This window comes from Rattus norvegicus, chromosome 4, assembly GCF_036323735.1.
Source record: "Rattus norvegicus strain BN/NHsdMcwi chromosome 4, GRCr8, whole genome shotgun sequence".
NCBI lineage: Eukaryota > Metazoa > Chordata > Mammalia > Rodentia > Muridae > Rattus > Rattus norvegicus.
The window spans coordinates 86,553,921-86,626,009 of record NC_086022.1 but is presented as its reverse complement, the minus strand read 5'-3'; the positions used below and the strand labels follow the sequence as shown (position 1 = coordinate 86,626,009).

The window sequence follows — 72,089 nt, the reverse complement described above, 5'->3', positions numbered from 1 at the left end:
GAATCATTCTCCCCTGGCTCCTGCCAAAATAGCCTTGCATTTCATTTTCACAGAGAATCAGCAAGAAGATCAACCCAACTATTGGATAAATAACCTTCCAAACCATCCTGATGTCTCCACAGACAAGTTCCCAAAGACTGTCCTGTAGCCTGTCCTAAGGCTGCTCTCAGGATTTCAGTCAGTGAGCCCTCACTATCATTTGCCTGTGTGGAATATACTCTCCTTATCTGCTTCTCTCTCCTTCCTTCTCTATCTTGTTACCATGTCTCTGTCTCTTTCTTCCAAATTTCTCCTCACAAAAAGCACCCCTTCTTAGAATTTCTTGATCTCCAAGGCTATGAGCCCTTCCCCTGACTTTAGTTCTTTAGCTGCATTACCAGCTACTGATTGGAATTCTTTACCTGAGCATTAGAAAAAGTGCGAGCCTCATTCCTAGGTCCTTCTCCAAGTCCCACACTGTCCTCTTTCTGGTGTCCATGTGTTTGCGTACTGACATTGTCCTTGCTGTCTATTTGAGAAGTCACGTCTCATTTATATTTCTTAGCCTTCACATTTATCCTTGGTCATGACGTTTCTCTCTAGGCGTCTATTACAACCTCCAGGTTACTTCCTTAACACTTAGAACTTTCTGTGGTAAGAAGACACTCCCTCCAAGAAGCAGAAAATCCACTTTCCACTGATCAATAGCAGAAGCTTCATTTGAAGAAATAAGTTTGCCGTCTCCTGTCTCAACCAGTGGGTTCCTCATAGATTGCAACACAGCTCCATCCCACAAATTCACAGGCTCTGAGTGTGGTCTTGTTAATCCTGATGTCTCAGTCTCTCTTGCCCCCATGACCTCCATACTCCTGTATCATACCTAATAAAAAGAAATCGTGTGAGCAGAAACATTTGAATTTAGATACAACAAGCTCAGAAAGCATAAGGTTCCATGTAATGCATAAGCAAGTGGAAAATACATTACTGCCCCTTCCCTGGATGGCAAAGTTGTTTGCAACAACACCCCTTACTTTCTGCACAGTTTTGTGTTTGTTTGATTTTTCTTTTCTGCTCAACCTTCACACAGGGAAGTTTCTTGACCGAACCAGATCCTTCCCTCCTCAATTCTGTTCCCGTGTTTTTCTGAAGTGTCTTAGGTTTTCTGCTTGTAACCTGAGCTGTTCTCTAAAGTACAACAGCAAATTCACTTTCTCTTGGCCAAGGGGCTCTTACTTCCTCAGATAAAAATGATGTTTTGCTTTAACTTGTATTTGGTATCTTTATGTATCCCAGGTTGGCCTCAGTCTCCTGAGCTCTGTACACTGTGGTTCTCAACTTTCCCAATGCAGTGGTGACCCCCAACTATAAAATGACTTCATTGCTATTTCACTTTGCTACTGTTACTAAATGTAGTATAAGTATCTGGTATGCAGGATATCTGATGTGTGACTCCCAAAGGGGTCATGACCCAGAGATTGAGAACCACTGAATTACAGTGTTAGGCGTGGTGTCAGTGGATTACGCATATCTTAATTCTTCCCTGTTGTGTTTTCTTGGGTCATGGTGGGAAAGTGTGGCAGGCAGCAGGAGACATAGTGGCTGGAGTAGAAGCTGAGGAATCATGTCTTGAACTGCAAGCCCCAACCAGAGAAAGCAGACTGGGAATGTCACAAGGCTATGAGATGCTAAAGCCACCACTGTGTGGAATACTCCCTCCAGCAAGCCTGTAGCCCTGGACCTATCAAAACAACAGTGTTACCAACTGGAGACCAAGCATTGAACACCTGAGCCTTTGGGGGCCATTCTCATGCAGACCACCACAGTGGTGTCCCGGTGCAGAGCTCCAGGCAACCTGTTCCAGTGAGCCAGAGTTTTCACTGTGCTAAAGCCAGTCAGCACCCACAGTCCAGGAAAGGACTCGATACTGCCTTTATTTTCATGCTCAATAATGGCTCTTCTGTTTTTTAAAATTCGAAATTCCCCGAGAAGGCAGGACATCCTAGATTTTAGTGGGGGAAGGTCTGTCTGGGTGTCTATCTCAGGAATGTTCTGTGTGGAGGTTTTTCAGTATTCTGGAGTGTCAGGGTGTGGTCTGGATGGACCAGGTGACTGTACAGTATAGGCAGTTCTTTGAGGTCCGCAGCCTTTGGCTGTCAATAAGCCAGATAAAATGGTGTCACTAGTCGGTGTCACCCAGGTTGTTCTTATTTCTGGAAGTGAGGCAGAAGCCATAATGATTAGTGGCTCAAGGACTTGGCAAAGGCACCCACTTCTACATCTTACCTGATTTATTTAAATGGTTTCAATTATATGAGGCTAAACAGACTATGCCAGCCACTTCTTAGGTATTGCTGCCACCTGGTGTCTTTCAGAAGAATGACTTCCAGGTGATCTTACTGGAGTTTCAGTGAGAGAGAGAGAGAGAGAGAGAGAGAGAGAGAGAGAGAGAGAGAGAGAGAGAGAGAGAGCGAGAGAGCACGTGTGGGTGCATATGCATGCATATATATGAACTCTTCACTCACAAAGAAACTTGAATTTAGGAAATACTAGAAGATGACATTAGATAGACATTAAAGGAAATATAATAAATTTCTAAGCAGACAAACTACCCACACATTTGCATGTGGAAACAACAGGCAGACACACTGGCACCACTTCCCTCTTATCATCCCTAACACACTGGCGTGTCAGCTCAACCTCTATTTCTCTAGGGGAGGGAGTTGTTTTGTTTTGTCTCTGGACTCAATACAGGCTCTTACTGTGTAGCTCAGGCTTACGCTCAAACTCTTAGTCCTTCTGGCTAGGCCAGTATGTGGAATGCCAGAACCTGCACCAGCGCACCCACATAACCACCATTTCTAAAGGCCTTTGCCAGGCTTTCCTTTTCTGGAAGAGCTTTAAGACACACTACTTCATCAGTGTTCTTCCAGTTGAAGTGGGGTGACAGCTTGACTTAGTGAGAATTGAAGCTGCCTCTCCCCCAAATTCTGGAGAGCCACACAGGATCACACACTTGGATTTGGGAGTTCAGAATGTTGCATGACACTAAACACAAGACAGAAAAATGCTGGATCCCTGATGACATTACTGAATCACTAATACTTGGGTCTTACTGCTGACCTCTTGGGTTGCTGAAGGCCATGCAGGTGGGGTTAGAACTCATGGAATGTGCCCCACTGGTTAGCAAAGACATGGTGATTGAGGCATGACCCTGTCCTGAGGACTTCATGCTGTTATGGAGTTCTGCTCTGGTTACTGCCCTCACATCCCTTTTAATCTAAGAATTATAAGAAAACTTTAATGGGGTTCCAGCCCCTCACTGGAGAGTATCTCTGACACTCACAATAATAGTGCTTGATCTCTTTCAGGCAGAGCTGCTGGAGTAGATTTATGATTTAATCACCATCCTAAGAAAACTTAAGAGATGAGGATTGTAGGCATTAACCACTAACCTTAGAAAACATTTGGAAAAATGAAATCATTAGTGAAGCTAGGTTAAGATGTTTTTGCTACTGGCTCTGATGTAGAAAAATCTTAGGGAACAATTTGAAGTTCAGAAAGGCACAGTCTCATTAGTTCAGTTTGGGACCTTTATGGTCAGGGAACAAGAACAATGGCAGCACTGGCTGACGTGACTCTCACTGAGGTTGGATTAGTGAGGATTGATTTCTTACACTTATTTTTTGTTCTCGGCTTCGTAATCTGATTTATGAAGAATTGCTGACGAATAGCTATGCATTCTGAGGATTTAAAATAGAGATGGCTGACTTTCATATAACAGTTTAGATTTGTGATTCTTTTAAGATTCTTATAAGATTAACTTTAAAAATCAATTAAAATTATTACTCCATTCTTTGTAACTGCAAATTGCTGCCTCCCAGTAAGAGAAACTGCTTGAGAAAACTACTTTGCTTGCTTACACTTTGTTAATCTATAACAAGTTGCTTAGTTACAAATACATGTGGATTCTTGGGAATAATTTGTTTTCTTTATCTGTATTATGTAATGTTATTTCTTATAAAGGTACTAGGGAACACAGTTTTTTCATAGTCATTCACTAGAAGAAAACTGAAACATAATCACATTGTAATTTTATACTGCTTGAATGATTTTGCTGGGATATATATATATATATATATATATATATATATATATATATATATAAAACCTATGGGAGGAAAAAAAGTAAATTTGTTAGGACTTTGTTCTTCTACCCTCCAAGTATGTATGTATGCATGTATGTGTATGTATGTATTGTGTAAAGTTTGTGTGAGAGTATGCTGGAACTTTGTTCCAACTGTCAAATCTGTATGTATGCATGTATGTAAAGCTTGTTTGGGTGTGTGTTGGAGCTTGCTCTATCCACCAATTTTGTGTATGTATTTATATGTATGAAGTTATTGGAGTTTGCCTTTTGCTTCATTTACTCAGTGTGTATATGTATATATATGTGTGTGTGTGTGTGTGTGTGTGTGTGTGTGTGTGTGTGTGTTTATGAACTTTTTGTTTCCTTTTCTTTCTCACTGACCTCAGGGAGTTAAAAGAGTTCAGAGTTTTCCCCTGGCCACAGGGAGTACCAAACCCCACTAAATTAAGCTCTGTTCTCTCAGAGAAAAGTTTGCTGAGTAATTTCTCTAATTGTTGGCTGCCATAGGAGGAAGCCCCAGAAGGTATCTGGGTCAACCTCCATCAACTGCTCTCAGCACTAACCCGCACGGGTTGCCTGCCTCAGTTTACCCTGAGATGCCAAAGCTGCACTTTGGCATTAGTTCTTACTGTTGTGTGACAGAAAAATAAACCCTTGTTTTATTAAGTTGCTGTAAATCTGCCATTTGTATCATGACCCTGGAAGGCAGCACCCAAGTAAGTAGATGATACTGGAGTCTCAAGGAGATGCTTGTCCATCAGGTTTGTACTTTTGATAAAGTGTGTGTGTGTGTGTGTGTGTGTGTGTGTGTGTGTGTGTGTGTGTGATTTTCCACTTAACTGTTTGATGTGATTTGATACAACTGACTCCAGTTGTTGACACTATGAAAAGGGGAGGTACCATTTCTTCTTTCATCCCGATGACCCTTCTCATCCCAGTGCAGACCTGAGTCTCAGGCATGTGGAGGAGAGAGATGCACATCTAAGGAGGGGAAAGAGCACAAGCAAAGAGAGTCTGTTTAATAAACAGGAAAAGGCTGGGGTGGTAAACACTTGAAAAGTTGGCATGAGGTGAGCTCCTGAGGATAGGCGAAGGCAAAAGTAGATATGCTTTATAATGCTGTACTGGAAAGTGCAGACTTGATATTAAAGGTAGCTAAAGGATTCTCTTTCTTTCTTTCTTTATTTTTTTTTACAAAATATTAATAGGGTTCTAGTGGGATAAAATTCAAAACTACAAAGATCATGTGACTATCAAATAGAGAATTTGCTAGAAGCTGAGAAGAGACAAAACTGAAAATTCAGCAAGATCTCAGAGATAGGTATTAATTGAAACCAATTAATTGGAAGTGAATGTAGAGATCTAAAATTGGAAAGTGGAATCAACAGAACATGAATAGGGAGTTTTAAGATAGATGCTGGTGATCTTGCTGATGACGACGGTGATGATTACATAGGAACTTGGGGTATAGCTTGGCAAAGGGAGGGTGGTATATTTGGAACAGAATGGAAATTACTTAATCTATTTGGCAATTGTGGAATTTATATGACAATAATTACTTGATTAAGTGCTGGTTTGGGGCTCTGAAGAAAGCTGAAATGGAAGTCTAAATTTGAAGAGTATAACACTCCACAAATTTTACAAGTTTGTGGAGCACTTAGCCTTTCACTAACTGCACTTATTGTGTTTTGGGGGTTTGTGTTAGTGCTTTAATTCTTGTTATACTATTGCTGTGATGAAGCATCATGAACAAAAGCAGCATGAGGAGGAAGGGGTTTGTTTAGCCTACATAGCCTGAATAATTGGTGGAAACCAAGGCTGGAATTCAAAGAGCTTGGGAACCTGGAGGCAGGAACTGATGCAGAGGCCATAAAGGGGTGCTGCTTACTAGCCTGCCCTCCTCCTGGCTTGCTCTCTTAGAAAACTGACATGGTACCACCCACACTGGAGTAGACCCTTTCATACCAATTACTAATGACAAGATTTAAGGTTGGTTTTCCCTGCAGCAATGTCCAAAGACAGGAAGTGACTGTATTGTGACGTCTCCGCCATCACTAATAGATTAACTTCATTTTATGGGTTCCCAGGAGATAATACACACTTAGGAGACAGAATCTTAAATGTCCTGTATAGGCTTGCCTTCCTACAGCCCCATCTTACGGGCACATTTTTTTTCAATTGAGGTTCCTTCCTCTCAGATGACTTTAGTTTGTGTCAAGTTGCCATAAAACTAGCCAGGACAGATTAGTGTACCAATTTGGACCTGAAATGTCTACCAAAGAATCAAGTGCTGAAGACCTGGTTCCCAGTAACAATTTTCAAAGGTAGGAAGTGATTGGTTTGTGAAATCTCTAACATCATTGACAGGTTCACCATTTTATGAGTTTCCAGGATGTGAAGGAAACTTAGGAGATGGAATCTAGAGAAGGGAGTGGGTACTTGAATGATGGCCCTGTGTCCAGAGATTACATGTACATCTCACTGATGGAAGACAGCTATTTGACTTACAGGCAGGTAAAAGGGCTAGCATAAAGCCAGCTACAGAAGCTGGCTACAGCAATCCTAAAGATGGTGAAATGGCTAAGTAGAATTGAAAGGACACTGGAGATTAAGGCTTCCTAATCCTGTAAGTGGCTTTGGGTGACCCGTGAAGATGGTTCACTACTCTCCTGACCCAGAAAACCCCACAATATCATGCAAATGAAGATGTTCAAATCCTCATGTTCTCTTAAGACCAGGTGTAAAAGTTTCCAGGCCACCAAGGGTATGCATATCTGAGAAGTCACCAAGTGTTTGAACGATGTCACTTTAAAGGAGTCATGTGAGCCATTCCAGTGGTATGAAAGTAGTCAGTAATTATATCTAGGCCTAACATTACTTCTTGACACAGAGTCAGTGGCTTTAAACAGTGCTGATAGTTTTTGCTGCACATGTTTGCAAATACCTAGAGTAATGCTGAGCTTAAGGGTTTAGATGCATATTCTCTGGTTATTGAACATACGGAAGGGAGCAATGCGTCGAAGATTTACCAATGAATTTATAGAGCCCATGACTGGGTTAAGCTGATTGTACTTAGATGACTGTCCCTGAGAAGAAACAAATTGTTCCAAAGTCAGAGGAGGAGGTTGCACAGAAGAAAATGAAAGAAATTTCCTAGAAGAAATTGAAGAAAGAGAAATCTATGGCATGGGAATAAATTCAATGTAAAATAAATGCAGGTAAAAGTTAAATAATTAGAGACCGAATAAAAACTAGTTCAAACTGGGAGTATGCAATTTAAAGAAGAAAGCAAAAATGCAAAAGACACTTATTATTGAAGTAAAGGAATGAGAAAAATGATGAAAGATGACTAATGGGTATATTTAATTTTATATCAGAAAGGTTAAAATTTATTGTTTAAAAATGTGAAGTTAAAACATGGCAAAGGATTGGTGATTAAGACATTCCACCTAAGAGTTATAACATCAAGAGAAAAGTAATAAATTTGTTTACTAAGAGCTCAGGTAAATGCTTCAAATTTCTCAGAAATTATACCCAGGGAAGACAAAGTATGAGCACAAAAGGAGGTGGAAAGGCACTGTGTGCCACAAAATCTGAGACCAGAAGATTTTAAATTGCAGAATTCAGTAGATTATCACTAATTATGAAGAAACACGGTGTCTTATTTACTGTTCTGTTGCTGAGAAGAGACACTATGACCAAGGCAAACTCTTCTAAAGGGAAGCATTTAACTGGGGCTTGTTTACAGTTTCAGAGGAGTAGTTCATCAAGGCAGGAGGCAGACAGGCACATCGATGGAGCAGTAGCTGAGAGCTTTACATCCTGACACATAGGCAGCAGGTACAGAGAGAATGGGCCTGGCTGGACATTTGAAAACTCAAAGCCTACCCCAAGAGACACATGTATTCCAACAAGATCATGCCCTATGGGGGTCATGCTCACTCAAAGCATCACATGAGCAAAATTACATTACAAATTTTGACAAGCAAATTGTTAAATTTAAACAAAATACACGGGTTTGATAGACTTTTTCTATCTTATTTTAATCTCTCTCTCTCTCTCTCTCTCTGTGTGTGTGTGTGTGTGTGTGTGTGTGTGTGTGTGTGTTGTTACAAGTATGTATACAGGTATGCCTATTAATTATACAATTGTATGAGAACAATGGACAATCTTGGGTCACTCAAAACCCACCGTTTTTGTTTGTTTGTTTTGATTTGTTTTGTTTTTCAGATAAGGTCTCTCACCGGCTTGTAGTTCACCAAAAGGGTAGACATTGGCACTACTAAGCCCCAGAGAACAGGCTCCTTTTTCACCTGCCTCTGCCTTTCTAGTGCCTGAATACAAGGACATGTGGCCATGCCTGCCCTTTTTACATGGGTTCAGATCCTCAGGCTTGCAAGGGAAGTCCCCGGGCCTATTTAGCTTTCCTTGCTGTACATTGTCATCATTGGAATGACGTGTTTTAATTTGATAATTGAGAAAACACAGGAAAGTAAATCTGTGAAAATTGGGTTATGTTAGCAATGATCGTTATGTCTTTGAACTCTTTCATAAAGTTAAGTGGAAATTTCTGGTTTCTTTAGAAACTCAATTGTGTCATGTGATGTGTTTTTGGAAGCTGTCTTGTGAGAGAATGTTTTGCTGAAAAACACATGTGAGAGAATGATTTGCTGAAGAAAATATGTGAGAGGATGTTTGCTGAAACAGACAATTGAGAGGTCACGTGATGTTTTGCTGGAGCGGATGCCTGAAAGGGGGCCTGATGTTTGGAAGGAAAATAAGTAGAACTCCACAGACAGTGAAAAAAGGCTCATGCATTGCTACACCCTGCAGCACTTTGCTGGTCTTTGCTGGTCTTTGCTGGTCTTTGCTGGTCTTCACTGGTCTTGGTTGCTCTTCACGTCATAGAGAGAAATGCACCAAAGAGCTTCTCTTCTCATGGCATTCTGGCTGATTCTTGCCACTTTAACTGATTCCTGCAGATCTGGCTGAGCCTTGCAGTTTCCGCTGGATAGAACCACTGCTACTGATTCATGTTTAGTGTTTGCTGTTGGACTGGACTGATGTTATCCTGACTACAAAGAGTAAAATTGCCCCAAAGGATTACTTCTAAGCAGGCCCACAACACCCTTTTCCTATAAGCCTTCTTTTTCTCCTACCTCAGTTCAGTGGATTAGAAGGGAGGTTGAAGTATTCCAGAACCCTAAATAAAATAAGCTTAGAAAAATCTAAGTCTACAGTAACATGTCCCAACTGAGTACACAGTAATAACATTCTCTCAACTTAAACAGATTGTATCATAATTTGTGTCATAACTGAAGAAGTGGAAATTACATGTTTTAGGAAAAATTTACAACCTGTGCTTTTGAGGCAACTAACTTTCTTAATTTTTTTTAAATTATATAAATATATTTTACATAGATTCATCAAATAATTATATATACTAACACATGCATATGCACATATTTGTTTGTTTACCTCTGTTATATAATGACTTACTTCATAAAGGAATAAAAGTGTTACAATACATGTAGATCAGCACTGGTTTTTTTCTGTTGCTATATTTGAGAATAAGCTAGTAACTGACTTCTTTACCTTTACCTTTCTCATACATCCTAGAGAGTTCTACAAAAGCACTGCAAAGTGGGCTCCAACATTGTATCTTAAGTCTTCATCAAAACCCTTTACAGAGCTGATTCTGGAGAGAAATAACCCTAAGGTCGCTTATGTACTTCTCCTCTTCATTCCTGGAGGTTCCCACGGCTAATACTTTGTGAGAAGAATTCATGGATACAGTGGGAAAGAAAGAGTTGGTCAATGAAAGTGGACCACATAGATGAGCTCTCAGGCCAATCTATTTGCAAACAGGTAGAAAGATTGGGGAACCAAAATCCAGGAAATGATGGCCTAGGTCATCTTATGTCATATGCCCCTCAGAAAGTTCATGTCACTTGTGTGGGTAAACCTCATTTGAAGACTGCTGTCTGCTACCAGATTGATCCTTCTTAAATAGGTGGGTGTGTTCTGTGAACTTGTATTTTTTTCTTCTTAACGGGACTGGGGAAGTGGGGATAATATTGACTTAATGGTCAACAGGCTAATTTCCTTTCCATATACTTGAACATTCTTTTTCAGAGCCCAATTATGTCAGCTTATGACTAAGTTCTGGCCAGTGGGGATAATAACAGTCAATACTGAGGTTTGGTGAGTACCTGCCAGAGTTTCCAGGGAATTGTTTTCCCTGAACAAGGAACTGGATGAAGGCACATTGACAGTAGCAAGGAGAAAAGAGAAGTCATTAAGAAACAACACAGTCCTGAGGGAAGAAAAGCACCACCACAGAGAACAAGTTTAAAGCTCAAGGGGAGGACATATACAAAGAATAGGCTTTGGGGGGTTCTCTGCACAGTGTGGGAACTCTGGCTCATTTACCTAGTTTGGTCTTCCTTGCTCATGCTCAGTTACATGTGGGCCTTAGGAGTGGATTTGAAGCCTCCCCCTTTGTCAACAGTTTTCCTCACATACTAATGCTGCAGCCTTTGTGCAAGGCCATCTAGACTTCATCCTCTATCCTACTTCCCTGCCTCAGCTTCCCCTTGAGAGCCATAGTCACAGAAGTCCTTTGGGGATAGCTAAGAATAAGGGTCTGTAATTTTTCATTTTAAATTCACTCCCTGCCAGAAAGAGACTACAAGAGTCTCCCTATTCTATCTAGCAGTTAGAGAGGATTTAGATCCTCTGTAGCAGGACTTGCTAAAATGTGGGCATTACAATTGGTCTGAAATTGCTATACCCTAGAAGTTAAAAACACAAGGCCCAGCTCTTTCCTCCAGCCAAGCAAAAGTTCCCAAAGAAAGAACAATGGAAAGAAGGTGGCCCTGGCCCCACTGTTGTGAAGAAACAGGGGACCACAAAGGTGGTTTGAGTAAAGAACTTCTGCATTGGTCGATATCCAGCTCCAAAGATATCTCACTCGATTCTTCAGATGGCTTTGCTATATCAGGCCAGAGTAGCAAAGGGGCTATCCTCTGTAAGTGGCTCAAAGAACCTCCCACCATTAACCAGATTCCCTAGGCTATGGACCAGCAAACAGATACCTAGCTGCTTAAGTTTGCCCACAAGTGCAGGCCAGGGACAACACAGAAGAAACAAGGCTGTTGGCCCTTGCTAGTAGAAAGCTGCTACCAAAGTTCCCATCTAAGAGACCTCCTGTCCTTCTAGCAGGGGTCAGTATAGTCTCTACCTTGGTAGAAAACAAGAAGGCTCAACTGGTGGTGATTGCCTACGATGTAAACCACATTCCTGCCTGCCTAGACATTCCACCCTCACTAGACAGAGGGTGGGGTGTGTGTGTCTCCTATTGCATCATCAAGGGAAAGGTCAGGCTGGAATGACTGGTACACAGAACATATTTACCAGGTTGCCTTCATACAGGTTGACTTGGGAAACAAGGGTGCTCTGGATAAGTTGGTGGAAGCTATAGGGACCAATTACAGTGACAGATATGATGAGATTCACTCTCACTGGGAAGACAAAATCCTGGGTCCTAAATCTGTGACTTGCATTGCCAAACTGGGAAAAGCAAAGGCCAAAGAACTTTCCACTAAACAGGGTTAAGTGTACAGTGCTGTTTTCTGTATGTAAATATAACTACAAAATTATCTTCAAAAAAGAAAAAAGGTTCAAAGAGTAACAATATGATTCTGTCAATGAATGACCCCCAAAAGGCAAGAGCAGAAAAACTGTATCCATATATTGCCCTAGAGTCATCCTTAGGTAGTGGGCTCCCAGGGGTGAGATTCTTGGGTTAGTCTCTTAATATTGTTTGACAAAGTATACTTATTGTTTTATACTGAGAATGTAGCAAAACACACAGGCATAATTTCAAGAAGAAAACCAGTGGTTGAATACGAGATTATTAGTTACTAATTACTAGTATGAGATTACAAATATTAAGTATGGATTATACTAGTCATAGCAGAAGGAAAAACAATGAAGAAAACCAAGACTTAAAGCAAGATTAAAACTACTGACAGGTACATAAATCTTTGCAAGTAAGAAGTTAAGATACTGTCTTTGCGAGGGTTTCTATTCCTGCACAAACATCATGACTAAGAAGCAAGTTGGAGAGGAAAGGATTTACTCAGCTTACATTTCCACATTGCTGTTCATCACCAAAGGAAGTCAGGACTGGAATTCAAGCAGGTCAGGAAGCAGGAGCTGATGCAGAGGCCATGGAGGAACGTTGCTGGCTTGCTTCCCCTGGCTTGCTCAGTTTGCTTTCTTGTAGAACCCAGGACTAACTGTCCAGGGATGGTACCACCCACAGTGGGCCCTCTCTCCTTGATCACTAATTGAGAAAATACCTTACAGCCTTTCAGCTGGATCTCATGGAGGCATTTTCTCAAGGGAGGCTCCTTTGTCTGTGATGACTCCAGCTTGTGTCAAGTTGACATATAAAACCAACCAGTACAGATACCATTCTCTTCTTTGAAGAGAATTTATAAGCCCTTTCATGGTTCACTGGTATAAACAGTATGTTCTTAAGGATGTGAAGAGTTCTAAAAAGAGAGTTTTGTTCTAGACAATTCCTTGAGTTCTAGCTTGTTGTAAATCTTTATACACTCTGTGGAGGTTTTAACAAACATCAGATGATCATTTATATCCTTGACAAGGCCCTTCTAGCAGCATTGCTTTAGCTGTTGTAGGTTATACACATCCTAGATAGTTACATGTTACAGGGTGTAGCTGGAGAAATAAACCATGTGTCTAGAATGTTCCCTAACCTTTAAATGAGGACTCCCAACAGTATGCCTTGTTACTTGGAAACATAAAGGGCAATTACCAAGGCCAGGATGACAATAATTCATTTCCGCCATCACTTGGATATGCTGTTACTTAAAGTGGGGTCCTGGGCTATTGATTAAAGTAGAAAATAATGCTTCTTTATTGGAGGAAAACTAACATTTTACTTACTACATCTAGAGTTACCTGAGGTGCCTCACTGGTGATCTGCAGTCACTTACATGGAGTGGTGCTTCAATAGGAAACTTTGGGAAGCTTCAGTATTTAGGATCCGTCATTTTCAGGTTCATACCCCATCCTCCCTTCAGATGTGAGACATTGTCCCTTCTAGTGCTTTCCCGCTTTGCAGAGGGGCAAAGTCTCGTTTCTTAGAATGGAGGGCAGTTTCTTTCCTATGTCCTGGTATCCCACAGTGAACACCTTCCCTGTAGAGCCCTCTTTCACAAGCTTGGAGGTTCTCTAAGGTATAGGTTATTACCTGCCTGAGAAAATACATTATTCCCAGGGTGAAGTCTATAAATTGGGCTTATTCTTATGTCTATGATGACTGATTCTGAGACCTTTAACCACACAATTTAATTTTTGTTGTTGAAACCCTCAAAAGTTAAATTTAAAGTTAACTTGGGGTACCTGGAGGTCCCTCCCCCCAAAATTCATACTTCCAAGACAGGATGCTAAATGGGATCAAAGTAGAATATTTAAACCTCAAAGGCACAGCATCTAAGGTGAACATTGATAAGGCTCATGTAGATAGCCAATAAGAGCAAAAAAGGTAAAAAAGTAATGCTTGTTACACACACTTAAAATGATACCTTTCCCTGGTTTTTTTAAAAAAAAAATACGGTAGAGAGATCTGTACCTTTACCTGCAGAACCATGATGCTAGCCTGTTAGCAGGGCTTTTTTTTTTTAATTTTAAACATTTTTTAAATAAAATTTATTCTGATTATGGTTTCCTTTCACCAATTCTTCTCAGATCCCCCACCTCCTATCCCATCCAAACCAAAACCTGTTCCTTCTCTCTGGATAGAAAACAAATAGATATCTAAAATAATAATAAAATAAAATAATAAAATCCTGACTTTTCCTAACCTGCGATCTCTGGATGCTGTGACAAGGAGGTCATCACAGTATCCCAGGGCTGTGCTGATGGCAATGGAGGTTAAAAAACAAAGTCAGGAGACATCCAGAGACCTGCTAACATCTGTGCCAGCCACACAGCTCAGCTAGGGAAAGATCCCTACAGACCTACTCTAAGCCTCATGGTACAGGTGGGCCATAGACATGCAGAGCCCGGACTCCTGCCACACAACAGCAAGTCCGGAAGCAGAAGACAACCAGAAGCTTTCCTGCAACTACACCATGAGATGCAGTAGGGGGAACACGTCCATAGAGCTTCCCAACAACATGCCACACGGGTGGGTTGCAGACACTTACAGCCCGCTTGCCACCATTCAATGCAGTGCAGACAGATGTGGTTACCCAGAGGCTCACCAGCCACATAGCTTCTGTTCAGTGGGAGCCACTACAATGTGCAAGTGTGTGGTGGACAGATGAGACAGAAAGAGAGGTGGAACAGTTTGAGCACTGTTAAGGGAGATGGAACTGGAGATATAAGGGAAGCAAGGCATAGCTTGTCAGTAGCCTCTATCTGAGGCCATGAGATTCTATCCATTTCTGGGAGAGCTGACCCAGCCCCTTGTCAGCTGCAGCACTTGAGAAGTGGTCCCCATGCCTAGACTTGGCAGCACAGTGAACCTGGATGCTGGTGTATCACAGGGTTTTCAGGGGAACCCACTTGAGGTTTAATAATAAAGAAAGGGAGACATCTGTATAGTGTAAGACTTGTTTGCTGGTGCAGTTCCTTAGCTAGCCCAACTAAACTTAACCAGACTTCTCTGCCCTGTTTCCCAGTTATGAGGCTTTCACTGTTGTACCTTCCTGCTTTGTCTTTTCCCTTTCTGGTCTGTCCCTTGTCTGTCTTTCTGTGTCTGACTCCCTGATGGACAGGAATTTGTCTTCCAGCTTCTGTAGGTCCTTCTGCCCCAGCACCAGCCACCAGCTTTTTATTATGCAAAACACCACACTCCTTACTCATCCAGTTGGCTTTGTGAGCTAAGTTACCTTCCCCACTCCCCACAGCAGCTTGCATCACCATCCCTTAACAGGTGAGGAAGCAACAAATATTTACATATCCTGCTAGCCTGGAGCCATAGGTCCAGCAACTAACAATTGAGAACAAAAGGTTAAACGTTTTCATTGCCAGTAAATATTGTATTTGTGGGTTATCCCAACACTGGTAGGTAAACTGATTCTGAGGGTACTAGGGCTGAAGAACTGACCATGCCTCCTGCCAATGGTGCCATTGGGTGGCCTAGCCTAAACAGCGCAAGAGAGCTGGCCCAAGTGGCACAGATAAAGGAGAGCTGGTGAGCTGACCAACTCCACTACCATGCTACCACCCATTCCCAGATCTGGGATTTTGAGTTGGCCCACCCCTGGAATCTACTTCATCTGTGAACTGTTTGGGCCACATAAAAAGGTCTAGTCCTATTGATTCAAAGCTGAAGCATCTCCACGAGGCAGGCCAATAACAGGATAAGCCGGAAGAGTACCAGGAAGGATCCATTATTGGTAGTGTCACAGAAGGCAGAGAGGCCTGGAACCAGGCCAATGACTTATTGCAATAAACATCTGACTTGAACTGGCTTATTTCACCAGGGAAGAAATAACCTATCATGAGTTTTTATTTTGGGGTGGAGAGTTTGCAAATGCAGAGGGCAGATACAAAGACACAGGGCAATGATTGGGACTGGAGTGAATGATGTGACACTCACAAAGAATCATAAAAGTTAAAAAGCAAAACCAAACTTGACAAAGCAGTACAGGGCACAGCAAACAGAAGAGCCAATAAATAAATAAATAAATAAATAAATAAATAAATAAATAAATAAATAGCATAAAAAACATAGATACAGAATCACACATATTCATATACAGAAATTCCATAAAAAGCACAAAAATCTGGAAAGCATACTATATAGATATAAGAACTATAAGGAAGAAAAAAAAGCCCCCTCTACTCTACCCCCCCCCCCATGAAAGATAATTAGACAGTTAACTTCCACAAAATGCCTTTGAGTTTGTTTTGGGATGACTTTCTACTGCTGGGCAAGAGGCTTGGCCTTAGGAGTGCTTTATATACCTAGTGAGGCTGTATTAGGGAAAGCTAATGTTTTATTTGAAAGGACTTATCATTGGAGATAGCTTCTGTGTTCAGGGGTTGGGGCTTGTTTTTACTTCTCTCAGTACCAGGACTCCATCTGGCCTACATCTGTGGACTCCATCTGGCCTACATCTGTGCAAGCCCTGTGCTTGCTGCATCAGTGCTGCTGTGCTTAGGAGACCTTGTTTCCTTGATGTCTTCCAGCCCCTTTGGTTGGTTGCTTCTACAAGATTCGTGCCACTATTGCACAAGCACATCTTGCTGGCAGGTCACCATAGTAGACAGGAGAGTTTGTAGTTGTGTTGGTATTTACCTGTAGTGTGTAGTTTCTACTACCCCACTTTAAGCTATGGACAGGCCTCCCTACTAGCCTTTGCCTTTGCTTTCTGGATCCATGGATTAAAGACACACACGTTAACTCATTTTAAAACAACCTTAAAGCTCAGTGGTTGGGCCCTTCTAAGCCTCCTATGGCTAGAGTGCCCTTTCCTTTACTCCTTGCTCAACACCCTAAATCTGCCTTCAACTTAGTAGCCCAATTACCTTATCCTTGCTCAAGACCCTAAATCTGCTCTCAGCTTAGTTATGTTTCTAATTTCCTGCCTGCTACCTCAGGCCCAATCAGGGAAGCTCCCAATAGACACTCCACCGAGATCTCACATGGCTGATGGCTCTCTCACTTCCTCCAAAATATGGTGAAATTCATTTCTTCCTCCTTCATCTCCTAGCTTGCCTAAACAAACTTGGAAGTCCTGCCTCTTCTTCCTCACCATTAGCCTCTGGCATCTTTTTTTTTTTTAATTTTTATTAACTTGAGTATTTCTTATTATACATTTTGAGTGTTATTCCCTTTCCCGGTTTCCGGGCAAACATCGCCCTCCCACTTGCCCTTCCTTATGGGTGTTCCCCTCCCAACCCTCCCCCCATTGCGGAACTCCCCCCAACAGTCTAGTTCACTGGGGTTCAGTCTTAGCAGGACCCAGGGCTTCCCCTTCCACTGGTGCTCTTACTAGGATATTCATTGCTACCTATGAGGTCAGAGTCCAGGGTCAGTCCATGTATAGTCTTTAGGTAGTGGCTTAGTCCCTGGAAGCTCTGGTTGCTTGGCATTGTTGTACATATGGGGTCTCGAGCCCCTTCAAGCTCTTCCAGTTCTTTCTCTGATTACTTCAACGGGGGTCCTATTCTCAGTTCAGTGGTTTGCTGCTGGCATTCGCCTCTGTATTTGCTATATTCTGGCTGTGTCTCTCAGGAGCGATCTACATCCAGCTCCTGTCAGCCTGCACTTCTTTGCTTCATCCATCTTGTCTAATTGGGTGGCTGTATATGTATGGGCCACATGTGGGGCAGGCTCTGAATGGGTGTTCCTTCTGTGTCTGTTTTAATCTTTGCCTCTCTCTTCCCTGCCAAGGGTATTCTTGTTCCCCTTTTAAAGAAGGAGTGAAACATTCACATTTTGATCATCCGTCTTGAGTTTCATTTGTTCTAGGCATCTAGGGTAATTCAAGCATTTGGGCTAATAGACAATTATCAATGAGTGCATACCATGTATGTCTTTCTGTGATTGGGTTAGCTCACTCAGGATGATATTTTCCAGTTCCAACCATTTGCCGGCGAATTTCATAAAGTCATTGTTTTTGATAGCTGAGTAATATTCCATTGTGTGGATGTACCACATTTTCTGTATCCATTCCTCTGTTGAAGGGCATCTGGGTTCTTTCCAGCTTCTGGCTTTTATAAATAAGGCTGCGATGAACATACTAGAGCACGTGTCTTTTTTATATGTTGGGGCATCTTTTGGGTATATGCCCAAGAGAGGTATAGCTGAATCCTCAGGCAGTTCAATGTCCAATTTTCTGAGAAAGCTCCAGACTGATTTCCAGAATGGTTTTACCAGTCTGCAATCCCACCAACAATGGAGGAGTGTTCCTCTTTCTCCGCATCCTCGCCAGCATTTGCTGTCACCTGAGTTTTTGATCTTAGCCATTCTCACTGGTGTGAGGTGAAATCTCAGGGTTATTTTGATTTGCATTTGCCTTATAACTAAAGATGTTGACCATTTCTTTAGGTGTTTCTCAGCCATTCAGCATTCCTCAGCTGTGAATTGTTTGTTTAGCTCTGAACCCCGTTTTTAATAGGGTTATTTGTCTCCCTGCAGTCTAACTTCTTGAGTTCTTTGTATATTTTGGATATAAGGCCTCTATCTGTTGTAGGATTGGTAAAGATCTTTTCCCAATCTGTTGGTTGCCGTTTTGTCCTAACCACAGTGTCCTTTGCCTTACAGAAGCTTTGAAGTTTTATGAGATCCCATTTGTCGATTCTTGATCTTAGAGCATAAGCCATTGGTGTTTTCTTCAGGAAATTTTTTCCAGTGCCCATGAGTTCCAGATGCTTCCCTAGTTTTTCTTCTATTAGATTTAGTGTGTCTGGTTTGATGTGGAGAACCTTGATCCACTTGGACTTAAGCTTTGTACAGGGTGATAAGCATGGATCGATCTGCATTCTTCTACATGTTGACCTCCAGTTGAACCAGCACCATTTGTGAAAGATCCCACGCAGAGAGACCATTACTCAAGTCTTGGGAAATCGCGGACCCCAGACACAGAGAGACCATTTTGGATGTAATAAGCAAAGGTGAGGTTTATTACGGAGACCTATTACAGAGATCTCCGGGCCGACACGTATCCCGCGCAGGAGACAGAGGTGTCGACCCCGAGAGGCTGGGAAAAAGAGTATTTAAAGGCAGAGGCTGTGAGCACCAGGGGATGGGGGATGTCAAAGGGGAATGCACCACAAGTTACAGGATTGTTTTATGGCTCCAGGAGATAAGGGGACGCCAGAAGGTTTTATGGCCCCCTGGTTCCTGGAACAGAGCTACTAAATCAGGAGAAGGGTAGGGTCTTCAGGTCCTCATTATTTTTAAACGTTTGTCAAAACTGATGGAGCATTTGTATTTGAAACACCTCTGGTTAGGCTTGGGCTGTCCGGTTTCCTGGAATGCTCTCTGTAGGACACAATGGCTGAAAAGCACAAGTAGGGGCTTATCAGGGTCTGGAGGACATCTGGTTAAAGTATGACTCTGAGTAAGCTGGGGGGATGTCTGTGGATGGTTTATGGCTCAGTCCTCGATAGCCTGAGCTGGATCCTGCATTCCTTTTCTTTATGGCTTGTCAGTCCTGCCTGAACAGTGTTTCCTGTGCTCCTTTATCTTTATGGCCTGCTAGTCTTGGCTGTAGGGCTTAGCCCTGGGTCTGTGGCCTTTTGGGGTTTATTTTTTTTTTAATTTTTATATTTATAAACCTAGAATTCGTATAATTTTCTTTTCATTCCCGTCTTCTCCTATTAAATAATTCTAATCTTAGAATTTTGATATCAAGTCTTATTTGGTCTCACCAGTTGTCTTAACTGACTGGTACTGTTGTCTCACAACCATCAACCGCACAGCACCCACTCAATTTTTAACAAAAGCAATTAACCTGTTTGTCACGCAGGAGCCAAAAACTAAAACCAAGAAAATTATTAATAATGGCCCAGCTGTAGCAGAGTGTAGGGTAGTCATCCAGGGAGATCTACTAAACTAGCTCTCGAACCATCTCTGATGTGTTTTTCTGTCTGTCTTTTGTCTAACCTTTTTCTAAGTTTATTTATGGAGTCTTTAATTACTCCTGAATGGTCTGTATAGAAGCAACATTCTTTCAGTGTAGCACACAGGCTCCTTCTTTAAGGAATATCAGGTCTAATCTTTTTTTATTTTGAAGGACTACCTCTGAGAGGGAGGTTAGGTATTTTTGGAGGTCAGCTAAAAAGTCTTTAGCATCAGGATTCTAATCTGGACACTATCTGAACCTATACACCAAGGTCATGACTGTCTTTCAGAACTTCTAAACTTATATAGGTTGTGATCCCTGAGGCACAATCCCAAGAAGTGTTAGGAGTACTAACATATGTAATGTTACATCATTTGTAATAGAAATCAAGCCTATCCCCACACCTATCTCGATGGAACCCAGGACAAACATGACTGAATTTCCCTCTAGGTCCCAGCTCTCAGCCCTAACAGCTAGTAAGTACATGGCTGGTGAGGGCTGAGAATTGACGGCTGTCAGGGTGGTCAGCAGCACCAGGTACGGTCCTTTCCAGCGAGGCTCGAGTGTCTGGGCTCAGTGTAGCTGCTTCCGACCTGGAACTGATGGGATGTCTCAGGGGTCTCCGGGGCATAGGCTGCTGTCAGCTGTGAGCAGATTTCTTTCTGTATCACCTGTAGGTCTTTTAGCCTGGCACACAAATCATTATTACTATGACATGTTGGTTCAGTAACATCATCTAATACAGTCAGGGGAGCTGAGGCCCCATATAAGATCTCAAAGGGGATAAGGCTGAATCTGGAAGGGGTATTTCTTGCTCTGAAGAGAGCAAGAGGGAAGGAGTGTCACCCAGTCTGTGCCAGTCTCCATGGTCAATCTGTTCAGGATCTCTTTTAAAATTTTATTTATTTACTCTACCTGTCCTGAACTTTGAGGTCTGTAAATATAATGTAATTTCTAATCGACCTCTAAATACTTGGCCACACCCTGGCTTACCTTGGCAACGAAAGTAGGGCCGCTGTCAGACCAGATTACCTTGGGCATTCCAGACCTGGGGAAGATTTTTTCCAGTATCTTCTTGATGATTGTAGAGGCCGTCTCTCGTTTGGTGAGGAAAGCTTCTATCTATCCCTGGAAAGGTATCTACAAGCAAGTTGTTGGCTTCATCAGGGCATCTAAGAGATGGCAAAGACATCTGTGGCGCTGATGTGCTGGGGGGTAGAGGTTCAGCCATCCCAGATGACATCGTTTTGTCCACCATGGCAGCACCACTTGTCTCTGACCTTCATTCATGAAGAGAACTGTTCCCGTCTGTGGACAAGGTCCTCGGCTTTCAGCAGGGGTCAATCAGCCAGTCACAGAGGTCTTTCCTCCACCCATGTGCTTCTGTCAGTGTTTGACACTCGTGCTGTGGTGGCTCCAGGTCCGGATTGGGCAGCAAGGTGACCAGATTGTCCCCAACCGGTGGAGAATCTAGTCCATGGCAGCTGACCAGTGGTCCCATCTTTGGACACTCTATCAGCCACTCTATCACAGTTTAAGTCCTGGATTGGGTGATAATTGTTAGTTCCCGGCTGGCAGGAGTGATGTGTTCCAAGCAGAAAAGCACTAAGCCATTCATCTCCCAGCATCAGTTACTGGTGCACTGAGACAGGTCTTAAGCTCCACATACACAGTCTATAGATATGTATATACATAGCCTCATCTAGCCATTTTAGCCCACGCAAGCCAATTTGGAGAGCAATTTTCTCATGAGCAAGGGATGGGGGCAGTCAGGGATGACTATGAACTAGTGGGTTACCCGGCCCACGCCAAGGTCCACTGTTCTTCGGGCAGTCCATAAGTATTGTTCGTTGTCAGTAGCTCTTTGTACTCAAGGTCTTTGGATATTGGCCCACTGGGGGGCATAGGAGCACAGAGCATTGGGTCCCTGTATCCACAAAACAACTGGGCGGGCTTCCCTTCCATCTCTGTGTATAGCCAGCACCAAGAGGCTCTCCAGTGTCCCCTCTTGTTCTTTCTGGGGCAGTCCCTGACCCAATATCCTTTTTCTTCGTATTAGGCACACTGATCTTTAGTCAGGAATTCTCTTCTGTTGCCAGGTACTATCTTCCTAGGTTCCCTAACTACTGTGGCCAGTATATGTTCCTCTCTCGTCTTTTATCTCTCTTTATCTCTCTAACTTCCTCTTCTTTTTGTCTCTTTTTTTTTAGCTTTCTGTTCTTTTTACCTCTTTCTCTGTAACTTGTACTAACTCTCAGCAACTTAACTTAACCCTTTAAATTTTTGTAACTTTTTCTTCATATCCTTTCTTTATCTTAGCCAGATTGGTGGGGCATTTTTTAGCCCCTCAGAGACCCACCCTTGGAGCCTGGCGGCAGACCTGGCACTCCCTACCTTTAGGCGTCTGAAAAGAGCAGGCAGAAGTGAGGGCCTTCCATCCATCTCTGGAACACTTTTTCTGGCCTCTAGTAGGATTTTGTCTTTCCTCGGTGGTAAAGAAGACCTGTAACAGTTACTAACAAGCATCTCAAATGGGATGGTGAGAAAACAAGAGAATCTTGAGAATAGAGGTCCACTGAAGAGGGCAAATAGCATTTAGTCACACAGCTAAGCCAGGAGGCTTTCTTGGGACAAAAAAACTTTGTGTCTGTGAAACAGAAAAATGAGCAGAGGGGCAGTCTATCTGTTACCGGTTGTCTCTCTGGACTTAGATTTTCCCTTAAGGAGTACCTTCCTTTAGTGCCAGCTCAGTGGCTTTATCGCTCAAGAGACCCATCCTCTAAATGGCACTAGGCTTCCAGTAACAACTAATAACAAAAGGATGGAGAGACGGTTAGAACCTGAGTGTTAGATACTAAGCAGCTGACAAAAGAATTGTAACCAGTTCACCTGGGGCTTCTTGTCTCTTATATCTAATAAAGAGATTGTTAATACTATAGTACCAACCTTTAATAAAAAAAAACTATAGCTCTCTCCATGTCTCTGAATATCAGGACTGTAGTAGTAGTCCTTTACCAAACTGTCTCAGTGGGCTAAGGGCCCATGGAAACGAAAACATTAATCCTGACCTCGGCCACAGCCAAAGCCTGAATTCTAAATTTAAACTGGCAAAACAAAACAAAGTTCTTTACAGTTTGTTGCAGATTCTTTGAAACTATTTTAGGGGCTTCTCTGTCCCCCAACCTGGGACATTTCGACCACAGGGGCAGGAACTGGCTGCTGTGGGGATAGGATCAAAGGCATTCTCCATGCTAATGATGACCAGTGAGAAAAGTAATTTAATGCTGGAGACTGGCTACTCTCTTGGAATAGGGCCAGCAGATAAGGCAGGCTCCTTAAAGAACTTCTCTTAATGAGCACCCTCTTTCTGTGAGCAAAAGAGTTGAAGGTCTGGTCACTAAAAGCAGAAATTCCTTTTTTGTTCTTGTTTTCCTTAGAGTCCTCCCCCACCTCACTCTCAGCCTTTTTAGATTATTCTTTATGTAGCATTTTTAACACAGCCTGCCCCTTTTTTTATAGCCTATTGACAGCATTTCTGATCTTTTAGGCAGCTACGCACTAAGTGCCATACCGGCTGAAACTCCACCTTTAAGATTCTTTGTTCTCAAGCAAAATTTAAATCTTTTTTTTTTAGCTTATCTCAGCTGTCCATCGTGAGATTCCCAGAGATCGCGAATCAAGGTGTAGTAATTCACTAAGAAATCTCTCTATAGTGTTTCTTTTTACCTTAAGCCTTTTACTTTTAAACGGCTCCTGAAGAGCCAGAAAAATTGGGTGAGACTTGAGAAGTCTCCATGCTCGCTGCAGCAGCTCCGCAGCTAGTTTCGCTCCCCCCTACTGTGTGTTGGGAGCACAAGCACAGATAAAACACTATGTTTTAAAAACTTAACATTGGCTATCAACCAACACACCGCCACTAGAGCGGGGTCCATAAAATTAAGTTTCTTACTCACTATACTTGTTTTATACCGGAGGCCTAATCTGGGGAACTTTTTTATTTACGAGCGGTTTTGTCCTAAAGGTTTTTGTTAATGTCTGTTTACACAACTGTTAACAGCAGCTAGGCTGATCAAGGGGAGTAAAGGGAGGGGCATCTCTCCTTGGGGAGGAGGCTCAAGAGAGAAAGACAAAACTCCCTGGCAGAAAACAATTTTTCTCAAGCAAATTATTTTTAACTCTTAACTTAAGCACCAAGAGGACCAAGTAAAACTCTATGACGAACAAAGCAAACAGTTTCATGATTTCAAACACAGTCGTCAGTCCAAGATTTTAAACACAGTCATCAGTCCAAATTCAAACACAGTCGTCAGTCCAAAATTCAAAAACGAAACAAAAGCCAAAAAGACACTCGACAATACCACAGAAAACAAGCCAGACAAACAATATCAAGACAAAGCATCTTATAACCAACTTTCACAGATGCCTGGTACCTTCAGTACGTGGCCCAAACTGCAGCTTAACCTTAGCTGCTTTTGGGATGAGATGGACCATCTGATTCCACCTCCCAACAGGATTCCAGAGTGTCCTCTTGTCCTAACGACTAAGCACACTTGTCCGTGCCTATATTTAAATAGGCAGCCGAACTCGACCTCTGACGGAGTGGGATTCCTCGTCCACTCCCGCCTAGGTAAAAGGAGCATTCCATCTCCTTTGTTCCAGAAAACCAGAGTCAGGTCTTCCTGACTGTCCATAGCCGGGCTCTCCCGACTGTTCTCCGCCCGTGGAACGTCTTCCAGGGGCTGCAGCCTTGCGGGCCCGGGGCATCCCCCCTTCCGCAGCCAGGGGGTCCTCACGGACCACAAAGGCAGCTGCACTGAGTGGGGTTACACATCCACTCTCCTACAGGGCAGGAATACACATCCACCCTCCTAGCACAGGGCAGGAATACACATCCACCCTCTCAGCACAAGGCAGGAACACACATCTGCCCTCTTACCACAGGGCAGGAATACCCATCTGTCCTCTTAACACTGACCAGTATTAAGACACACATATACACACACACACACACACGGTGGAACCAAAACAGAGACAGACACAGACTGACAAATGCGGCGCCGCTCACACAGAAACACTCAGACAAACATCTAACTCACCTCCAAGGGGTCTTCGGAGTCTGGGGTGGTCGCGAAGATCCCGGACGAGCCCCCATAAATATGAAAGATCCCACGCAGAGAGACCCTTACTCAAGTCTTGGGAAATCGCGGACCCCAGACACAGAGAGACCATTTTGGATGTAATAAGCAAAGGTGAGGTTTATTACGGAGACCTATTACAGAGATCTCCGGGCCGACACGTATCCCGCGCAGGAGACAGAGGTGTCGACCCCGAGAGGCTGGGAAAAAGAGTATTTAAAGGCAGAGGCTGTGAGCACCAGGGGATGGGGGATGTCAAAGGGGAATGTACCACAAGTTACAGGATTGTTTTATGGCTCCAGGAGATAAGGGGACGCCAGAAGGTTTTATGGCCCCCTGGTTCCTGGAACAGAGCTACTAAATCAGGAGAAGGGTAGGGTCTTCAGGTCCTCATTATTTTTAAACGTTTGTCAAAACTGATGGAGCATTTGTATTTGAAACACCTCTGGTTAGGCTTGGACTGTCCGGTTTCCTGGAATGCTCTCTGTAGGACACAATGGCTGAAAAGCACAAGTAGGGGCTTATCAGGGTCTGGAGGACATCTGGTTAAAGTATGACTCTGAGTAAGCTGGGGGGATGTCTGTGGATGGTTTATGGCTCAGTCCTCGATAGCCTGAGCTGGATCCTGCATTCCTTTTCTTTATGGCTTGTCAGTCCTGCCTGAACAGTGTTTCCTGTGCTCCTTTATCTTTATGGCCTGCTAGTCTTGGCTGTAGGGCTTAGCCCTGGGTCTGTGGCCTTTTGGGGTTTATTTTTTTTTAATTTTTATATTTATAAACCTAGAATTCGTATAATTTTCTTTTCATTTGCTGAAAATGCTATCTTTTTTCCATTGGATGGTTTTGGCTCCTTTGTCAAAAATCAAGTGACCATAGGTGTGTGGGTTCATTTCTGGGTCTTCAATTCTATTCCATTGGTCTATCTGTCTGTCTCTGTACCAATACCATGCAGTTTTTATCACTATTGCTCTGTAATACTGCTTGAGTTCAGGGATAGTGATTCCCCCTGAAGTCCTTTTATTGTTGAGGATAGTTTTAGCTATCCTGGGTTTTTTGTTATTCCAGATGAATTTGCAAATTGTTCTGTCTAACTCTTTGAAGAATTGGATTGGTATTTTGATGGGGATTGCATTGAATCTGTAGATTGCTTTTGGTAAAATGGCCATTTTTACTATATTAATCCTGCCATCCATGAACATGGGAGATCTTTCCATCTTCTGAGGTCTTCTTCAATTTCTTTCTTCAGTGTCTTGAAGTTCTTATTGTACAGATCTTTTACTTGCTTGGTTAAAGTCACACCCAGGTACTTTATATTATTTGGGTCTATTATGAAGGGTGTCGTTTCCCTAATTTCTTTTTTTTTTTTTTATTAACTTGAGTATTTCTTATATACATTTCAAGTGTTATTCCCTTTCCCGGTTTCCGGGCAAACATCCCCCTCCCCCCTCCCCTTCTTTATGGGTGTTCCCCTCCCAACCCTCCCCCCATTGCCGCCCTCCCCCCATAGTCTAGTTCACTGGGGGTTCAGTCTTAGTAGGACCCAGGGCTTCCCCCTCCACTGGTGCTCCCACTAGGATATTCATTGCTACATATGGGGTCAGAGTCCAGGGTCAGTCCATGTATAGTCTTTAGGTAGTGGCTTAGTCCCTGGAAGCTCTGGTTGCTTGACATTGTTGTACTTTTTGGGTCTCGAGCCCCTTCAAGCTCTTCCAGTTCTTTCTCTGATTCCTTCAACAGGGGACCTATTCTCAGTTCAGTGGTTTGCTGCTGGCATTTGCCTCTGTATTTGCTGTATTCTGGCTGTGTCTCTCAGGAGCGATCTACATCCGGCTCCTGTTCTGCACTTCTTTGCTTCATCCATCTTGTCTAATTGGGTGGCTGTATATGTATGGGCCACATGTGGGGCAGGCTCTGAATGGGTGTTCCTTCAGTCTCTGTTTTAACCTTTGCCTCTCCCTTCCCTGCCAAGGGTATTCTTTTTCCTCATTTAAAGAAGGAGTGAAGCATTCACATTTTGATCATCCGTCTTGAGTTTCGTTTGTTCTAGGGATCTAGGGTAATTCAAGCATTTGGGCTAATAGCCACTTATCAATGAGTGTATACCATGTATGTCTTTCTGTGATTGGGTTAGCTCACTCAGGATGATATTTCCCAGTTCCAACCATTTGCCTACGAATTTCATAAAGTCGTTGTTTTTGATAGCTGAGTAATATTCCATTGTGTAGATGTACCACATTTTCTGTATCCATTCCTCTGTTGAAGGGCATCTGGGTTCTTTCCAGTTTCTGGCTATTATAAATAAGGCTGCGATGAACATAGTGGAGCACGTGTCTCTTTTATATGTTGAGGCATCTTTTGGGTATATGCCCAAGAGAGGTATAGCTGGATCCTCAGGCAGTTCAATGTCCAATTTTCTGAGGAACCTCCAGACTGATTTCCAGAATGGTTTTACCAGTCTGCAATCCCACCAACAATGGAGGAGTGTTCCTCTTTCTCCACATCCTCGCCAGCATCTGCTGTCACCTGAGTTTTTGATCTTAGCCATTCTCACTGGGGTGAGGTGAAATCTCAGGGTTGTTTTGATTTGCATTTCTCTTATGACTAAAGATGCTGAACATTTCTTTAGGTGTTTCTCAGCCATTCGGCATTCCTCAGCTGTGAATTCTTTGTTTAGCTCTGAACCCAATTTTTTAATAGGGTTATTTGTTTCCCTGCGGTCTAACTTCTTGAGTTCTTTGTATATTTTGGATATAAGGCCTCTATCTGTTGTAGGATTGGTAAAGATCTTTTCCCAATCTGTTGGTTGCCATTTTGTCCTAACCACAGTGTCCTTTGCCTTACAGAAGCTTTGCAGTTTTATGAGATCCCATTTGTCGATTCTTGATCTTAGAGCATAAGCCATTGGTGTTTTGTTCGGGAAATTTTTTCCAGTGCCCATGTGTTCCAGATGCTTCCCTAGTTTTTCTTCTATTAGTTTGAGTGTGTCTGGTTTGATGTGGAGGTCCTTGATCCACTTGGACTTAAGCTTTGTACAGGGTGATAAGGATGGATCGATCTGCATTCTTCTACATGTTGCCCTCCAGTTGAACTAGCACCATTTGCTGAAAATGCTATCTTTTTTCCATTGGATGGTTTTGGCTCCTTTGTCAAAAATCAAGTGACCATAGGTGTGTGCGTTCATTTCTGGGTCTTCAATTCTATTCCATTGGTCTATCTGTCTGTCTCTGTACCAATACCATGCAGTTTTTATCACTATTGCTCTGTAATACTGCTTGAGTTCAGGGATAGTGATTCCCCCTGAAGTCCTTTTATTGTTGAGGATAGCTTTAGCTATCCTGGGTTTTTGTTTTGTTTTGGTTTTTTTTTTGTTTTTTTTTTTTGTTTTTTTTTTGTTTTTTTTTTATTTAGAGATACTTTATTAGTTTTTGTAATCAAACCCACGTATATAAGACCTTACATATTTAATACAGTGTGTTACCCCTGTACAAATGGAAAAAACTTAAGTTCAACATTTCTAGACCAATATGGCTGTTAATTTCTGTACAGTGCCAACTCAACACAGTAAACGGGGATACTTTTTTCGAAAGTTGACAGCACAGGTAAAGTTTCAAAAAATTCAAATTATATATCTGTATATATATATTTATATTTATATAAAAAGACCAATAATAGCAGTGTGTTATGCATCAACAGCAGCAACAGCTTTTCCAGGTTCTGCAGTCATCTGAACAAAACTGTAGAGACATCCAGCACACTCCATTAAAAAAAAAAAAGTAAAAAAACAAAACCCGAGAAAACAGCACAGTTCTGTTACTCTTGTGGTACCTGGCACCATTTTTTTTTTTAATTAGCTTCTCAATCATCATCTGGAAAGAAAACATTCTGAGCAACATCATTAAATACAGCTCTGATAAAGCACGGTCACTACTACGTATCATAAAGCAGGTACAAGCTATTTTACATCCACAGAGGTATGATACAGTACTGTCCTACATCTATAATACTAGAGGATACAATTTAAAAGGCATTATTTGAGACTTGATTCTACTTTTCCAGCAGAGGGCCCAAAGGATGGTGTGACACAGCTTTGTAAAGAAACATACTCTAGACAGGATTTCCTTTCACTAGTGGCACACTTCTAAGGATTCATTCTCTCCATGAATGTCAGCTAAAACCGTTATTAAAAAAATGAAATATCCCTAGAACAAAACCGTATAACCACCGGATTCACATGAAGATGACCTAGTGGAGACAAGCTGGACCTCACCTTACCAACAAGCTATCAAATCTGTTATGTTTAAACAGTGAGACCTCCAAGGAAGGAGATGCCAAGTAGTGCTTCAAAGCTTCGGACCACAATCAAACACAGCATCCTTTTCAACAGAAGCAGAAGCTCATCTGAATATGCTCATGGATGCTGACATCAACATTTAATCATCTCCTCACTCATCCAGGAAGAGGGGGAGATCAGTTACTACTGTACTTTAATGTGTTCAACCAAATCACCATATTACAAAAATAGCAAGCTGCCATAATAAAAAATAAGGCTCCTCTATGCAGCACCAGATAGCATCATTTTACTTTCAAGCCTAGAAATTGCACACTTGTATATAAACCAATCGAAGATGAGGATTGAGAGTTCATCTTGGTGGATTTTTCCTTTGATGAATATGAAGTGTCCTTCCTTATCTTTTTTGATGACTTTTAATTGAAAATTGATTTTATTTGATATTAGAATGGCTACTCCAGCTTGCTTCTTCTGACCATTTGCTTGGAAAGTTGTTTTCCAGCCTTTCACTCTGAGGTAGTGTCTGTCTTTGTCTCTGAGGTGTGTTTCCTGTAGGCAGCAGAATGCAGGGTCCTCATTGCGTATCCAGTTTGTTAATCTATGTCTTTTTATTGGGGAGTTGAGGCCATTGATATTGAGAGATATTAAGGAATAGTGATTATTGCTTCCTGTTATATTCATATTTGGATGTGAGGTTATGTTTGTGTGCTTTCATTCTCCTTGTTTTGTTGCCAAGACGATTAGTTTCTTGCTTCTTCTAGGGTATAGCTTGCCTCCTTATGTTGGGCTTTACCCTTTATTATCCTTTGTAGTGCTGGATTTGTAGAAAGATATTGTGTAAATTTGGTTTTGTCATGGAATATCTTGGTTTCTCCATCTATGTTAATTGAGAGTTTTGCAGGATACAGTAACCTGGGCTGGCATTTGTGTTCTCTTAGGGTCTGTATGACATCTGTCCAGGATCTTCTGGCCTTCATAGTTTCTGGCGAAAAGTCTGGTGTGATTCTGATAGGTCTGCCTTTATATGTTACTTGACCTTTTTCCCTTACTGCTTTTAATATTCTTTCTTTAATTTGTGCGTTTGGTGTTTTGACAATTATGTGACGGGAGGTGTTTCTTTTCTGGTCCAATCTATTTGGAGTTCTGTAGGCTTCTTGTATGCCTATGGGTATCTCTTTTTTTAGGTTAGGGAAGTTTTCTTCTATGATTTTGTTGAAGATATTTACTGGTCCTTTGAGCTGGGAGTCTTCACTCTCTTCTATACCTATTATCCTTAGGTTTGATCTTCTCATTGAGTCCTGGATTTCCTGTATGTTTTGGACCAGTAGCTTTTTCCGCTTTACATTATCTTTGACAGTTGAGTCAATGATTTCTATGGAATCTTCTGCTCCCGAGATTCTCTCTTCCATCTCTTGTATTCTGTTGGTGAAGCTTGTATCTACAGCTCCTTGTCTTTTCTTTTGATTTTCTATGTCCAGGGTTGTTTCCATGTGTTCTTTCTTGATTGCTTCTATTTCCATTTTTAATTCCTTCAACTGTTTGATTGTGTTTTCCTGGAATTCTTTCAGGGATTTTTGCGATTCCTCTCTGTAGGCTTCCACTTGTTCTCTAAGGGAGTTCTTTATGTCTTTCTTGAAGTCCTCCAGCATCATGATCAAATATGATTTTGAAACTAGATCTTGCTTTTCTGGTGTGTTTGGATATTCAGTGTTTGCTTTGGTGGGAGAATTGGGCTCCGATGATGCCATGTAGTCTTGGTTTCTGTTGCTTGGGTTCCTGCGCTTGCCTCTCGCCATCAGATTATCTCTAGTGTTACTTAGTTCTGCTATTTCTGACCGTGGCTAGACTGTCCTATAAGCCTGCGTGTCAGGAGCGCTGTAGACCTGTCCTCCTGTTTTCCCTCAGCCAGTTATGGGGACAGAGTGTTCTGCTTTCGGGCGTGTAGTTTTCCCTCTCTACAGGTCTTCAGCTGTTCCTGTGGGCCTGTGTCTTGAGTTCACCAGGCAGGTTTCTTGCAGGGGAAAAGTTGGTCCTACCTGCGTTTCCAAGGCTCAAGTTTGCTCGTGGGGTACTGCCCAAGTCCTCTCCGCGGCGGCAGCAACCGGGAAGATCTGCGCCGCTCTTTCCGGGAGCCTCCGTGCACCAGGGTTCCAGATGGCGTTTGGTGTTTTCCTCTGGCGTCTGGATGTGCACAGAGTGCAGTCTCTTCTGGTTTCCCAGGCGTGTCCGCCTCTCTGAAGGATTAGCTCTCCCTCCCACGGGATTTGGGTGGAGAACTGTTTATCCGGTCTGTTTCCTTCAGGTTCTGGCGGTGTCTTTCCCTAATTTCTTTCTCGGCTTGTTTCTCTTTTGTGTAGAGGAAGGCAACTGATTTATTTGAGTTAATTTTATACCCAGCCACTTTGCTGAAGTTGTTTATCAGCTTTAGTAGTTCTCTGGTGGAACTTTTGGGATCACTTAAATATACTATCATATCACCTGCAAATAGTGATATTTTGACTTCTTCTTTTCCGATCCGTATCCCCTTGACCTCCTTTTGTTGTCTGATTGCTCTGGCTAGAACTTCAAGAACTATATTGAATAAGTAGGGAGAGAGTGGGCAGCCTTGTCTAGTCCCTGATTTTAGTGGGATTGCTTCAAGTTTCTCTCCATTTAGTTTAATGTTAGTAACTGGTTTGCTGTATATGGCTTTTACTATGTTTAGGTATGGGCCTTGAATTCCTATTGTTTCCAGGACTTTTATCATGAAGGGGTGTTGAATTTTGTCAAATGCTTTCTCAGCATCTAATGAAATGATCATGTGGTTTTGTTCTTTCAGTTTGTTTATATAATGGATCACGTTGATGGTTTTCCGTATATTAAACCATCCCTGCATGCCTGGGATGAAGCCTACTTGATCACGGTGGATGATTGTTTTGATGTGCTCTTGGATTCGGTTTGCCAGAATTTTATGGAGTATTTTTGCGTCGATATTCATAAGGGAAATTGGTCTGAAGTTCTCTTTCTTTGTTGGGTCTTTGTGTGGTTTAGGTATAAGAGTAATTGTGGCTTCATAGAAGGAATTCTGTAGTGCTCCATCTGTTTCAATTTTGTGGAATAGTTTGGATAATATTGGTATGAGGTCTTCTATGAAGGTCTGATAGAATTCTGCACTAAACCCGTCTGGACCTGGGCTCTTTTTGGGTGGGAGACCTTTAATGACTGCTTCTATTTCCTTAGGAGTTATGGGGTTGTTTAACTGGTTTATCTGTTCCTGATTTAACTTCGGTACCTGGTATCTGTCTAGGAAATTGTCCATTTCCTGTATATTTTCAAATTTTGTTGAATATAGGCTTTTATAGTAAGATCTGATCATTTTTTGAATTTCCTCTGAATCTGTAGTTATGTCTCCCTTTTCATTTCTGATTTTGTTAATTTGGACACACTCTCTGTGTCCTCTCGTTAGTCTGGCTAAGGGTTTATCTATCTTGTTGATTTTCTCAAAGAACCAACTTTTGGTTCTGTTGATTCTTTCTATGGTCCTTTTTGTTTCTACTTGGTTGATTTCAGCTCTGAGTTTGATTATTTCCTGCCTTCTACTCCTCCTGGGTGTATTTGCTTCTTTTTCTTCTAGAGCTTTTAGGTGTGCTGTCAAGCTGCTGACATGTGCTCTTTCCTGTTTCTTTCTGCAGGCACTCAGCGCTATGAGTTTTCCTCTTAGCACAGCTTTCATTGTGTCCCATAAGTTTGGGTATGTTGTACCCTCATTTTCATTAAATTCTAAAAAGTTTTTAATTTCTTTATTTCTTCCTTGACCAGGTTATCATTGAGTAGAGCATTGTTCAATTTCCACGTATATGTGGGCATTCTTCCCTTATTGTTATTGAAGACCAGTTTTAGGCCGTGATGGTCTGATAGCACGCATGGGATTATTTCTATCTTTCTGTAACTGTTGAGGCCCGTTTTTTGACCAATTATATGGTCAATTTTGGAGAAAGTACCATGAGCAGCTGAGAGGAAGGTATATCCTTTTGCTTTAGGATAGAATGTTCTATAAATATCTGTTAAGTCCATTTGGCTCATGACTTCTCTTAGTCTGTCTACGTCTCTGTTTAATTTCTGTTTCCATGATCTGTCCATTTATGAGAGTGGGGTGTTGAAATCTCCTACTATTATTGTGTGAGGTGCAATGTGTGTTTTGAGCTTTAGTAAGGTTTCTTTTACGTATGTAGGTGCCCTTGCATTTGGGGCATAGATATTTAGGATTGAGAGTTCATCTTGGTGGATTTTTCCTTTGATGAATATGAAGTGTCCTTCCTTATCTTTTTTGATGACTTTTGGTTGAAAATTGATTTTATTCGATATTAGAATGTCTACTCCAGCTTGCTTCTTCCGACCATTTGCTTGGAAAGTTGTTTTCCAGCCTTTCACTCTGAGGTAGTGTCTGTCTTTGTCTCTGAGGTGTGTTTCCTGTAGGCAGCAGAATGCAGGGTCCTCGTTGCGTATCCAGTTTGTTAATCTATGTCTTTTTATTGGGGAGTTGAGGCCATTGATGTTGAGAGATATTAAGGAATAGTGATTATTGCTTCCTGTTATATACATATTTGGATGTGAGGTTATGTTTGTGTGCTTTCCTTCTCTTTGTTTTGTTGCCAAGACGATTAGTTTCTTGCTTCTTCTATAGGGTATAGCTTGCCTCCTTATGTTGGGCTTTACCATTTATTATCCTTTGTAGTGCTGGATTTGTAGAAAGGTATTGTGTAAATTTGGTTTTGTCATGGAATATCTTGGTTTCTCCATCTATGTTAATTGAAAGTTTTGCAGGATATAGTAACCTGGGCTGGCATTTGTGTTCTCTTAGGGTCTGTATGACATCAGTCCTGGATCTTCTGGCCTTCATAGTTTCTGGCGAAAAGTCTGGTGTGATTCTGATAGGTCTGCCTTTATATGTTACTTGACCTTTTTCCCTTACTGCTTTTAATATTCTTTCTTTATTTTGTGCGTTTGGTGTTTTGACTATTATGTGACGGGAGGTGTTTCTTTTCTGGTCCAATCTATTTGGAGTTCTGTAGGCTTCTTGTATGCCTATGGGTATCTCTTTTTTTAGGTTAGGGAAGTTTTCTTCTATGATTTTGTTGAAGATATTTACTGGTCCTTTGAGCTGGGAGTCTTCACTCTTTTCTATACCTATTATCCTTAGTTTTGATCTTCTCATTGAGTCCTGGATTTCCTGTATGTTTTGGACCAGTAGCTTTTTCCGCTGTACATTATCTTTGACAGTTGAGTCAATGATTTCTATGGAATCTTCTGCTCCTGAGATTCTCTCTTCCATCTCTTGTATTCTGTTGGTGAAGCTCGTATCTACAGCTCCTTGTCTCTTCTTTTGGTTTTCTATATCCAGGGTTGTTTCCATGTGTTCTTTCTTGATTGCTTCTATTTCCATTTTTAATTCCTTCAACTGTTTGATTGTGTTTTCCTGGAATTTTTTCAGGGATTTTTGTGTCTCCTCTCTATGGGCTTCTACTTGTTTATTTATTTTTTCCTGGAATTCTTTCAGGGATTTTTGTGACTCCTCTCTATGGGCTTCAACTTGTTTATTTATGTTTTCCTGGAATTCTTTCAGGGATTTTTGCGATTCCTCTCTGTAGGCTTCTACTTGTTCTCTAAGGGAGTTCTTCACGTCTTTTTTGAAGTCCTCCAGCATCATGATCAAATATGATTTTGAAACTAGATCTTGATTTTCTGGTGTGTTTGGATATTCCATGTTTGTTTTGATGTGAGAATTGGGCTCCGATGATGCCATGTAGTCTTGGATTTTGTTGCTTGGATGCCTGCACTTGCCTCTCGCCATCAGATTATCTCTAGTGTTACTTTGTTCTGCTATTTCTGACAGTGGCTAGACTGTCCTATAAGCCTGTGTGTCAGGAGTGGTGTAGACCTGTTTTCCTGTTTTCTTTCAGCCAGTTATGGGGACAGAGTGTTCTGCTTTCGGGCGTGTAGTTTTTCCTCTCTACAGGTCTTCAGCTGTTCCTGTGGGCCTATGTCTTGATTTCACCAGGCAGGTCACTTGCAGCAGAAAAGTTGGTCTTACCTGTGGTCCCGAGGCTCAAGTTTGCTTGCGGGGTGCTGCCCACGAGCTCTCTGCGGCAGCAGCAACCAGGAAGATCTGCGCTGCCGTTTCCAGGAGCTTCAGTGCACCAGGGTTCCAGATGGCGTTTGGTGTTTTCCTCTGGTGTCCGAGATGTGTGCAGAGTGCATTCTCTTCTGGTTTCCTAGGCATGTCTGCCTCTCTGAAGGTTTAGCTCTCCCTCCCACAGGATTTGGGTGCAGAGAACTGTTAATCCGGTGTGTTCCTTCAGGTTCTGGCGGTGTCTCAGGCGCAGGGGTCCTGCCGCCCCTGGGCCATCCCCCATGGGAACCCAGAGGCCTTATACAGTTTCCTCTTGGGCCAGGGATGTGGGCAGTGGTGGGCAGTGTTGGTGGTCTCTTCCGCTCTGCAGCCTCAGGAGTGCCCACCTTACCAGGCGGTGAGGTCTCTCTCCCACGGGGTCTGGGAGCAGAGAGCTGCTGCGGAGCGGGATCTGCAGGTGTGGGACTCCTGGTAAACACAGGAAGTGCCCGGTCCTAGAGGAATTCTGTCTCTGTGTGTCCTGAGTTCACCAGGCAGGTCTCTTGCAGCAGAAAAGTTGGTCTTACCTGTGGTCCCGAGGCTCAAGTTTGCTCGCGGGGTGCTGCCCACGAGCTCTCTGCGGTGGCAGCAACCAGGATCCCCCTCCCCTTTCTTATTGGTGTTCCCCTCCCCATCCTCCCCCCATTGCCGCCCTCCCCCCAACAACCTAGTTCATTGGGGTTCAGTCTTAGCAGGACCCAGGGCTTACCCTTCCACTGGTGCTCTTACTAGGATATTCATTGCTACCTATGAGGTCAGAGTCCAGGGTCAGTCCATGTATAGTCTTTAGGTAGTGGCTTAGTCCCTGGAAGCTCTGGTTGCTTGGCATTGTTGTACATATGGGGTCTCGAGCCCCTTCAAGCTCTTCCAGTTCTTTCTCTGATTACTTCAACGGGGGTCCTATTCTCAGTTCAGTGGTTTGCTGCTGGCATTCGCCTCTGTATTTGCTGTATTCTGGCTGTGTGTCTCAGGAGCGATCTACATCCAGCTCCTGTCAGCCTGCACTTCTTTGCTTCATCCATCTTGTCTAATTGGGTGGCTGTATATGTATGGGCCACATGTGGGGCAGGCTCTGAATGGGTGTTCCTTCTGTGTCTGTTTTAATCTTTGCCTCTCTCTTCCCTGACAAGGGTATTCTTGTTCCCCTTTTAAAGAAGGAGTGAAGCATTCACATTTTGATCATCCATCTTGAGTTTCATTTGTTCTAGGCATCTAGGGTAATTCAAGCATTTGGGCTAATAGCCACTTATCAATGAGTGCATACCATGTGTGTTTTTCTGTGATTGGGTTAGCTCACTCAGGATGATATTTTCCAGTTCCAACAATTTGCCTACGAATTTCATAAAGTCATTGTTTTTGATAGCTGAGTAATATTCCATTGTGTAGATGTACCACATTTTGGGTATCCATTCCTCTGTTGAAGGGCATCTGGGTTCTTTCCAGCTTCTGGCTATTATAAATAAGGCTGCGATGAACATAGTGGAGCACGTGTCTTTTTTATATGTTGGGGCATCTTTTGGGTATATGCCCAAGAGAGGTATAGCTGAATCCTCAGGCAGTTCAATGTCCAATTTTCTGAGAAAGCTCCAGACTGATTTCCAGAATGGTTTTACCAGTCTGCAATCCCACCAACAATGGAGGAGTGTTCCTCTTTCTCCACATCCTCGCCAGCATCTGCTGTCACCTGAATTTTTGATCTTAGCCATTCTCACTGGTGTGAGGTGAAATCTCACGGTTGTTTTGATTTGCATTTGCCTTATGACTAAAGATGTTGAACATTTCTTTAGGTGTTTCTCAGCCATTCGGCATTCCTCAGCTGTGAATTCTTTGTTTAGCTCTGAACCCCATTTTTTAATAGGTTTATTTGTCTCCCTGCAGTCTAACTTCTTGAGTTCTTTGTATATTTTGGATATAAGGCCTCTATCTGTTGTAGGATTGGTAAAGATCTTTTCCCAATCTGTTGGTTGCCGTTTTGTCTTAACCACAGTGTCCTTTGCCTTTCAGAAGCTTTGCAGTTTTATGAGATCCCCTTTGTCGATTCTTGATCTTAGAGTATAAGCCATTGGTGTTTTGTTCAGGAAATTTTTTTTAGTGCCCATGTGTTTGAGATGCTTCCCTAGTTTTTCTTCTATTAGATTGAGTGTGTCTGGTTTGATGTGGAGGTCCTTGATCCACTTGGACTTAAGCTTTGTACAGGGTGATAAGCATGGATCGATCTGCATTCTTCTACATGTTGACCTCCAGTTGAACCAGCACCATTTGCTGAAAATGCTATCTTTTTTCCATTTGCTGTTTTTTGCTCCCTTGTCAAAAAATCAAGTGCCCATAGGTGTGTGGGTCCATTTCTGGGTCTTCAATTCTGTTCCATTGCTCTATCTGTCTGTCTCTGTACCAATACCATGCAGTTTTTATCACTATTGCTCTGTAATACTGCTTGAGTTCAGGGATAGTGATTCCCCCTGAAGTCCTTTTATTGTTGCGGATAGTTTTAGCTATCCTGGGTTTTTTGTTATTCCAGATGAATTTGCAAATTGTTCTGTCTAACTCTTTGAAGAATTGGATTGGTATTTTGATGGGGATTGCATTGAATCTGTAGATCGCTTTTGGTAAAATGGCCATTTTTACTATATTAATCCTGCCAATCCATGAGCATGGGAGATCTTTCCATCTTCTGAGGTCTTCTTCAATTTCTTTCTTCAGTGTCTTGAAGTTCTTATTGTACAGATCTTTTACTTGCTTGGTTAAAGTCACACCGAGGTACTTTATATTATTTGGGTCTATTATGAAGGGTGTCGTTTCCCTAATTTCTTTCTCGGCTTGTTTCTCTTTTGTGTAGAGGAAGGCTACTTATTCATTTGAGTTAATTTTATACCCAGCCACTTTGCTGAAGTTGTTTATCAGCTTTAGTAGTTCTCTGGTGGAACTTTTGGGATCACTTAAATATACTATCATGTCATCTGCAAATAGTGATATTTTGACTTCTTCTTTTCCGATCCGTATCCCCTTGACCTCCTTTTGTTGTCTGATTGCTCTGGCTAGAACTTCAAGAAATATATTGAATAAGTAGGGAGAGAGTGGGCAGCCTTGTCTAGTTCCTGATTTTAGTGGGATTGCTTCAAGTTTCTCTCCATTTAGTTTAATGTTAGTAACTGGTTTGCTGTATATTGCTTTTACTATGTTTAGGTATGGGCCTTGAATTCCTATTCTTTCAGCCTCTGGCATCTTTATTGATTGATCAGTAATCAATTGGGAAATAGGACCTTCAGCAGTCACATGCAGACTCCCAATCAAAGAGCATCAGAACTACCCCGTATACTTACCATTCTCCTTTGGTAATATGCAGAGTACCTTCCATTAGCATGAACACTGTTGAGTAGGTATAAAGGCTTTAGTGAAGCACCAGCTTGACTTCTTTATAATCAATGAGTGTTGTGTAGATGTAGTTTTCATCAATAGTGCCTTACCATCGCTTCATTGAGAGCAATAGCCTGGATTCTTTAGGGGTTCCAAAGAGCCCCATTTGGTCAACAACTCAATTAGAGGTAACCTATTCCTAGAAATGGAGCTTCATTTGGTGATAAAAAATGTCCAGTTGGGGCTCCATCTCCCTGTTATTTATAGAGTCCATTTAGATCTCCTTCATGTATGTATATATTTTAGGAAGCTTCTACTGTGTTAAGGTTCATATAGTTCCTCAAGTGGCCTTTAGTTTTAGATGTCCCTTTCCATAATACCCTTCACCCTTTCTTCTCTCTCCCTCTCTGTTTGATCCTCCCCTTGTCCAAACATAATTACCCCTTCCTAGAAGATCCATCCTCCATGACTAGTCCCTTACTCTATACCTAAACTTTGATATTATGCAGATTGTGGCCAGCTTATCAAGGACTTAACAGCTAACATCCACATATAAGTGATTACATAACATATTTGAGTTTTTTGAGTCTGGATTGCCTCATTCAAGTGATTTTATTTAGCTTCATCCATTTACTTGTAAATTTCATGTTTACGCTGCCACCAGCCTCTCTACCACATGAACTCTTCTATGCTTCCCCGGGAGGGTGCTGCAATCTCAAAGAATCAGCTGCTGACCTGTGCTCTGGACAGATGTGTTCAACAGGATTTTGGACAAATGTTTAATCTGTATGCCTTCTGTTTTTTTCCCAGACACTCTCTTTCTCCTCATAGGTATTATATCAAGTAAGACCAAGAGCAGGTCTTTCCAAGGGGCTGAGGTGCATATTTTACATACCAAAGCAGACCTGTTTCCAGGTTCTCTCAGCAGTGCTCAGTCCCTACCTAGCATACTGTCCCCTCTACCCTGAACTTTCCAGGCCAGAGGCTGGACTACCCTTCCCCCAGAGGCTCTTCTCTCTAAAATCCAGAGACTGTGGTCTCTCTGCCCTTCTTCTTCTCCTTCTTTCTCTTCTCTCCTTTCTCTCTTCTTTCCCTCTCTCTGTGCATACTCTTTCTTTCTCCCCCCACCTCTTCCCTCTGTCTCCCTCCTCATGGAAATGTCCCTGGCCACCTTTCTTGGGAACAGTGATCTCATCCACCGAAGAGCAATTTCCCAATAAACTTACATTTATATATACTTTAATCTGGCTTGAATTGGGTCATTACATTGACTTTGAAATAACTTATCACAAAATACATCAACATCAACTAGGCTATATTGATGTCATCAACAATACAACAACAATACAAATCAACATCAGCTAGACTATATTGATGCTAGATAATGATGTTACTGTAAAATATTGGCTATTTCCCCCCATTTAAAATCAAACTTTTCCCAGTTCTTGGGGATGTACTACATAGGAAGTCTGCAGGAACTGAAGTTCCCAAGGGAAAGACAAAAAAAAAAGCTTCTGAATTGAGGGAGGACCTCTGTGACCCATGGCAAAGTTCTCAAGAAGACTTTGGGGTTAGAGCATCTTCTAATTGCATCAAGCTGACACCTATCTCTTGGGAACATGAGCATAGCCTAGGTAGCTTTAGAAACACTGCTATGAGGCTTCCAACCCTTCTGGATTATATTCTTGCCTGATTCAAATTGTTAGTTATGTCTCTCCTGGGACCATATCCAGAACCATTGGGCTATAGTCCCTGTTGTTGGGTATCTTTGAGATATTTGATCTGTGGAGTATCTCCCAAGGGTTGCTAGGTTTCTTGGTGAAAATGCTGGCTGTGAGAGTGACTCTGGTTTTAACTTTTCAAAATTTGTCCAGGTTTGACACAAATGGGCAGGATTTATTTATTTTCTGTTTTAAAGACCTTCTGTTTAAGGAAGTGTCTTAATACTTGAGACACCCAATTTTTACTGTTAGGGATGAGCCTGTGTCTAGAAAGGAACCTGCAGTCAGGATGCATGTGACAACTGTAAGCATACAAAGTGTTGCAACAGACTGTCAGGGAAGCCATGGGGCAGAGTGAGCAGGGACCCCCGCCATTGACCAACTTCATCTGGGCTTCAGTCTCATCCTGTAGGCAATCTCACAGGGCTGAAGCCCTTTTCTTCTCTTACCATGAGATTCCAAGGGGGGAAATTCCCATTTTTTTTAGTGTGCATTGTTTCAGCAGTCTGATAGATTGAGAGACACAAGTGTTTTTTAGAACATCTTCATTTCTGTCAGGCCTATTATACCATCTTTGTATTTTAGGGTTTGTTTGTGGAAGACAGGAATATGCTGTTGGTAGTTTGCTGCTACATTTTCTTTTGTCTGCTTTAGAGAAATGGTTCTCAATCTATGTGTCACAATCCCTTTTGGGGAGAAGGGACAATGACCTTTCCCACAGGGGTCACTTAAGATCATCACAAAACACAGATATTTGCATTGTGGTTAATAACAGTAGCAAAATTACAGTTATGGAGTAACAACAAAAACAATTCTGTGATTGGGTACACCACAACCCAAGGAACTGTATAGAAGGGTTGCAATTTTAGGATGATTGAGAACAGTCCCACATATCCCCAGTCATGTTCATGAGCATCTCTTACTCACCCCACTCATGTTCATGAGCTTCAATTGTTGCATGTCCCCTCTGTAGCACTGCCTTTGCCTGTCCTGTGTTCTATGCTTGATCAGGGTTAGCTGGTGAACCAGGATTGGCTTTGAAATGGGATAGGAGCCCAGCACATTTGGATAGTCCCAAGGCTATGGTCCCAAGTGGGATGAGCTAGTTAGAATCTTGAGTTCTAGGTAGGGAAATGTCACTGGTAGTCAAGGCCATAAGCCAACAGTGCTTAGTAAAACAAGGCAGACAGTACAGGATGGTTTGGGAATCCTGCATTGTTAATGTGCTCTCAGGTGCCTCCGGAGAGACTAAAGCTACTATCCTGAACTCTCTAGCCCATCATTAGTTAGAGTGGGTTCGAAATTCTATGGCTTATAAGTTGTCTGAACTATGTGACTTTGAATGAGTGGATCCTTCTAGCAATTGCTTGTAAGGATCAAATACCTCAAACTGGAATGGTTTCATTATAAAACGTACATAATGTTCATAACAAATACAGTAGGGTTAAGGAACCATGGGCTGAAACCATGAGCCAAACAAAGTCCTTGTTCCTCCAAGTTACCTCCAGGTGTTTTATCACAATGACTGAAGGCATTCACAGGTGTGTGTGTGTGTGTGTGTGTGTGTGTGTGTGTGTGTGTGTGTGTGTGTGTGAATAGGTATAAGACGTGTGAAGGGGTTGGGGCAGGAAGGAAACATACTTTACTTTCAAGGACACAGACTTGATTCCAGTACTTGTGAGATCTCCAGAGGACAGGACTTGGACATTCATCTACTATGTCTCTACCACTTCCAGAAGTAAGAATGTCTTTTACTAGTCATCAAGAATCATGGAGGCAAACTGGTGCCTGGGGTCTTCCTGAGTTGTACCTTTTGTTCTTCCTCTTGACACTATCATAAGCAACTGAAGATATTTTTGCCTTCCCTCACTGTGGCATCTTTTTATTTTTTTATTACTGTTTTAGCAAACTTCCCAGGATTCCGCCAAACATCTGATCCTTCTTTTCTTGCCTACTTAGTCCTATCCTGTAATTTCAGGGATGCACTATGACTTCCTGTGGTCTCTTTTCAAGGTATTTTATGCTGTAGAAATTAGTTCCTGGAACATCACTGGTAGCCTCATGTGTTTTCAACCAGTGCTTACTTTTGGGGGGACCATGCACATTCAGCCTGCCTCCCTCCATCATCCTCACACAGTCCTCTTTCCGGTTTCCTGCTGGCTTTCTTGGCTGAATGGCTGGGAGGAGGTGTGATCAGAAACCCTCTAACACTGATAGTCACTCCGTGCACCCAGCATGGGTGATGACAGAGGTCGAGAAGTGCTACAGCGTCACAAGGAGGGAGAGTCCAGCCCAATCAGGGAGGAGAGAATTTTCTGTTGCACATTTTCTGAGATTATCAAGCTTTTTATGACCTCATTTTCCCAGGTGACATCCTTCAGCAAGGCTGAAATCTTCAATTCACTATGTCAAGTTAAGTGATGATCAAAATCCTAGTGGTTGTTTCAGAGAAATTGCTTTAATTTAGGTTCAGGCTCAATTTTTTCCCCAGTGACTTGGGAGTGAGCTGAGGCTTCTCATGTGGAGTCTGGAAAATCTATTAGTTTGAGAGGTCAGCTTAAACTGCTGAAAGGCAGAATTCCTTATTCTAGTTTTCAGATGGAGCAATCCTATTGAATATGAACAAAAAGGCATTAAACTGGGTTAATGGTGCTGGTTTCATTTATTTCCCCCACAGCTATGGTTAAAATTGGGAGAGTTGTCCTAATGATCATTGAGTTTGTGATTAGAACATTGACTGCATTAAGTGGCCAGTTTTTTAAATGCCTAAAGCTCCAATTGGTCTGGTCATGACCTCTGTGTCAATTCATAAGGCTATCACATTTGACCACACTCCAGTTTTACATTACAAAGCTTCTTCCCCAAAGCAACTCTCATAATTTGAAAACTCATCCAAAATACCTCTCTTAACTCCCACAACCACACTCTATGACATCTTATCTGACAATTATAAAAAGCATAAAAAACCTTAACATTGCCTGAGGATTGCAGTACTCTGAGATTACAAATTACAAATCAGTTTATCAAATATTAATCAAAGACACTAGCAGGAGGTTAGAAGTGTAATGTGAACATGTATCCAGCAGGTGGCACTGCTGTGTAGGAAGAAAAGCTGTTTTTGACAAAGGCATTATGGAGTGGAGACTGGCTTGGGGTATTCCATAGAAGTGTGCAAATGCGCCATTAACCCTTTCATTCTCCAGGCACCGTCTTAGGAAGGCATGGAATAAGGTGTTCTAGCTTGTAGACTTCACAGTCATAGAGAATAATGTCCTTTTCTGTTAGGCAAGTTTCTGACTCACTGATTTTCAAAAAACTGAAAAATCAAATCCACAACCAGTTCTTTATCCATGTTGTCTGCCATCAAAATGACAAAGAAATACCAAAGACAAGTCTAGAAGCAGTTCAAGAGAATGGTAGAATCAAAATAGTTTGTACAACAGGGACAAAAGAGGGAGGAAGGTTTTTACTACCGTGGGTAAGAGGAACAGGGACAGAGAAGTCATCTCCAAAGCAGGAATGGGAACTCTACCCAGGTAGATACACATGTTCATATAAATTGCTTTAGGGTTCAGCGCTCTGAGCATGCTCAGTTAAGGGGTAGTGTTCTGAGCAAGGAGTAATAACAGATTCATTATGGGGCATGCTTAGCTCAAAATCATGGAGTGCATATTTCAAGTGGTTAAAATGATGGACATGGGCACATGTAGGCATGATGAACTTGTATCATAAATTTTCAGCCATAAATAAAGAAAAGACTACCTGGTGGATGCATTAAGAGAAGTGTTAATCCTGAAGGTAACCCCCTCCCCCCACCCCCCACCCCCCCACACAGAGGCTGATAAACACGACACTGTGTAAGACCTGGAAAAATGGAGTTTGCTTGGCTTTGTTGTCGCTGTTTGTCTTTGATGACTGTGTTTGCAGTGTCATTTCTCTGGCCACTGTGACCCATCAAAGATGCAGAATAAAGTAAGACAAATGACCTTCTCTGAAGCATGGATCCAAGAAAGAAGAGGACAATTGAACACCTATACTCGGAGGCAAGCCTTCTACTTTGTGAGCATAGCCTCTCTTCCCACTTAATGACACTCTGAGCATATGGCAACAGCCTAACAATTGTCCTTGGTAGGTAAAGGAAACTCGTTCAGAGTTCCCAATTATACTGAACATCCAGTTTGCAAGTGATAGGTGGACTCTGACTTCCCGGCTCTAGCATATACCCTGAGGCAAATAGAGGACTTGGGAGGCTTGCATGCATTGTCCTACATATCACAGTGAGGTGCTCTCCAGTGTTAGGTGTTGTACTGGCCAGTTCTATGTGATGTTGACCAAAGCTAGAGTCATTTGTAAGACCAGAACCCTGATTGAGAAAACGCCTCATAGATTGTGCTATAGAAAAGCCTGTACAGTTTCTTAATTAGTGATCTTAATTGGGATGGCCAAAGCCCACTGTGGGTGATGCCACCCCTGGGCTGGCAGTCCTGAGTTCTATAAGAAAGCAGGCTGGGTAAGTCAAGGGGAACAAACCAGTAAGCAGCACCCCTCTATGGCCTCTGAATCAGATTTTGCCTCCAGGTTCCTGCTCCTGTCCTGACTTCTTTCAATGATGGACTATGATGTGGAAGTGTAAGCTAGATAAAGCCTTTCCTCCCGAACTTGCTTTAGGTGGTCGTCATGGTTTGTCACAGCAATGGCGACTCTAACTGGGACAGGTGTGTAGGAACTGCAAGTCACTGCAGGGCTCTCGGGACAATGAAATGCTCACTTAGCTGAGGCAAAGGATTCTGCATTTCCAGTGAATCTTTGAGAGCAAAGGTACTGTTTCGAGGTCCTTCCTTTGAGGCATAAGGTTCCCTCCTTCATAGGCCCTTAAATATTTTCCTTATCTCAGATGTCCAAGCCCAAAGCAACTCACATTCTGTTTTGAGAGTAGTTTGTTCTAAACAACCTAAGTTTTGTATGTCCTGACTTTAACACTTATCAACCATCTGAAAGAACTGTGTGTGTGAGATGAGTACGCACATGGAAAGAGCAAATAAGGTCTTGTTTTCTTCTTAGCTTCCTATAATTATTTTTTAATGAGATATATGGCCACAAGGCCCTACTCCTTAAGATTTGGGTCACTAGAAAAACTTCTATGCTTATTAAAAAAATGGGAAACTTCCAGAACAAGACATTCACATGGATTCTAATGCAGTATTTCCTTCTTTCAGAATTATAAAATATGTGTGCTTCCCCATGGCTCCTTGCTACTGAAGCAAGGTTGAAAGATCAATGGAGTGTGAAAGAGAAGAGGCCCTTTTGTCTACTAGGCTAAGTCTGTTGGTGAATCAGTACCTTTGACACAGCACACTAGACACCTCCCTAAATAAAGCCTGTACACAGAAATTATACTTTTTTCCTGGAAACACCACGGACAAGGCTATCATGACAGCCAGTGAATAACACTCTTGATAAAGGCATGTTTCTTAACCATTGTCTGACCTGCACAACAAAATCAATTTAATCTTCATATGTAAACCCGGGGTTTTGCCTTAGTCACACCTTTTCTGCCTACCAGTACCCACAAATCACCTTATTGTTTTATTTAAAGAGAAACCTGATTTCAACAACGAAATGTTTCTGCCTCACCCTTTGTTATAGATCATCTCCCTTAAATGAAGAAACTCCACAAGCCCACAATCATTGTCATAGCTGCTGCCCTGCTCTGGACTTGTGCTGTTTTATCACTGACGCTCAAGTCCATCTGTCCATTATCCTGGCCAGTAAATTCACTACCTTCGCTTCACTCTGACTGGTCCTGAGTCTCTGTTGTGACTGAGTAAAATTAGCCTCTGAGGCCCTGAAAGCATTCTCAAACTGTGTAAATTACACTGTGGAGCTGTGCTTTTGCTGCTGGTTGGGTGACAGTGGTCAATTGGGGAACAGCCTCAACATCGTACTATGACTTACATAGAAAGGACCACAATGGGGACAAGTGGAGAGTGCTTTGAGCAGGAGCCATGAGCCTCCCACTAAATTGCTGGTTTGACCTCATAAGGGTCCTGGAATCCTTTTGTACCCAAGAGGGATCTTCTTAAACTAACCTTCAAGATCATTTTGACATACTTTCTGAAAACTTGTCTTTGCTTTTTATGAGGGAAAGCTGTTAGAGGTAGGAGCTGGGTCTCATTTGAAGTCCCACCGTGAATTCCTCAATAGTCACACAGGGAAGAGCTGTAAGGCAAACGCCTCTGAAAGTAGCTGTGCACTAATTCCCAGTGGTGGAGTATTTCTATTGTTTCTATAATATAAAAAACATTCTTATGCATTAAAGATGCATTTAAACAGCTAGGACTTGTATAGTTTGTTTTCTTTAAGGAAATGAGGGTTCTCAGTAGGCTACTACTATATTTCAGAAAGGTGGGACTATAAACGCTTAAGGATTCACAAGCAAAACCCTAGGTTGCGATTATAGAATAACTGCTTATTTTCTCAGCTAACGTGGGCAAGTTACTTTGGTACTTTGTGCCTCTGTCTTACATGTCTTAATAATGGTTGTTCTCTCTCAATAAAGAACATCAAAAGGACACTGAATGCGAACACGATCTTTGATTTCTCGTCATCACCTCCTTTCTAGGTTCTCACTGCTCTTTCCACATAGAATTGACTAACTGTACAATACGTTCTGTAAATCCCTAATCAATCAGTGGCTCTTTGCCCAAAGCCACTGCTTTGGTCATGGGGCTCAGATGTGATGCAGGTAATTGGAAAGGAGCCATTAGGCGAGAACAAGGAGACACTCAATCTCCATGCATTTGAGAGCTAACAAATTAGACATCATAAGTCAGTTTATCTCATAAATATGTATGTGTCCTTTGGGACAGAACCACTCACCCCAATCCAAGAACAAAAGAAAGTGGATAATGCTGGGATGCCTATTAGTTTTCTTATCTTAAGATAACCTTATGAACTAAGTTACCTTTACAAATGAAAAGTCTAAAGTCAGATTCCAAGATTTCCCCCCAAGACAATAGAGCACTTTAAACTCCATCCTATTGATGGATGGATCTTTTCTACATTCCTCTAACTCAGCAGCTATCTCTCACTGAGCTGAGGAGCCTCAGGGCTTTGTCAACCCCCCCCCTTTTTTTCCTGAGGAAAGATCCAAGAACATCTGCCCGTGAATCCCCACGGGTTTTTTATTGATTTTAGCCATGTTAACTGTCAAACATGAAACAGAACAAACAGAAGTTGTGGGGATGAAAAACTCTTAAGTCTTGTCAATGTGTAGTTACTGTTCCCCAGGGAAACAGAACCATTAGTACACACACTCACACACACCCCAACATACAAGCACAGACAAGGCACAGGCAGAGAGAAGGGTTTATTTTTGTGCATTGTCCACTGACTGAAGAGCGACCAGTCTTATTCCTATCCACTGCCTTACTTGTGGTCTGGGAGATGAGTTTTAGCAGTGACTGTTTAGGGCTCGTGAAGAATAAACATTTGGTTAATTGTCCTTCATCTCTCCTGTCCTGTAGACCCAGGTCCTGAAGACTCCTGATGGTATTACTCTTATTTTCTTGATGTCCTCACCTGTCTCTGTCAGGCTTACACACAGCCTACCCACCTCACTTGCCTTGAGATTCTGAAACACAGATCACCTGGACTCATTACCTTTTCATAGTGCAGAAGGACTCATATTCATGGCCTGTCACATTTACTAAGTGTCCTCAGTTCACCCAACACAAAACCATTTTTATGGAGGAGGACACCTGAACAAAGAGAAATTTAATAATTTGCTACACAATGGGAAGAGTTAGTGATTTTTTTTCTTTTTTGCTTGTTTCATTATTTTTAATTATATGTCCCTGGGGGTTTTGTGCATTTGGTACAGTGGGTGTCTGCTTTCCTGGAGCTGGGGTTGCAGATGATTGTGGGCTGTTTAGTGTGGGTGCTGGATACTGAACCCTGGTCTCTTCAAGAGCAGCTAAAAAAGACCCTCAATTTTAGGGTGTAGGAGTTGTCTTAATAGTCTCACTATAAAATCCCAACATACAAGTCCTTTCCAGATACACATTTGTGTTCTCAAATTGCATTTTCATGTGTTTTTTTAATGACAATGAAAGTTTTGAATAGTTTGTATCTTTGAATGGGCTCAATCAGAATAAAACCTTCTCCTACGTAGCCTTGGATCTCAGATTAGGGGAGAAAGGTCTGCTATGACCCTTTATCACACGCACCTTTTGCAGACTGTGTTCTGTTTTCCTAAGTGCACTGGGTTTTCAGTGTCGAACTAGTCTCAGTCCCCTTTCCGGATGGAAATCTTTCAGGTTTCACTCTTTCCTTTTCTGTGCTCTTAGGGCAAGGCTAAGGGTGTTTCTGAGGAGATTGTTGATTTTAAAAATGCTAAAATGCAGTGTTTGGCATGGTAGAACCACAAAATACTGTTGTTTTTCTCTTCCTGGGTCATTATTAAGTGCCTACTCTATTCAGGCTTATGAAGATGGATTGGGAGTTATGTTTTTGTCAAATTTGGCTTTATTACCATGACGAAGTCTTTGATGAGGAACCAAGGAATCTATCCAGTCTGAACCATCCCCAAACCAGATTCTCACTTGTGGTTGTCTGGCAGTCATTTCCCTGGAGACCCCAAGGGAAAGGTTACCTTGATCCAATGGGATAAAGATCATGGCCTTACAGATAAGCTCTATCGCCTGTTTCAGGCCTCCTTAATGCTGCCATGTTGGAAGCTTGCCCATACATTTGCAGGTATTCTTTGTAGTAACCTAGCAAAGTTTATATTGACCATTTAATTTTTTTCTTTCTGAAAACTAAGCAAGACTCCAAAAACATCCTGATGCCAAAGGTTAAGTCTTAGCTTAACTTAACTGAAGTTATATCAATGTGGACTGACCAGGAATTACAAACTCTAGGTACAGCCTGGAAGGGTGTGTCACTCAAGGCTGCAGAGGCGTCCCTTATCCCCTTGCTTCTACCCAGCTGTCCTTCAGTCTGAAAGAACCATTTCTTCTCCCCATTCTCCATTCAGTTGAATTATTCAAGCCAAGCTCACTCCCCACTTCGATCGTGGAAACCTCCCTGCAAGCACTTAACTCCAATTTCTCTCCCAGGTTCCAGAACTGACATTTGTTTAGAGGCAGACTTGGTTTGTCATCAGTGTGTTCATGGTGGCCCCCTCCGAGATGAGCTCAGAGAAGGCTTGGGCTGAGTCTTATTTCACCTCTAAATGATCTGTAATTGAGGAATAATCCATAAATACCTAAGTGACAAAAGAATAAACACAAGTGAGTTCACATAATAAAGTCAGAATAGGGGCTGGAGAGATGGCTCAGGTGTTTAGAGCAATGACTGCTCTTCCAGAGGTCCAAGGTTCAATTCCCAGCAACCACATGGTGGTTCACAACCATCTGTAATGGGATCTTACACCCTCTTCTGGTGTGTCTGAAGACATCGATAGTGTACTCACATTAAATAAATAAATAAATATTAAAAACAAAAAAGGATGTCTGAATAAAGAACTGGTTGTTAGGACTACAAATGCCTATTTGTTATTCAAAATTATTTTTCAAACTTTATGGCTGTTCTTTGAGAATTGTTTGCAATAACTAAACTTCCAAAACAACAGTGGACAAACAGCTGTGTAGATGTGCACTGTCTTTCTATTGTGGGTGTGGTGGACCAGGAATAAGTTTCATTAGTCAATGTGTGGGGAAAGCAGGATAGCGACCTTCCCAGGCGATATTGGGTGATACTTTAGGTATTCTGGTTGTCTTCACTGACAGAAAATGCTTGCTCATTTTTCTTTCCAGAGAAGAGATAACAATTTTATGCTCCCCCTGGCCCACAGACTTTAGGATTACTACCTAAGCAACCTGTGAATCTAACTCTTAGAAATAGCTCTTAGAAACCCGTGCCTAATATAGTGCCACATGTTTCCAGAGGAGCAGCATGGCTGAGGATTGCTCATGAACCTTACCACTGTGTGATGTGGCATCAGCAGAAATAAAAAATCAGTACAATATGGAAAGTATTATTTTTTTTTAATTAACTTGAGTATTTCTTATATACATTTCGAGTGTTATTCCCTTTCCCGGTTTCCTGGCAAACATCCCCCTCCCCCCTCCCCTTCCTTATGGGTGTTCCCCTCCCAACCCTCCCCCCATTGCCGCCCTCCCCCCATAGACTAGTTCACTGGGGGTTCAGTCTTAGCAGGACCCAGGGCTTCCCCTTCCACTGGTGCTCTTACTAGGATATTCATTGCTACCTATGGGGTCAGAGTCCAGGGTCAGTCCATGTATAGTCTTTAGGTAGTGGCTTAGTCCCTGGAAGCTCTGGTTGCTTGGCATTGTTGTACTTTTGGGGTCTCGAGCCCCTTCAAGCTCTTCCAGTTCTTTCTCTGATTCCTTCAATAGGGGACCTATTCTCAGTTCAGTGGTTTGCTGCTGGCATTCGCCTCTGTATTTGCTGTATTCTGGCTGTGTCTCTCAGGAGCGATCTACATCCGGCTCCTGTCGGTCTGCACTTCTTTGCTTCATCCATCTTGTCTAATTGGGTGGCTGTATATGTATGGGCCACATGTGGGGCAGGCTCTGAATGGGTGTTCCTTCAGTCTCTGTTTTAATCTTTGCCTCTCCCTTCCCTGCCAAGGGTATTCTTTTTCCTCATTTAAAGAAGGAGTGAAGCATTCACATTTTGATCATCCGTCTTGAGTTTCGTTTGTTCTAGGGATCTAGGGTAATTCAAGCATTTGGGCTAATACCCACTTATCAATGAGTGCATACCAAGTATGTCTTTCTGTGATTGGGTTAGCTCACTCAGGATGATATTTTCCAGTTCCAACCATTTGCCTACGAATTTCATAAACTCGTTGTTTTTGATAGCTGAGTAATATTCCATTGTGTAGATGTACCACATTTTCTGTATCCATTCCTCTGTTGAAGGGCATCTGGGTTCTTTCCATTTTCTGGCTATTATAAATAAGGCTGCGATGAACATAGTGGAGCACGTGTCTCTTTTATATGTTGAGGCATCTTTTGGGTATATGCCCAAGAGAGGTATAACTGGATCCTCAGGCAGTTCAATGTCCAATTTTCTGAGGAACCTCCAGACTGATTTCCAGAATGGTTTTACCAGTCTGCAATCCCACCAACAATGGAGGAGTGTTCCTCTTTCTCCACATCCTCGCCAGCATCTGCTGTCACCTGAGTTTTTGATCTTAGCCAATCGCACTGGTGTGAGGTGAAATCTCAGGGTTGTTTTGATTTGCATTTCCCTTATGACTAAAGATGATGAACATTTCTTTAGGTGTTTCTCAGCCATTCGGCATTCCTCAGCTGTGAATTCTTTGTTTAGCTCTGAACCCCATTTTTTAATAGGGTTATTTGTTTCCCTGCGGTCTAACTTCTTGAGTTCTTTGTATATTTTGGATATAAGGCCTCTATCTGTTGTAGGATTGGTAAAGATCTTTTCCCAATCTGTTGGTTGCCGTTTTGTCCTAACCATAGTGTCCTTTGCCTTACAGAAGCTTTGCAGTTTTATGAGATCCCATTTGTCGATTCTTGATCTTAGAGCATAAGCCATTGGTGTTTTGTTCAGGAAATTTTTTCCAGTGCCCATGTGTTCCAGATGCTTCCCTAGTTTTTCTTCTATTAGTTTGAGTGTGTCTGGTTTGATGTGGAGGTCCTTGATCCACTTGGACTTAAGCTTTGTACAGGGTGATAAGCATGGATCGATCTGCATTCTTCTACATGTTGACCTCCAGTTGAACCAGCACCATTTGCTGAAAATGCAATCTTTTTTCCATTGGATGGTTTTGGCTCCTTTGTCAAAAATCAAGTGACCATAGGTGTGTGGGTTCATTTCTGGGTCTTCAATTCTATTCCATTGGTCTATCTGTCTGTCTCTGTACCAATACCATGCAGTTTTTATCACTATTGCTCTGTAATACTGCTTGAGTTCAGGGATAGTGATTCCCCCTGAAGTCCTTTTATTGTTGAGGATAGCTTTAGCTATCCTGGGTTTTTTGTTATTCCAGATGAATTTGCAAATTGTTCTGTCTAACTCTTTGAAGAATTGGATTGGTATTTTGATGGGGATTGCATTGAATCTGTAGATTGCTTTTGGTAAAATGGCCATTTTTACTATATTAATCCTGCCAATCCATGAGCATGGGAGATCTTTCCATCTTCTGAGGTCTTCTTCAATTTCTTTCCTCAGTGTCTTGAAGTTCTTATTGTACAGATCTTTTACTTGCTTGGTTAAAGTCACACCGAGGTACTTTATATTATTTGGGTCTATTATGAAGGGTGTCGTTTCCCTAATTTCTTTCTCGGCTTGTTTCTCTTTTGTATAGAGGAAGGCAACTGATTTATTTGAGTTAATTTTATACCCAGCCACTTTGCTGAAGTTGTTTATCAGCTTTAGTAGTTCTCTGGTGGAACTTTTGGGATCACTTAAATATACTATCATGTCATCTGCAAATAGTGATATTTTGACCTCTTCTTTTCCGATCTGTATCCCTTTGATCTCCTTTTGTTGTCTGATTGCTCTGGCTAGAACTTCAAGAACTATATTGAATAAGTAGGGAGAGAGTGGGCAGCCTTGTCTAGTCCCTGATTTTAGTGGGATTGCTTCAAGTTTCTCTCCATTTAGTTTAATGTTAGCAACTGGTTTGCTGTATATGGCTTTTACTATGTTTAGGTATGGGCCTTGAATTCCTATTCTTTCCAGGACTTTTATCATGAAGGGGTGTTGAATTTTGTCAAATGCTTTCTCAGCATCTAATGAAATGATCATGTGGTTCTGTTCTTTCAGTTTGTTTATATAATGGATCACGCTGATGGTTTTCTGTATATTAAACCATCCCTGCATGCCTGGGATGAAGCCTACTTGATCACGGTGGATGATTGTTTTGATGTGCTCTTGAATTCGGTTTGCCAGAATTTTATTGAGTATTTTTGCATCGATATTCATAAGGGAAATTGGTCTGAAGTTCTCTTTCTTTGTTGTGTCTTTGTGTGGTTTAGGTATAAGAGTAATTGTGGCTTCGTAGAAGGAATTTGGTAGGGCTCCATCTGTTTCAATTTTGTGGAATAGTTTGGATAATATTGGTATGAGGTCTTCTATGAAGGTTTGATAGAATTCTGCACTAAACCCGTCTGGACCTGGGCTGTTTTTGGTTGGGAGACCTTTAATGACTGCTTCTATTTCCTTAGGAGTTATGGGGTTGTTTAACTGGTTTATCTGTTCCTGATTTAACTTCGATACCTGGTATCTGTCTAGGAAATTGTCCATTTCCTGAAGATTTTCAAATTTTGTTGAATATAGGTTTTTATAGTAAGATCTGATGATTTTTTGAATTTCCTCCGAATCTGTAGTTATGTCTCCCTTTTCATTTCTGATTTTGTTAGTTTGGACACACTCTCTGTGTCCTCTCATTAGTCTGGCTACGGGTTTATCTATCTTGTTGATTTTCTCAAAGAACCAACTTTTGGTTCTGTTGATTCTTTCTATGGTCCTTTTTGTTTCTACTTGATTGATTTCAGCTCTGAGTTTGATTATTTCCTGCCTTCTACTCCTCCTGGGTGTATTTGCTTCTTTTTGTTCTAGAGCTTTTAGGTGTGCTGTCAAGCTGCTGACATATGCTCTTTCCTGTTTCTTTCTGCAGGCACTCAGTGCTATGAGTTTTCCTCTTAGCACAGCTTTCATTGTGTCCCATAAGTTTGAGTATGTTGTATCTTCATTTTCAGTAAATTCTAAAAAGTTTTTAATTTCTTTCTTTATTTCTTCCTTGACCAGGTTATCATTGAGTAGAGCATTGTTCAATTTCCACGTATATGTGGGCATTCTTCCCTTATTGTTATTGAAGACCAGTTTTAGGCCGTGGTGGTCCGATAGCACGCATGGGATTATTTCTATCTTTCTGTACCTGTTGAGGCCCGTTTTTTGACCAATTATATGGTCAATTTTGGAGAAAGTACCATGAGGAGCTGAGAAGAAGGTATATCCTTTTGCTTTAGGATAGAATGTTCTATAAATATCCATTAAGTCCATTTGGCTCATGACTTCTCTTAGTCTGTCGACATCACTGTTTAATTTCTGTTTCCATGATCTGTCCATTGATGAGAGTGGGGTGTTGAAATCTCCCACTATTATTGTGTGAGGTGCAATGTGTGTTTTGAGCTTTAGTAAGGTTTCTTTTACGTATGTAGGTGCCTTGTATTTGGGGCATAGATATTTAGGATTGAGAGTTCATCTTGGTTGATTTTTCCTTTGATGAATATGAAGTGTCCTTCCTTATCTTTTTTGATGACTTTTAATTGAAAATTGATTTTATTTGATATTAGAATGGCTACTCCTGCTTGCTTCTTCTGACCATTTGCTTGGAAAGTTGTTTTGCAGCCTTTCACTCTGTGGTAGTGTCTGTCTTTGTCTCTGAGGTGTGTTTCCTGTAGGCAGCAGAATGCAGGGTCTTCGTTGTGTATCCAGTTTGTTAATCTATGTCTTTTTATTGGGGAGTTGAGGCCATTGATGTTGATAGATATTAAGGAATAGTGATTATTGCTTCCCGTTATATTCATATTTGGATGTGAGGTTATGTTTGTGTGCTTTCATTCTCTTTGTTTTGTTGCCAAGACGATTAGTTTCTTGCTTCTTCTAGGGTATAGCTTGCCTCCTTATGTTGGGCTTTACCATTTATTATCCTTTGTAGTGCTGGATTTGTAGAAAGATATTGTGTAAATTTGGTTTTGTCATGGAATATCTTGGTTTCTCCATCTATGTTAATTGAGAGTTTTGCTGGATACAGTAACCTGGGCTGGCATTTGTGTTCTCTTAGGGTCTGTATAACATCAGTCCAGGATCTTCTGGCCTTCATAGTTTCTGGCGAGAAGTCTGGTGTGATTCTGATAGGTCTCCCTTTATATGTTACTTGACCTTTTTCCCTTACTGCTTTTAATATTCTTTCTTTATTTTGTGCGTTTGGTGTTTTGACAATTATGTGACGGGAGGTGCTTCTTTTCTGGTCCAATCTATTTGGAGTTCTGTAGGCTTCTTGTATGTCTATGGGTATCTCTTTTTTTAGGTTAGGGAAGTTTTCTTCTATGATTTTGTTGAAGATATTTACTGGTCCTTTGAGCTGGGAGTCTTCACTCTCTTCTATACCTATTATCCTTAGGTTTGATCTTCTCATTGAGTCCTGGATTTCCTGTATGTTTTGGACCAGTAGCTTTTTCCGCTTTACATTATCTTTGACAGTTGAGTCAATGATTTCTATGGAATCTTCTGCTCCTGAGATTCTCTCTTCCATCTCTTGTATTCTGTTGGTGAAGCTTGTATCTACAGCTCCTTGTCTCTTCTTTTGGTTTTCTATATCCAGGGTTGTTTCCATGTGTTCTTTCTTGATTGCTTCTATTTCCATTTTTAATTCCTTCAACTGTTTGATTGTGTTTTCCTGGAATTCTTTCAGGGATTTTTGCGATTCCTCTCTGTAGGCTTCTACTTGTCTATTAATGTTTTCCTGTGTTTCCCTAAGTGTGTTCATGTCTTTCTTGAAGTCCTCCAGCATCATGATCAAATATGATTTTGAAACTAGATCTTGCTTTTCTGGTGTGTTTGGATATTCCATGTTTGTTTTGGTGGGAGAATTGGGCTCCGATGATGGCATGTAGTCTTGGTTTCTGTTGCTTGGGTTCCTGCGCTTGCCTCTCGCCATCAGATTATCTCTAGTGTTACTTTGTTCTGCTATTTCTGACAGTGGCTAGACTGTCCTATAAGCCTGTGTGTCAGGAGTGCTGTAGACCTGTTTTCCTCTCTTTCAGTCAGTTATGGGGACAGAGTGTTCTGCTTTCGGGCGTGTAGTTTTCCCTCTCTACAGGTCTTCAGCTGTTCCTGTGGGCCTGTGTCTTGAGTTCACCAGGCAGCTTTCTTGCAGCAGAAAAGTTGGTCTTACCTGTAGTCCCGAGGCTCAGGTTCGCTCGTGGGGTGCTGTCCAGGGGCTCTCTGCAGCGGCAGCAACCAGGAAGACCTGTGCCGCCCCTTCCGGGAGCTTCAGTGCACCAGGGTTCCAGATGGTCTTTGGCTTTTTCCTCTGGCATCCGAGATGTGTGTGCAGGGAGCAGTCTCTTCTGGTTTCCCAGGCTTGTCTGCCTCTCTGAAGGTTTAGCTCCCCCTCCCACGGGATTTGGGTGCAGAGAACTGTTTATCCGGTCTGTTTCCCTCAGTGTCTGGTGGTGTCTCTGGCAGGGGTCCTGCCGCTCCTGGGCCCTCCCCCACGGGAGCCCAGAGGCCTTATACAGTTTCCTCTTGGGCCAGGGATGTGGGCAGGGGTGAGCAGTGTTGTTGGTCTCTTCCGCTCTGCAGCCTCAGGAGTGCCCACCTGACCAGGCGGTTGGGTCTCTCTCTCACCGGGTCTGGGAGCAGAGAGCTGCTGCGAGCCGGGATCCGAGGGTGTGGGACTTCCGGTAAACACAGAACATGCCCGGTCCTAGAGAAATTCTGCTTCCGTGTGTCCCAAGCTCACCAGGCAGCTTTCTTTCAGCAGAAAATTTGGTCTTACCTGGGGTCCCGAGGCTCAGGTTCGCTCGTGGGGTGCTGCCCAGGGGCTCTCTGCAGCAGCAGCAACCAGGAAGACCTGTGCCGCCCCTTCCGGGAGCTTCAGTGCACCAGGGTTCCAGATGGTCTTTGGCTTTTTCCTCTGGCGTCCGAGATATGTGTGCAGGGAGCAGTCTCTTCTGGTTTCCCAGGCTTGTCTGCCTCTCTGAAGGTTTAGCTCTCCCTCCCACGGGATTTGGGTGCAGAGAACTGTTTATCCGGTCTGTTTCCTTCAGTGTCCGGCGGTGTCTCTGGCCGGAAAGTTTTATTTATTGCCATGTATGCCTGCATTTTTATATGTAGTCTCATAACCACAGAGCCGAGTGGCAACCAGAGTCAAGAGACTGGTGGTTTGAGTTTATTAATAGGTAGTTCTTAGTCTTAAAGATGCCATTGTCCACTTTTCTTTCTCACTTTCCTCTTCAGTAAAAAAAGAGAAAGACAAATATGCATTAGGGGTCTTGAAAGAATTACAGGGGGCTAGAGAGATGCTCAGCTGTTAGGAGTACTTGTTGCTCTTGCAGAACACTGGGATTCTATTCCCAGAACCTACATGATGGTTTCTGACCTCTATAACTCCAGTTCCAGAGGAACTGACACCATCTTCTGAATGATAAGGGCACTGTACACACATGTGGTGTACACACATACATGAAGGAACATTCCCCAGACTGCCTCAGTCCAATTGTTTTCTGTGCTTGGTCATACTGGTTCACTTTGGCCTTCTCCCTGAAGTCCCCTCTTTCACAGGGCTTCAATACTTGCTCTCTCCACTGCCTAGAACTACTCTTCCCTTGATTCACTACTCCTCCTTTACCTGGTACACTCTTGAGCTCTCCATTAGAATATTATTCCTTTGAGCAAGGTTTTCCTGATAATCCCTCTTCCCCAGATAGGTCAGATGCTTCTTTTATGAGCTCTCATAATCTTTATGTAGCCAGCACAATTGGGTTTTTAAACCATGAGTTTTTTTGGGGTGATATCTGTCCAGTAGGCAAACCCTGAGGTCAAGGTCCTTGTCTACCTGATCTGGCAGCTAACACTTTGTCCGGTATATATTCATTCTGGTGTTCAGGAAGTATTTATTAATTGGTTATGACTGGCAAGACTTACCAATAGAATCTAGACCTCTGAGTACAGGATCATCATCTGTGCAGTTAGATGAGACCATAGTTTCAGATGTGACCTTTTGAGCAGGAAGTGAGGAACTCACAGTAGCCAAGTAGGATGGGGGCACTGGTGTGTGGAGGAGTGCTGGGAAGAAACAGGATAGGAAGTGTTTTGGGGCTGAGACTAGAGTCTCAGGAAAAAAAAAAAGACTTGCCTTGATCATGGTGTCTGTTCACAGCAGTAATACCCTAACTAAGACATCATTCCAGAGAATTATAGTGATTACTATTGTTTCAAATATGTTTTTGCTACATTAAATATTCCCGTAATAGAAGTGATTTCACAGTAAATCATCTCTTGGAAAAACCCACAATCTCTCCACTGAAATGCTTTGTCTCCTGATCCCTTCCCATGTTCCTATATATCAGAGTTGAACTTAAGATGAAAAAGATCCAGAATATTCTCTTTTTTGAACCCCCGTGTGCTTTCCACTGAAGTTGAGGAGCACCTGGGTCGGATATTACTGCATCCACTGGTTTATGCATCTAGTCATGCTGCTTGAGGGCTTACTGAAAGGGCTTGTGTCCTAAAACCTCTTAGGCACATCAACCATACTCCCTTTCCTCTCAAATAATCTAGAGCTCATAGCAACTTCATTTTAGGATTTTGTGAAATCTGGTATTGGTTCTTTACAATTCCTGTCATTGAGGCAATTCGTTAAGGTAATAAAAGGTATAAATATTTTTACTATTGGTAAATGCATATTGTTTCTTCACCAAATACCTAAATGCAAAAAACCTAAAAGCACCCTCTGTTTCAGGTCGTTCAAGCAAAGCACTAGGAGGGGATTTATAGCTGCACAGTTACAAATTATGAATGTGCATGCATTCAAAAACTACACCCTGTTGATTTGCTAGTTAGTTTTTTTATTGCTGGCTTTTTGCGCGGCTCTACAGGAGACTGGCTGCAGATTTGGCTGCTACTCAGAGTGAGGAGTCACCAGGGATGTTGTTCCTATTCAGAAATGCACATGGTAGATCAAAGACAAAGATTGCAAACTTGTATATTAAAACCCATACATTACCCACACAATGAAAACCTGCATCCCACTCCACATGGGAGGCTTGGGGCTGAGTGTGAACCGAGGATGCTCAGGTTGGAGGCAGTGAAGGAAAGAACAGAGCTGCCTAATTACCCAATGTGGTGCTTTCTGGTCCCCTCCGAAGAGTGCTAAGGATTCCGTCAAAGGCCACCAAATGAAGTATGTATGGAGGGAATGGAATGGAGGGCAGGCTTGGGACTGTTCCCATTTCTCCAACTTGGTACCTCAGCTTTTGTATACTCCACATGTTACACTTCTAAATGTGATTTCTTTTGAACAAAAGAAGCCCCTAACACTTGACAATGTAACAAAAAGCTTCACTCTGGGGCAGAAATTACTGGTGTGGAATAGGTTTGGCTATGCTCTCATACTTGCTTGCTTTCTGAGTAGAATTTCAGAGCAATGCAACTGGGCAGAGTTGCATGACTTCCAGTTTAATTTTAGGTAAGATTTATGTTTATTCAGGGTATTCATTACCGGCTAGTAGCTGCAGAGTGTAGCACACAGCACTGTTTCCTTCAGGTGCCTGTCTAGGTCTGTACCCTGGGTTCCCTCCCAGTATAGGCTGAAAGATGGTTGGAGAAAGGATTGCCATTTCTCCTCATTTTTTCACATGCCTCCTGCATCAAGTACATGTGGATGGTGCCCCCACCTGTATAGCCTCCTGCATGATACTAGTGCTTATAGCCCCAAGGACAGTCTACCAATAGCCTAGAACCTTCTTTCCCTTAAGCTGTGGCTGAACCACAAAATGAACATGCTGGGAGTTTTCCTAATGTTTCATCCCAAGAAGGCCAGAATTTTCTCTATACCTTGGCTTCTGTCCTTGTATCCCTGTGTGCAGCAAAGGAGAGCCCAATAACTCTGACCTTGTACATTGTGACCCTTAACCTCCCTGTTGATTTACTGGTGAACTTATTCTTCTCCCTCCATTGACTGAGTCTTCCTTCTAGTGTCCATCTTGTGCCATTCCTCCACACATTGCCAGAGTCTCTAGCCTATGTGGATGAGAAGCAGCTTGTGGATTAGCATTCTTAATGGAGCTCTGGGGTGGAGAAGTGCTCTGTCTGCCACATCACATCTACAACTGTGCAGTCAAGGTCTGTTTTGGGACCACTTGCCACCAGGTGAGCATGTTCAGAGTCTAGGGCTAGAACCACATGAGTCAAGTTCTAAAACCTAGGGGAGCTACCCAATTTTTTACTTGGAAGCAAAGCACATTGAACAAAGACACTTCCATGCATGCACTTCCTGATGGGTCTGGTTGCTAATGCGGTAGTGTCATAAGCAGTACTCGTGTCTGACTTTAATTGAAAGTGCTATTACAACTTAAAAATAACATTTCTTCTATGACTCCATGTACTGACTGCTTGATCTCCAGGTGTGTGTACTATTTCAGAATGTTTAGAAACACTTAAGAGGTGAGGCTTAGTTGGATAAAGCACAACACTGGGTTAGGTATGAAACTGTATCCTTAAGGGTTAAACCACATCTGTCCCTTCCCAGTTGTCTGCTTCCTGTCTACCTTGAAGTAAAGAGTCTCCTTAAACATTCATTTCTGCTGCTTTGCTGCTCTGCCTAATAATATGGGGTCAAGTCTTTCTGCCTTACTTTCTTTTGCCCCGTGTGTGTGTGTGTGTGTGTGTGTGTGTGTGTGTGTGTGTGTGTGTGTGTGTTATATAATACAATACATATATATTAATATATTAGCTTAAAACACCCAAGGGCTACATTCTTTGAAAAGTTGCTCATTTTCTCAAGTTGTGTTCTCAGGCATTTTGGTCATAGCCACCCAGAAGCAACTGAAACATAACATGGGTATCAGAAAGTGCGGTTGTTGCTGCGACAAACCTGACCATGTGGTTCACAGGAAGAAATGGAAGCTTAATTAGAAAAAAGCCAGAATACTGGAAAAAGCACCCTGATGGGAAACTTTTGGTAGAATCTCAGAAGAGTAGACTTGCAACTAGAAATACAAACAGAGAAGGCCAGGCTCATGAGGGTTCAGATAGAAATGAGAACTCTATTGGAAATTAAGCTAGAGACCACATTATTACAATATAGCTCAAAACTTGTTTATATTTTGTTTTTTTGCATAATATTCTTCATTATACTGAATTTAGATTTGATAGATTAGTTAATGTCATAAAGGAAATATCACAACAACCAGCATTCAGGCTGTAGCATGATTATTGTTGGTCATTTTGGCAATATTTTAAATGATACTTTGATTCAAAACAGCAGAGCAGATAAACTTGAGAAGGCTTGTAGTTTAATCAGAAAATCCTAAACATAGATGCAACGAAGAAGGGATGTTTCTGAAGATGTTAACACCATTAACGAGAAACCAATGCTTTGGATTATGACAATGGGAAGGATGGTTCCAAGGAATCTTATGAATTATAGCTTACAGAAAGACTGCTACAGCCTCAATTGTGCCCTGGACCCTTCATCAAAAACAACTCTCAGAATTCCACACAATATGAATAGCACTGAGCTAGTTCAGAGACCTGGACTCTTACCTGGGCTTCCTTGACTCTCAGTTCCCTGGGTCTTATTTGACATTTTACAAATTGCTTTTAAGGATTAAAGGAGGAGCATGGGTTAAAGAGCAGACAAAGATCAGAGAAGAGTTCTTTTTTACTGAGGGGCAGAACAGTGTGTGAAAGTCTATTGATAAGTATTGAGGAACATATTGTTTCTCTGCATCACTAATGTATAATCTAACATAATTATAGGTGTAGGAGAACCTATAGTTTAGATTAGTTCTGTGTTTTGTTTCATCTGTTTTCTCTCTCTCTCTCTCTCTCTCTCTCTCTCTCTCTCTCTCTTTCTCTCTCTCTCTCTCTCCTTTCCCAGCCAACAAATCTGTAGCATCAAAAGGAAGAGACACATTAGGATAAAAATTTTCCTTTTCATTTTTTGTTGTTCTCCTGTGAGTTCTTTATGAAATCTTACCTTGCTGAATGGACCTGCTACTTTAGGTTTCAAAAAGTGGAGACTGAGGAAATTGCTGAAATTAAAGGGGGGTGTCATTGTTGTTGTTTTGCTTGTTTGTTTGTTTTGTCCCCCTATGGATACTGGAGTAGAAGAGACCCAGGTTCTGGCCAGGCTCCTTTCTGCCACCCACTCCAGGGTGAAATGGTGTTTAGGAAGCTGTTTCCTGGGGCTCTAGCTGACAGTGTTTCTAAAGGGCTGATGAAATGGCTCAGTGGGTAAAGGTGCTTGCTGCTAAGCTTGATAACGTGAGCTTAATCCTAGGGACCCACATGGTGGAAGAAGAAAACAGACTCCTTCCTTCTCCAAGTCCTTTGACCTACTCTCTCTCTCTCTCTCTCTCTCTCTCTCTCTCTCTCTCTCTCTCTCTCTCCACACATTCTCCTCCCACATCTAAATGTAATAAAAATAATTTTAAAAAGAATATTTCTGTATTGAAAATTTGCAGCTCAAAACAATGTGTTGTTTACATGGAACCTCTACTACACTAACTGTGTAGACAGACAGCAGTGCCCCTGGGCATGGTGAAAGACTTATGGACAGAAGGACAATTCAGAAGGAGAATGGATCCTTTTCTGGATTGGCTGCAGTTCCCAGACATAGCAGTTACTGACATGCAGCCTGGGATTCAAAGTTGGGTTCCAGCATATATTCACGGATATGGGATAGTCTTTTGCTGTTTCTGCCTGGAACTGTTAGCTGATTGGCTCTTCTCTCTCCTCCTACACCTCCATTCACTTAGAATTAGATATAGGGTATCTGGATTTTTCTCATCTTAAGAAACACTTATTCTCTTCTTCTTGAGAAAAGTAAGCTGGTGTCTTGGATATTGAAGCGCAGAACTTGTTTACAACAGCACACAAGTTCTTGAAATGCTATTAAAGGCTGCCTAGATTTAAAGAAAGACCCTGGTCAGTGCTTTTACAAGAAAATTAACTCTTCTCTCAATGAACTTGGGTTCAATGAAGATACCTTTGGAAAGAAAGGGCACAGTCTTCTGGCTTGATTTTAGGGTTCACACTTGTGTTCAGAACATCAGCCAAGATGATAGATTGAAGGAGACCCCAGGCGTCTGGGAATGCAAGGACATTCCCAGCTGCCCACTGGCTGTGTCTCCCCTCATGGCTCTGATACTCCTGGGAATATCCTTTTCCCACTCGTGAATCACAGTAGCAAGGAAGCTTCCCTCAGATGACATGAAAGGTTTCTCAAACTCATCGTGTGACTAGACTCTTAGCTGGGGAAAATATTGCTTAGCAAACTCATTTTCACAACTGCATGCTAGCTCATTCTCCTCTTCTTTAACTAGGACAACTTGGATACCATAGTCTGGGAAAGAAAAACTCACCCAATAGTAATAACAAGAAAACCTTACTTTCTTTCTTCATGCTCCTGTCCCATCCTACAACACCTCTTGTGACTTTCCACATAATAATTAGACATTATAAGCTGGCTGTGTGAGCTTAGCCAATAACTATTAAAGGCTGTCTGGATGGGATGCTGCTTTTGAAAGAGAGTGACTTCTCATTCATGGAATCTCTTTATCTTAACAAGTTCAGGTTCAGTGAGGATGTTGCTGAAAGAATGCTTGGACAGCTGCTTCTTGAGCCTGCTTTCTGAATGGTGCTTGAAATACATTTGCTATCAGCACCATCATTTGATTGGAGGGAATTTGCACTATACAGAGAACTAGTCACAAGTCTATTCACTAATTTACTGCCCAGCAAAAACGCCACATGGGACAAAGGGCATGGAGGAGGTTTGGTTTCAACTCACATCTCTGCAGTGACATCCATGTTTGGGTGTACTTTATCTGGCTTTGCCCCTTTCCATAGAAGTTGAGTTCTGTCACAAGGTACAGCTTCCCAGGAATAGAAAGTAGACATTTGAATGAGGGCTGCACAGGGGGCAGACTCTCCGTACTTGAGATCCTCCCAATGCTCTGAACTAGTTCATTATAACTCCTCACAGCTCAACAGCAAGGCTACTGGGATTTATCCACAGAAAGACACTGTCCCTTCTCAAGTCCTCCCAGATCACAGTGGATAAACATTCTAGCTTACAAAACCCATGGTCTACATGCTGATTCCCAAACTACAGAGAAGGTTAAATAAGAACCATTATCCTTATATTCAAACTCAGCATTTTGGGGATTTGCTCAGTTTCATACAATTAGGACTTCGATCCAAGGCCTTCACTTTTAGAACAGTCAGTTTGTTTCCACCAGAAATGATGGGTGCTTTCCCAAGTTACTGAGAGTTATTAAGCACAACCTGTAGGTGAACCGTGTGTTTAAATACAAAAATCTAATAAGGCAAGAGTGCATCTGTATTTTCTTAGTGAGAAACCTGCAAAACATTCCACTGCTGGTGCGCTAATGCTGCTGTTCACATGCCTGAAATTGCTTTAGACAGCTTAAAGACTTTACTGCCGCCCTTTCATCATTTATGACTCAATTGGCAATCTGGTCACAGTCTTATGATCCTTTTCCTAAACTTGGATTGCCTGGAGCAAGAAGAGAAGAAAGTGTTGAGGACAGGTTCCATGTCTTTACTACCAGGGTACTGAACTCCCAGAAAATGTTGGAGCATGAAGTCAATGGGTCAGTAGCTAGGGTGGGCCAGATCTCCAAATGTAGAGTGTGCATGCCTTCTAGAACTGTGTATATAACTCAGTAGTGGTCATAGGATTAGTTAGGATGTTTTGGTAAAGCCTAGCATGCCTAGACCTTTTTCCCAAGACAGTATAAAATCTAGAATTTCTTACAAATTTTCTTGATTTGATCCTTACATATTAACAGGTAATTCAAGGACTTAAAAATAATCTTTACAGACCAAACAAAAATATGAGCAAATCAAACCGAACTGTGCAAGGTTTGTAGCTTCTTCTTTGCAAAACCTTTTGGTTTTCTTGTTTTGTTTTGTTTTTATAATTCTAAGTAAACATTAGGAGAAATTTCCAGGACACAGAGATGTATGCTGAAGTGTCTTTATTTCTGAAATGTACTGCATCTTCCACATCTTTGTAAGGGAAACAGAAAGACAGAAAGGCTAACAAACAGCTGGACTGCAAGTATGTATAGAACTGCCCCATGCTCCCCACCTTGGTCTGAGCACTAGATCCTCTGCTTTTCTCCCTTTCAGTCCTCACCTTCTCCCTGTCTGCTGTCTGGTGGATGAAGTGCAGATGCAACGTTCCCACGGGCACTCAGAGATTGCCAGCTGCACAGGAGTCACATGCACATCTGTGTTCACTAGACAGCACCACCTCTTATACAAGAAAATGTGTCAGAGCCTGAGTAAGTGAAATGGTAGAACTATCAGAAGAACCTTCGACGGGACTTAGAGTTAAAAAAATAAATTCCTTACGATTGGTATTTATTCACCTCCCATTAGGGATGGCTTGCTTATGACATAATTCACAAATGTCAAGACAACCAATATAGTTAAGAACTCTCATTTTTAACAATTAAATTAATTATAAGACACCCCCCCACACACATAGATCAGCATCCTCTGCCTCTTATGTCTTTTGTTATTGCATGGTGGGCCGGCTTCCTCTTCTTAAACTCTTGTGACATCTGTAATGAGGGTCTTTAGAGTGTGGCCAGAACTGGACTCTCAAGGTAGAAAGGAAAATAGGAATAACCATTTTGTCAGAGCGTTCTGTGAATTAGAGTCCACATGTTCACCCAGTCTAACTGGTAGCTGTGGCCCTACTGAACTCCTGAGTGCTTGATGTTGAATCAGATTGCCTGACCATAAGCTAGGAAGAAAGGACCACCTCCTCCCAACCCCATCTTTCATCCATGTTTTTTGCTTGTAGATATGAAGCACCGAGGTCTCATCTCTCTTACTTTGGAAAAAAATCACTTTCCTTTGCAGTGTATAGAGAAATGAAAGTTTGGAAGGTGGGGCTACAAAGCAACTAAAGAGGAAAGACAAAGAGGTGACCAGCAATCTGAGTAGTAGGTCTCCTGGGGAGGAGGTGTCTAGATCTGAGAGTCGACTAGGACAAAATGAGAGCAGAGACAAATCTATTTTTTCCTCTAGATCACCATAGGGAACCAATGTAATCTATTTACACGCAGTCTCAGGGGAGATGTCTTTAAATAGCTAGCTTGTCACCATCCATTTCTTCATCCTCCATAATCACTCCGGTGCCCTCATCCTCGAGGAGAGTCAAACCTGCAAAAACAAAATGTAGACTTGCAATTACAAATATCCAATTGAAAAATCAGGCAGCCCCTGGAGCCCCAAGACTGCTCTCAAAGGCATGGTGACCCAGAAATACTTCCATGACTAGGAAGAACCAAGTGACCTTATTAGATCTTTGCCGAGGTATTCAAGATGACTTCATTTGGGAGACAGAGGCCTGAGCCATAGGCTACCTTCACCCTTGTGCAGTATGGTAGGAATAAAGGCTCAGGGATTTAGGAGCTCAATCATTGTGCGTTCCAGTTTAGCCAGTCTTTTAATGTAAATGGGACAAGGTAATATTTCATCTAAATGTTCTCTCATATAAAATGAAGACACTAATGTTTTTACAAAGAGGCATTGCATCAATTCAATAAGATGTTTGTAACATGTGCAGCAAAACTCCAATGACATGGCTCAGGAGCAAATGTACATGTCAGTAACCTGACAGCCTGAGTTTGATCTCCAGGACCTCTATGGTGAAAGGAAAGAAGTAATCCCTACAGGTTGTCCCCTGACCTCCACAGGCCCATTGTAGCCCTTGTACTGCTTGCCCCTGCCCCACACCATTCCTAAATAATACTATAAAAATGTTTACAGTCATACCTATGATCAACTAGATGATATGTTTTTATTTTCACTTTATTTTTTCTATAATTTCTTAGATTGTTTCTCTTTTGAATGGGACAGTAAGTCTAACAAAGTCAAATCTAAAAGCACCAGAGAAATTACTGAACTCTGAGTGTCTGCTCCCGATGCCAGCCCTTGGATGGCAGAGCCCCCACATGTCAGAGCAAAGGGAAGGAACTAGAGAGCAGTGCATTTTCACACACAGTATGGCTACACTCTAGATCAATTCTTCATTTGAAGATAGAATTAAAATATCCCCATTTTTAAAAAATGTAGCAATATTAGGTGAATCCTTACTTAGGCAAAATATGAAGTTATTCTTTGCTGGCCTGTAAAATTCAGAAGATTTAATTTCTTCCTTCCTTCCTTCCTTCCTTCCTTCCTTCCTTCCTCCCTCCTTTCTTTCTTTTCTTCTTCATTCTTTCTCTTTAATTTTTCCCTCCTTCCCTCCTTCCTCTCTTCCTTCCTTCCTCCCTCTCTCCCTCCCTTCCTTCCTTCCTTCCTCCTTCCCTCTCTTCTTTCTTCCTTCCTTCCTTTCTTTCTTTCTTTCTTTCTTTCTTTTCTTCTTTCCTTCTTTCTCTTTCATTTTTCCCTCCCTCCCTCCTTCCTCTCTTCCTTCCTCCCTCTCTCCCTCCCTCTCTCCCTCCCTTCCTTCCTTCCTTCTTCTCTCCTTTCTTTCTTTCTTTCTTTCTTTCTTTCTTTCTTTCTTTCTTTCTTTCTTTTCTTCTTTCCTTCTTTCTTTTTCATTTTTCCCTCCCTTCCTCCTTTCCTCTCTTCCTTCCTCCCTCCCTTCTTCCCTCCCTCCCTCCCTCCCTCCCTTCCTTCCTTCCTTTCTTCCTTCCTTCTTTCCATTGTATCATTTTTCACAGCTGATCAGTTCAGAAAAGGCCAGCAAAGGAGACTTCATTGATGCTGCCCATTTGTGAAAATAGGACCACTTTAATAAATGACAAATGAGTCTGGGTAATTTCTGTCTTTTCCCTCTGGTCCCTAGCCATGCTTCCCGCCACAGCCTTGCACTAACTGCCTCTACTCCTCTCATTAGAGATTTTCCAGTCCATGCAACACTTCCTAAAGATCTCAGCTTGGGGATCGGAAGCCGTGCTCCACACGGGGCCTTTCTACAGCGTTGGCCTCCACTCAACAGCAACAAATTAATGAAAACTGTGTGTGGATCTTAATGACTGTTCATTTGATTTAATTCCTAGTTTGTTTATATTTTTAACCAATTAGTATTTATTGGAGGAGAAAAACAATTTCAAGTCTGGCTGAAGCTAAGGCTTTTGCATAAATCACTCATAAAACACTGTTGGAGATATTTCCTCTAATGACAGCTGCATAGAGCTTCATTTTTATTTAGAATTAAAACTAGTGTGCCAGGAGCGTGTAGAATTAGCTATGTTGATGGGTCAAACTTTTCAACCTGCCTTTTTTGATATCGCTTTACATTAAGTTGAATTTCAGGTAATTAAAAATAGACAAAAATCTTTGAATTTCTATGATCAGCAACTTTCTAGTTACTCTGGGTGCCCTTGAAACAGAGTCCTTAAAAATCTGGGCCAGAAGGTGGGAGGAGGCCCTGGGATAGCAAGAATAGCAGGGACATATTAAATGGTAAAGGCCTGCCCTTCCTGAAGTGGAACGATCTGCCCACAGGGGCACAGAACATAATTTAATGTGCAAAATGAGCTCAAATTTTATATCAACACAGGCAAACATTGGTTGTAATAGTTTATAAGGGAACAATATGGGATATAGTATGGGATATATTGTGTTTGGACTTTTAATGGGACTCCCAGTTGGTGCTGATGTCTGGAGATGTGGAAGTGTTAGGATATAGGGCCCATCAGCAGGAAGTGAGATCATTGATCACTGGGGGAATGCTCCTGAGGGACTTTCCCATCTCATTCCCATTCTGTTTTCTTTCCAAGCCACTAAAGGCAAAGTGCCCTGCTCTACCATGCACCTTATATTGCCATGTTCTATCCTGACACTGGATCACAGGAAACAAAGCCAAGTAACTATGAACAACAGCTCTGAAAATCTAAGGCAAACAAAACTTTCCTCTCTTTAAATTGATTTTCTTCAGTGTTTTGTCATAGCATTGGAAGAATGCCCACTACAGAGCTCAGCACAGTGCTGATTTTCTGGTTACCCTGTTCAGAGAACCCACATAGGGATGGGCACATGCTTCTACTGCCTCTCCTGTCCTTGTCATTTTAAGCATTTGAGGACAGTTTGAGCAACACTGACTTGGTCTGTCTTCCTCCTGGTCTCTGTTCTCCTGAGGAGTCAGAACTGTGTTTCTGAAGGGTGACATTAAAACCAGAGCTCTTCCCTTGGTTATTCGTCCTTACTGAGGAGCTCACTCAACCCACCCAAGACTCATCTTACCTAATCGGGAAAATAACTTGCATTTCCTCAAGGGCTTGATGCTGCAAGAAAGACTTGGGCTTTCAATCTCTTTATCCTTTTAATTCTTCATGTGTGTGTATACGTGCATGTGAGTCTACATGTTTGCAGGTACATGTGTACATGTGTACAGGCAAGAGATAAAGTATCTTCCATAATCACTCTCCACTTCACATACTGAGGCAAGGTCTCCTAATCTGAAGATCATCAATTCAGCCAGGCTAGCTAGCCAGCCTGCTTTTGACATCTCTTGCCTTTTCTTCATGAGCCCTGGGCCTACGTCTATACCCAGAGTAAAAAGCTGGGTCTGGAGATCTAAACTGGAGCCCTATACTTTATCCACTAAGCCATCTCCTAAGACCATACCCTCATTCTGCAGTCGCCAATAATATCCTATAGACCCTCTGCTAAAATCATAGTTTGCATGCTAGGAATCCTTGAGCAGCAGTCATGTTCCTGGCGTTCCCACACATCCAGCATCTAGAACAAGTCTCAGACATAGTAAAGATCTAGTAAATGTCAATTCCTTTCTTTCTGTATAGAGCAGAATTTAGAGTTTAGGAAACTTGGCTGCTTGGAAGATGTTAGCATATTGGGCCAAGAAATACCTTGGTGGTAGGCCAAGATTTCTAGTCCTGGATCTTTGTGCTGATTCTAAGCAAGATCTCATCTAGGCACCATCCAAACCACTGCTATCTGCTTTAGGTAGATGTTCCTCAAACCTTGAGGAGCCTTGACAAAGGTGTCACCTGTCCTCATAAACCAAATTAAGGGGTTTCCCCTAAGTGAACAGATGTGTCATTTACAAAGGTGGCACTCTCTTTCTTCTGTATAAATGCACTGCTTTGAATTCTGACTCCCAACTATCCTGTTGGTGGTCACTATTACATGCTGTATTATCCTTATTTACTTTGGGTCTTTTTGCCCCCAAGATAGACTGAGTACTGCTTTTCTCTTAAACAGTTCTTGATACCTGTTTCTGACCAATCACACCCAACATTCCCTGTCGTGCAGTTTTCAACCATGAGCCAAATTTGAACCAAGCCTGGGCATGACAGAGAAGGAAGTCTTAGAGGACTCCCCACAGAGGCTTCACTCAGGCAGTTGGACTTGTCAAATAAGCTCATTAACCTAAGGGAGTGAGATGGTTAGCCTGAGGTTTAGAAAGGATAGTGAATCCTTGTCCGGTTTCCACTTGCCAAGGGTTAATGAGATATGTCTCTGTGGTGTCTTTGCCTGTGAGTTCCTCTCAACAACCTGATTAGAACCAGCATGAGTCTTTCTGAATAGGCGCCAAAAGGCTTCATCCTTCTCAGCTTAACTAGCATTGTGGTTACTGCCAATTCTTTACGTACTGAAAGATTCCAGAAATAAAGCACCTCAGCTAACCCAGTAAGAGAAGCTGGGGCCATGCAGGGATGTCTGCCCCTGAAAGTTTTTGGAGTAGAGCTTCCCTGACTCAAGGATCTTCTGTAAGTCTGCAGGGTCTGACTGTGATTCTCCTTGTTTCTTTTCCCATTCATTCCTCAACTTGTGTATGAACTTCCCAGGGACAAGGACAATACCTCATTACGTGTGTGTGTGTGTGTGTGTGTGTGTGTGTGTGTGTGTGTGTGTGTGTAAGAGAGAGAGAGAAAGAGAGAGAGAGAGAGAGAGAGAGAGAGAGAAAGAGAGAGAGATCTGACATGTATTAAGATACCTATTAATAATTGTGCATCCTTTCTATCTTCCTACATCTGTCTCATGTCTTGAAAATTAGTCCATACCATTTGGGAAATTATTCATGAGTTCTAGCATGCATAATCCACATAAGATAGGGAAGCAGGAATTTCACCTCTTCTCAAGATCCCACTGACATTTGCTTCACTGGCTGAGTGACTTTGACTATGTCTGCTGAATCAGGAGTAATTTCTCAGCCTCCACCTCCTCTACGTCAGCCCCTGGGGAACTACCAATGAAGAAAAACCCAGAAGGCAGCAGGAAGTGTGCTCTTCCCCTGGGCAAGTGAGTGTGACACAGCTTGCTAGGCCAGGACACAGGGCACGCCCCTCGCATCGCCAGATGGTTAGACGCCAACCTGTTCCCCCTCCTGTGAGTGTTCTAGACCAGCTGTTTTGTTTGTGTGCTTTGCTTTTACCTGCAACAAAGGGAGGCACATGGAAGGCAGGTGTGTCTTTTCTCCTTGGCCTTTTCTGTTCCACATCAGTGTTATGAAGAGCTGGACCTGTTTTGCCCTTTGGAATTCTCTCTTGAACGTCATATCTTTTAATTAAGTGTTCTGAAATCACACCTGCGTGGTTAGAGGAGCAGAAAGAAGAACGGGGTCAAGTAGTGAAGTTTCCAGATCCTAATCCTGAAGTGTTATGCATAGGTACATTGTGGGCTGGTACATGAAGAAGGCAAACAATGAGGCTTTTAAACTTGCTTTAAAAAATAAGAAAAAAAAGGATTTCCTATAAATAAGTGAGAATAGTTTTTTATTATTAGGTGTTTTTAATGCCCAGTTTCATTTTGCCTGAATTGCCACCACTGTTAACTATCTCAGGAAAGAAAGAGAAATGCCTCTGATATTTTCAGAGCTGAAGCAGTGAGGAGGGTGTCATATGTCTGTCCTACAGGCTGTGAGTTACACTCCTTCATCCTGATCTGTTAGTC

The 72,089-nt window shown here is 42.1% G+C and overlaps 1 protein-coding gene and 1 long non-coding RNA gene across 6 annotated transcripts in view; both read right to left on the bottom strand.

Annotated features, from left to right (window-relative positions):
* Positions 1–18,937: 18,937 nt before the first annotated feature.
* On the bottom strand, positions 18,938–25,631 carry LOC134486774 (uncharacterized). The gene is made up of 2 exons (XR_010066168.1): positions 21,024–25,631; positions 18,938–20,883 (listed from the first exon to the last, which is right to left on the bottom strand). It is a non-coding gene; the product is annotated as an uncharacterized LOC134486774 (long non-coding RNA).
* Positions 25,632–65,170: 39,539 nt separating this feature from the next.
* The window catches only part of Ppp1r17 (protein phosphatase 1, regulatory subunit 17), a 16,816-nt gene continuing 9,897 nt past the window's right edge, over positions 65,171–72,089 (bottom strand). For 4 of the 5 annotated variants that reach the window (XM_006236545.5, XM_063285642.1, XM_039107145.2 and 1 more), the window contains 2 exons: positions 71,572–71,724; positions 65,171–66,383 (listed from right to left, as the gene is read on the bottom strand). In XM_006236545.5, coding sequence (XP_006236607.1) covers positions 66,304–66,383; positions 71,572–71,724 — 233 coding nt within the window. In that variant the 3' untranslated portion in view covers positions 65,171–66,303. The remainder of the gene's footprint in view (positions 66,384–71,571; positions 71,725–72,089) is intronic. The other variant, NM_153467.1, reaches the window with a different exon arrangement.